The sequence below is a fragment of the Ranitomeya imitator genome, chromosome 9, assembly GCF_032444005.1.
Source record: "Ranitomeya imitator isolate aRanImi1 chromosome 9, aRanImi1.pri, whole genome shotgun sequence".
Classification (NCBI taxonomy): domain Eukaryota; kingdom Metazoa; phylum Chordata; class Amphibia; order Anura; family Dendrobatidae; genus Ranitomeya; species Ranitomeya imitator.
Genome location: NC_091290.1, coordinates 132,189,020 through 132,260,429, shown reverse-complemented (window position 1 = coordinate 132,260,429; position 71,410 = coordinate 132,189,020). Strand labels below are relative to the sequence as shown.

At 44.6% G+C, this 71,410-nt stretch overlaps 3 protein-coding genes across 7 annotated transcripts; 2 read left to right on the top strand and 1 right to left on the bottom strand.

Annotated features, from left to right (window-relative positions):
- The first annotated feature begins 12,701 nt into the window (after positions 1–12,701).
- CBFA2T3 (CBFA2/RUNX1 partner transcriptional co-repressor 3) lies at positions 12,702–47,514 on the top strand. Of its 5 annotated transcripts, none has more exons than XM_069738940.1 (11): positions 12,702–13,120; positions 32,004–32,150; positions 35,920–36,161; positions 37,210–37,299; positions 37,478–37,662; positions 39,185–39,420; positions 40,444–40,514; positions 40,956–41,151; positions 41,248–41,316; positions 42,258–42,448; positions 42,546–47,514. In XM_069738940.1, the coding sequence occupies exons 2-11, from the start codon at positions 32,030–32,032 to the stop codon at positions 42,801–42,803; spliced, it is 1,659 nt and encodes a 552-aa protein (XP_069595041.1). In that variant the 5' UTR covers positions 12,702–13,120; positions 32,004–32,029; the 3' UTR covers positions 42,804–47,514. The 5 variants fall into 5 exon arrangements, with proteins under 5 accessions (XP_069595041.1, XP_069595043.1, XP_069595042.1 ...); XM_069738942.1 differs by having other exon boundaries at positions 12,757–13,120; positions 42,218–42,448; positions 42,546–43,085; XM_069738941.1 differs by having other exon boundaries at positions 12,757–13,120; positions 42,263–42,443; positions 42,546–42,956.
- A 6,246-nt stretch (positions 47,515–53,760) lies between these two features.
- On the top strand, positions 53,761–61,231 carry PABPN1L (PABPN1 like, cytoplasmic). The gene is made up of 7 exons (XM_069738938.1): positions 53,761–54,078; positions 56,559–56,661; positions 57,161–57,228; positions 59,081–59,187; positions 59,382–59,469; positions 60,234–60,358; positions 60,966–61,231. The coding sequence occupies exons 1-7, from the start codon at positions 53,851–53,853 to the stop codon at positions 61,003–61,005; spliced, it is 759 nt and encodes a 252-aa protein (XP_069595039.1). The 5' UTR covers positions 53,761–53,850; the 3' UTR covers positions 61,006–61,231.
- Positions 61,232–64,983: 3,752 nt separating this feature from the next.
- Positions 64,984–68,282, bottom strand: TRAPPC2L (trafficking protein particle complex subunit 2L). The gene is made up of 5 exons (XM_069738937.1): positions 68,184–68,282; positions 67,419–67,591; positions 66,642–66,729; positions 66,388–66,467; positions 64,984–66,305 (listed from the first exon to the last, which is right to left on the bottom strand). Exons 1-5 carry the CDS (start codon positions 68,214–68,216, stop codon positions 66,260–66,262), a joined length of 420 nt encoding a protein of 139 aa, XP_069595038.1. The 5' UTR covers positions 68,217–68,282; the 3' UTR covers positions 64,984–66,259.
- Positions 68,283–71,410: the final 3,128 nt, after the last annotated feature.

Below are 71,410 nucleotides of genomic sequence, written 5' to 3'. Positions count from 1 at the left end.
GGTGAAGATGCAGAAGGTCAGGGCTGGTGGAGATATTGCAGTATGGTGAAGATGCAGAAGGTCAGGGCTGGTGGAGATATTACAGTATGGTGAAGATGCAGAAGGTCAGGGCTGGTGGAGATATTGCAGTATGGTGAAGATGCAGAAGGTCAGGGCTGGTGGAGATATTACAGTATGGTGAAGATGCAGAAGGTCAGGGCTGGTGGAGATATTACATTATGGTGAAGATGCAGAAGGTCAGGGCTGGTGGAGATATTGCAGTATGGTAAAGATGCAGAAGGTCAGGGCTGGTGGAGATATTACAGTATGGTGAAGATGCAGAAGGTCAGGGCTGGTGGAGATAATGCAGTATGGTAAAGATGCAGAAGGTCAGGGCTGGTGGAGATATTACAGTATGGTGAAGATGCAGAAGGTCAGGTCTGGTGGAGATATTGCAGTATGGTAAAGATGCAGAAGGTCAGGGCTGGTGGAGATATTGCAGTATGGTGAAGATGCAGAAGATCAGGGCTGGTGGAGATAATGCAGTATGGTGAAGATGCAGAAGGTCAGGGCTGGTGGAGATATTACAGTATGGTGAAGATGCAGAAGGTCAGGGCTGGTGGAGATATTACAGTATGGTGAAGATGCAGAAGGTCAGGGCTGGTGGAGATATTGCAGTATGGTAAAGATGCAGAAGGTCAGGGCTGGTGGAGATATTGCAGTATGGTGAAGATGCAGAAGGTCAGGGCTGGTGGAGATAATGCAGTATAGTAAAGATGCAGAAGGTCAGGGCTGGTGGAGATATTGCAGTATGGTAAAGATGCAGATGGTCAGGGCTGGTGGAGATATTACAGTATGGTGAAGATGCAGAAGGTCAGGGCTGGTGGAGATATTGCAGTATGGGGAAGATGCAGAAGGTCAGGGCTGGAGGATATATTACAGTATGGTAAAGATGCAGAAGGTCAGGGCTGGTGGAGATATTGCAGTATGGTAAAGATGCAGAAGGTCAGGGCTGGTGGAGATATTACAGTATGGTGAAGATGCAGAAGGTCAGGGCTGGTGGAGATATTGCAGTATGGTAAAGATGCAGAAGGTCAGGGCTGGTGGAGATATTACAGTATGGTGAAGATGCAGAAGGTCAGGGCTGGTGGAGATATTACAGTATGGTAAAGATGCAGAAGGTCAGGGCTGGTGGAGATATTGCAGTATGGTAAAGATGCAGAAGGTCAGGGCTGGTGGAGATATTGCAGTATGGTGCAATATCTCCACCAGCCCTGACCTTCTGCATCTTCACCATACTGTAATATCTCCACCAGCCCTGACCTTCTGCATCTTCACCATACTGTAATATCTCCACCAGCCCTGACCTTCTGCATCTTTACCATACTGTAATATCTCCACCAGCCCGGACCTTCTGCATTTTCACCATACTGCAATATCTCCACCAGCCCTGACCTTCTGCATCTTTACCATACTGCATTATCTCCACCAGCCCTGACCTTCTGCATCTTCACCATACTGTAATATCTCCACCAGCCCTGACCTTCTGCATCTTTACCATACTGCAGATGGTCAGGGCTGGTGGAGATATTGCAGTATGGTAAAGATGCAGAAGGTCAGGGCTGGTGGAGATATTGCAGTATGGTAAAGATGCAGAAGGTCAGGGCTGGTGGAGATATTGCAGTATGGTGAAGATGCAGAATGTCAGGGCTGGTGGAGATATTGCAGTATGGTGAAGATGCAGAAGGTCAGGGCTGGTGGAGATATTGCAGTATGGTGAAGATGCAGAAGGTCAGGGCTGGTGGAGATATTACAGTATGGTGAAGATGCAGAAGGTCAGGGCTGGTGGAGATATTGCAGTATGGTAAAGATGCAGAAGGTCAGGGCTGGTGGAGATATTACAGTATGGTGAAGATGCAGAAGGTCAGGGCTGGTGGAGATATTGCAGTATGGTGAAGATGCAGAAGGTCAGGGCTGGTGGAGATATTGCGGTATGGTGAAGGTGCAGAAGGTCAGGGCTGGTGGAGATATTACAGTATGGTGAAGATGCAGAAGGTCAGGGCTGGTGGAGATATTACAGTATGGTGAAGGTGCAGAAGGTCAGGGCTGGTGGAGATATTACAGTATGGTGAAGATGCAGAAGGTTAGGGCTGGTGGAGATATTACAGTATGGTGAAGATGCAGAAGGTCAGGGCTGGTGGAGATATTACAGTATGGTGAAGATGCAGAAGGTTAGGGCTGGTGGAGATATTACAGTATGGTGAAGATGCAGAAGGTCAGGGCTGGTGGAGATATTGCAGTATGGTAAAGATGCAGAAGGTCAGGGCTGGTGGAGATATTACAGTATGGTAAAGATGCAGAAGGTCAGGGCTGAAGGAGATATTGCAGTATGGTGAAGATGTAGAAGGTCAGGGCTGGTGGAGATATTGCAGTATGGTGAAGATGCAGAAGGTCAGGGCTGGTGGAGATATTGCAGTATGGTGAAGATGCAGAAGGTCAGGGCTGGAGGAGATATTGCAGTATGGTGAAGATGCAGAAGGTGAGGGCTGGTGGAGATATTGCAGTATGGTGAAGATGCAGAAGGTCAGGGCTGGTGGAGATATTACAGTATGGTGAAGATGCAGAAGGTCAGGGCTGGTGGAGATATTACAGAATGGTGAAGGTGCAGAAGGTCAGGGCTGGAGGAGATATTGCAGTATGGTGAAGATGCAGAAGGTGAGGGCTGGTGGAGATATTACAGTATGGTAAAGATGCAGAAGGTCAGGGCTGGAGGAGATATTGCAGTATGGTGAAGATGCAGAAGGTCAGGGCTGGTGGAGATAATGCAGTATGGTAAAGATGCAGAAGGTCAGGGCTGGTGGAGATATTGCAATATGGTAAAGATGCAGAAGGTCAGGGCTGGTGGAGATATTACAGTATGGTGAAGATGCAGAAGGTGAGGGCTGGTGGAGATATTGCAGTATGGTAAAGATGCATAAGGTCAGGGCTGGAGGAGATATTGCAGTATGGTGAAGATGCAGAAGGTCAGGGCTGGTGGAGATATTACAGTATGGTGAAGATGCAGAAGGTCAGGGCTGGTGGAGATATTGCAGTATGGTAAAGATGCAGAAGGTCAGGGCTGGTGGAGATATTACAGTATGGTGAAGATGCAGAAGGTCAGGGCTGGAGGAGATATTACAGTAGGGTAAAGATGCAGAAGGTCAGGGCTGGTGGAGATATTACAGTATGGTAAAGATGTAGGTCAGGGCTGGTGGAGATATTACAGTATGGTGAAGATGCAGAAGGTCAGGGCTGGTGGAGATATTGCAGTATGGTGAAGATGCAGAAGGTCAGGGCTGGTGGAGATATTGCAGTATGGTAAAGATGCAGAAGGTCAGGGCTGGTGGAGATATTACAGAATGGTAAAGATGCAGAAGGTCAGGGCTGGTGGATATATTGCAGTATGGTAAAGATACAGAAGGTCAGGGCTGGTGGAGATATTGCAGTATGGTAAAGATGCAGAAGGTCAGGGCTGGAGGAGAAATTGCAGTATGGTAAAGATGCAGAAGGTCAGGGCTGGTGGAGATATTACAGTATGGTGAAGATGCAGAAGGTCAGGGCTGGTGGAGATATTGCAGTATGGTAAAGATGCAGAAGGTCAGGGCTGGTGGAGATATTGCAGTATGGTAAAGATGCAGAAGGTCAGGGCTGGTGGAGATATTGCAGTATGGTAAAGATGCAGAAGGTCAGGGCTGGAGGAGATATTGCAATATGGTAAAGATGAAGAAGGTCAGGGCTGGTGGAGATATTACAGTATGGTGAAGATGCAGAAGGTCAGGGATGGTGGAGATATTACAGTATGGTGAAGATGCAGAAGGTCAGGGCTGGTGGAGATATTACAGTATGGTGAAGATGCAGAAGGTCAGGGATGGTGGAGATATTACAGTATGGTGAAGATGCAGAAGGTCAGGGCTGGTGGAGATATTACAGTATGGTGAAGATGCAGAAGGTCAGGGCTGGTGGAGATATTGCAGTATGGTAAAGATGCAGAAGGTCAGGGCTGGTGGAGATATTACAGTATGGTGAAGATGCAGAAGGTCAGGGCTGGTGGAGATATTGCTGTATGGTAAAGATGCAGAAGGTCAGGGCTGGTGGAGATATTGCTGTATGGTAAAGATGAAGAAGGTCAGGGCTGGTGGAGATATTACAGTATGGTGAAGATGCAGAAGGTCAGGGCTGGTGGAGATATTGCAGTATGGTGAAGATGCAGAAGGTCAGGGCTGGTGGAGATATTGCTGTATGGTAAAGATGCAGAAGGTCAGGGCTGGTGGAGATATTACAGTATGGTGAAGATGCAGAAGGTCAGGGCTGGTGGAGATATTGCAGTATGGTGAAGATGCAGAAGGTCAGGGCTGGTGGAGATATTGCAGTATGGTGAAGGTGCAGAAGGTCAGGGCTGGTGGAGATATTACAGTATGGTGAAGGTGCAGAAGGTCAGGGCTGGAGGAGATATTACAGTAGGGTAAAGATGCAGAAGGTCAGGGCTGGTGGAGATATTGCAGTATGGTAAAGATGCAGAAGGTCAGGGCTGGTGGAGATATTACAGTATGGTGAAGATGCAGAAGGTCAGGGCTGGTGGAGATATTGCAGTATGGTAAAGATGCAGAAGGTCAGGGCTGGTGGAGATATTACAGTATGGTGAAGATGCAGAAGGTCAGGGCTGGTGGAGATATTACAGTATGGTAAAGATGCAGAAGGTCATGGCTGGTGGAGATATTACAGTATGGTGAAGATGCAGAAGGTCAGGGCTGGTGGAGATATTACAGTATGGTGAAGATGCAGAAGGTCAGGGCTGGAGGAGATATTACAGTAGGGTAAAGATGCAGAAGGTCAGGGCTGGTGGAGATATTGCAGTATGGTAAAGATGCAGAAGGTCAGGGCTGGTGGAGATATTACAGTATGATGAAGATGCAGAAGGTCAGGGCTGGTGGAGATATTGCAGTATGGTGAAGATGCAGAAGGTCAGGGCTGGTGGAGATATTGCAGTATGGTGAAGATGCAGAAGGTCAGGGCTGGTGGAGATATTGCAGTATGGTGAAGATGCAGAAGGTCAGAGCTGGTGGAGATATTGCTGTATGGTAAAGATGCAGAAGGTCAGGGCTGGTGGAGATATTACAGTATGGTGAAGATGCAGAAGGTCAGGGCTGGTGGAGATATTGCAGTATGGTAGAGATGCAGAAGGTCAGGGCTGGTGGAGATATTACATTATGGTGAAGATGCAGAAGGTCAGGGCTGGTGGAGATATTACATTATGGTAAAGATGCAGAAGGTCAGGGCTGGTGGAGATATTACAGTATGGTAAAGATGCAGAAGGTGAGGGCTGGTGGAGATATTGCAGTATGGTGAAGATGCAGAAGGTCAGGGCTGGTGGAGATATTACAGTATGGTGAAGATGCAGAAGGTCAGGGCTGGAGGAGATATTGCAGTATGGTAAAGATGCAGAAGGTCAGGGCTGGTGGGGATATTGCAATATGGTAAAGATGCAGAAGGTCAGGGCTGGTGGAGATATTACAGTATGGTAAAGATGCAGAAGGTCAGGGCTGGTGGAGATATTACAGTATGGTGAAGATGCAGAAGGTCAGGGCTGGTGGAGATATTACAGTATGGTGAAGATGCAGAAGGTCAGGGCTGGAGGAGATATTACAGTAGGGTAAAGATGCAGAAGGTCAGGGCTGGTGGAGATATTGCAGTATGGTAAAGATGCAGAAGGTCAGGGCTGGTGGAGATATTGCAGTATGGTAAAGATGCAGAAGGTCAGGGCTGGTGGAGATATTACAGTATGGTGAAGATGCAGAAGGTCAGGGCTGGTGGAGATATTACAGTATGGTGAAGATGCAGAAGGTCAGGGCTGGTGGAGATATTACAGTATGGTAAAGATGCAGAAGGTCAGGGCTGGTGGAGATATTACATTATGGTGAAGATGCAGAAGGTCAGGGCTGGTGGAGATATTACAGTATGGTGAAGATGCAGAAGGTCAGGGCTGGTGGAGATATTGCAGTATGGTAAAGATGCAGAAGGTCAGGGCTGGTGGAGATATTACAGTATGGTGAAGATGCAGAAGGTCAGGGCTGGTGGAGATATTACAGTATGGTGAAGATGCAGAAGGTCAGGGCTGGAGGAGATATTACAGTAGGGTAAAGATGCAGAAGGTCAGGGCTGGTGGAGATATTGCAGTATGGTAAAGATGCAGAAGGTCAGGGCTGGTGGAGATATTACAGTATGGTGAAGATGCAGAAGGTCAGGGCTGGTGGAGATATTGCAGTATGGTGAAGATGTAGAAGGTCAGGGCTGGTGGAGATATTGCAGTATGGTGAAGATGCAGAAGGTCAGGGATGGTGGAGATATTACAGTATGGTGAAGATGCAGAAGGTCAGGGCTGGTGGAGATATTACAGTATGGTGAAGATGCAGAAGGTCAGGGATGGTGGAGATATTACAGTATGGTGAAGATGCAGAAGGTCAGGGCTGGTGGAGATATTACAGTATGGTGAAGATGCAGAAGGTCAGGGCTGGTGGAGATATTGCAGTATGGTAAAGATGCAGAAGGTCAGGGCTGGTGGAGATATTGCAGTATGGTAAAGATGCAGAAGGTCAGGGCTGGTGGAGATATTGCAGTATGGTGAAGATGCAGAAGGTCAGGGCTGGTGGAGATATTGCAGTATGGTGAAGATGCAGAAGGTCAGGGCTGGTGGAGATATTGCAGTATGGTGAAGATGCAGAAGGTCAGGGCTGGTGGAGATATTACAGTATGGTGAAGATGCAGAAGGTCAGGGCTGGTGGAGATATTGCAGTATGGTAAAGATGCAGAAGGTCAGGGCTGGTGGAGATATTACAGTATGGTGAAGATGCAGAAGGTCAGGGCTGGTGGAGATATTGCAGTATGGTAAAGGTGCAGAAGGTCAGGCTGGTGGAGATATTGCAGTATGGTAAAGATGCAGAAGGTCAGGGCTGGTGGAGATATTACAGTATGGTGAAGATGCAGAAGGTCAGGGCTGGTGGAGATAATTCAGTATGGTAAAGATGCAGAAGGTCAGGGCTGGAGGAGATATTGCAGTATGGTGAAGATGCAGAAGGTCAGGGCTGGTGGAGATATTACAGTATGGTGAAGATGCAGAAGGTCAGGGCTGGTGGAGATATTGCAGTATGGTAAAGATGCAGAAGGTCAGGGCTGGTGGAGATATTACAGTATGGTGAAGATGCAGAAGGTCAGGGCTGGAGGAGATATTACAGTAGGGTAAAGATGCAGAAGGTCAGGGCTGGTGGAGATATTACAGTAGGGTAAAGATGTAGAAGGTCAGGGCTGGTGGAGATATTACAGTATGGTGAAGATGCAGAAGGTCAGGGCTGGTGGAGATATTGCAGTATGGTGAAGATGCAGAAGGTCAGGGCTGGTGGAGATATTGCAGTATGGTAAAGATGCAGAAGGTCAGGGCTGGTGGAGATATTACAGAATGGTAAAGATGCAGAAGGTCAGGGCTGGTGGATATATTGCAGTATGGTAAAGATACAGAAGGTCAGGGCTGGTGGAGATATTGCAGTATGGTAAAGATGCAGAAGGTCAGGGCTGGAGGAGAAATTGCAGTATGGTAAAGATGCAGAAGGTCAGGGCTGGTGGAGATATTACAGTATGGTGAAGATGCAGAAGGTCAGGGCTGGTGGAGATATTGCAGTATGGTAAAGATGCAGAAGGTCAGGGCTGGTGGAGATATTGCAGTATGGTAAAGATGCAGAAGGTCAGGGCTGGTGGAGATATTGCAGTATGGTAAAGATGCAGAAGGTCAGGGCTGGTGGAGATATTACAGTATGGTGAAGATGCAGAAGGTCAGGGCTGGTGAAGATATTGCAGTATGGTAAAGATGCAGAAGGTCAGGGCTGGTGGAGATATTACATTATGGTGAAGATGCAGAAGGTCAGGGCTGGTGGAGATATTGCAGTATGGTAAAGATGCAGAAGGTCAGGGCTGGTGGAGATATTGCAGTATGGTAAAGATGCAGAAGGTCAGGGCTGGAGGAGATATTGCAGTATGGTAAAGATGCAGAAGGTCAGGGCTGGAGGAGATATTGCAATATGGTAAAGATGAAGAAGGTCAGGGCTGGTGGAGATATTACAGTATGGTGAAGATGCAGAAGGTCAGGGATGGTGGAGATATTACAGTATGGTGAAGATGCAGAAGGTCAGGGCTGGTGGAGATATTACAGTATGGTGAAGATGCAGAAGGTCAGGGATGGTGGAGATATTACAGTATGGTGAAGATGCAGAAGGTCAGGGCTGGTGGAGATATTACAGTATGGTGAAGATGCAGAAGGTCAGGGCTGGTGGAGATATTGCAGTATGGTAAAGATGCAGAAGGTCAGGGCTGGTGGAGATATTACAGTATGGTGAAGATGCAGAAGGTCAGGGCTGGTGGAGATATTGCTGTATGGTAAAGATGCAGAAGGTCAGGGCTGGTGGAGATATTGCTGTATGGTAAAGATGAAGAAGGTCAGGGCTGGTGGAGATATTACAGTATGGTGAAGATGCAGAAGGTCAGGGCTGGTGGAGATATTGCAGTATGGTAAAGATGCAGAAGGTCAGGGCTGGTGGAGATATTACAGTATGGTGAAGATGCAGAAGGTCAGGGCTGGTGGAGATATTACAGTATGGTGAAGATGCAGAAGGTCAGGGCTGGTGGAGATATTGCAGTATGGTGAAGATGTAGAAGGTCAGGGCTGGTGGAGATATTACAGTATGGTAAAGATGCAGAAGGTCAGGGCTGGTGGAGATATTACAGAATGGTGAAGGTGCAGAAGGTCAGGGCTGGTGGAGATATTGCAGTATGGTAAAGATGCAGAAGGTCAGGGCTGGTGGAGATATTACAGTATGATGAAGATGCAGAAGGTCAGGGCTGGTGGAGATATTGCAGTATGGTAAAGATGCAGAAGGTCAGGGCTGGTGGAGATATTACAGTATGGTGAAGATGCAGAAGGTCAGGGCTGGTGGAGATATTGCAGTATGGTGAAGGTGCAGAAGGTCAGGGCTGGTGGAGATATTGCAGTATGGTGAAGATGCAGAAGGTCAGGGCTGGTGGAGATATTACAGTATGGTGAAGATGCAGAAGGTCAGGGCTGGTGGAGATATTGCAGTATGGTGAAAATGCAGAAGGTCAGGGCTGGTGGAGATATTGCAGTATGGTGAAGATGCAGAAGGTCAGGACTGGTGGAGATATTACAGTATGGTGAAGATGCAGAAGGTCAGGGCTGGTGGAGATATTACAGTATGGTGAAGGTGCAGAAGGTCAGGGCTGGTGGAGATATTACAGTATGGTAAAGATGCAGAAGGTCAGGGATGGTGGAGATATTGCAGTATGGTAAAGATGCAGAAGGTCAGGGCTGGTGGAGATATTGCAGTATGGTAAAGATGCAGAAGGTCAGGGCTGGTGGAGATATTACAGTATGGTGAAGATGCAGAAGGTCAGGGCTGGTGGAGATATTGCAGTATGGTAAAGATGCAGAAGGTCAGGGCTGGTGGAGATATTACAGTATGGTAAAGATGCAGAAGGTCAGGGCTGGTGGAGATATTGCAGTATGGTAAAGATGCAGAAGGTCAGGGCTGGTGGAGATATTGCAGTATGGTGAAGGTGCAGAAGGTCAGGGTTGGTGGAGATATTACAGTATGGTAAAGATGCAGAAGGTCAGGGCTGGTGGAGATATTACAGTATGGTAAAGATGCAGAAGGTCAGGGCTGGTGGAGATATTGCAGTATGGTGAAGATGCAGAAGGTCAGGGCTGGTGGAGATATTACAGTATGGTGAAGATGCAGAAGGTCAGGGCTGGTGGAGATATTACAGTATGGTGAAGGTGCAGAAGGTCAGTGCTGGTGGAGATATTACAGTATGGTGAAGATGCAGAAGGTCAGGGCTGGTGGAGATATTACAGTATGGTGAAGATGCAGAAGGTCAGGGCTGGTGGAGATATTACAGTATGGTGAAGGTGCAGAAGGTCAGGGCTGGTGGAGATATTACAGTATGGTAAAGATGCAGAAGGTCAGGGCTGGTGGATATATTGTAGTATGGTAAAGATGCAGAAGGTCAGGGCTGGTGGATATATTACAGTATGGTGAAGATGCAGAAGGTCAGGGCTGGTGGAGATATTGCAGTATGGTAAAGATGCAGAAGGTCAGGGCTGGTGGAGATATTACAGTATGGTAAAGATGCAGAAGGTCAGGGCTGGTGGAGATATTACAGTATGGTAAAGATGCAGAAGGTCAGGGCTGGTGGAGATATTACAGTATGGTAAAGGTGCAAGAATACTACAAATTAATAGTGTAGCGGCACCATATGTATACTAATGGAGTGGTAGCCAAAATACTTGTAAAACATACAAATAGAAAAAAAAGATTGGTTGCTTGCATTTCCTGAATCTAAACAATGTCAATACCGTATTTATTATGTAACAAACACAAAAATCTACAAGACACAGACAAATAAAAAAAAACTTTTAAAAACACGCCCAGGCCAAAAGCTGGGACTAGGATACGACTGATATGAGTGGCATCCATGTGAGTACAATAGGTATGACAAGACACTTCCCCTAAAGTGATATAAAAGGCTATTCAATAAAGAAAAAATATATATAGATAATACATAAATAGTGCAGTATTAAAGAATATAGAATAAAGAGTTCTGTGCATAGTGTCATGAAAATGAGGACCCCACACGTTTCGCCACAAGAGGTGACTTCCTCAGGGGACAAGTAAGCAATAATACTATTTATATAGCTCCAATATACTGGATACATGTACAAAGTGGATTAAATAAACTGGATTGCGAGGGGTAGCGCATTCCAGAAAGCTGGTGCAGCACGGGAAAAGTTTTCGAGATGGGAAAAGGGGAGGCTTGCACTACGAAGGATGTTTGCCGTAGATCATAAGCATAGCAGATAGCAGGCTTGATTTGAGTACTACCCCTTCTTTTACAAGGTCAAGGTTATAGCAAACATCCTGTGGGATCATCCATCCTAAAAACTACACTTCTCTAAGGGCTCTGATAGGCATTGCATAGCTGTCCTAACTAGGCGGTGTATGGCGTTATCGCTTATATAGCTTTGGTATATTTGCATTATATGGCGGTATTATTTATACAGTGCATAATCCCATCCAGGTGTTTTTTTAAGGATCACTGTCCATCTAATGTTTGAGTATATGGGGGCTGAATATGTATTATTAGGAGCCCTTCACCTTCAATGGTCCAAGGGCCTTTGTCGATGAAGGGATTAACCCCTGAATTGCCACTCGCTCTCTCTACATTGTTAATCAGGAATGAGGGCACGCCGTCTGTCTGCTGTCATATGACAGAACCTGAGACTTGGATCCATCCGTCACCCAAACAGAGGGAGGTCGCATTGTCTACCAAGTGCTGGTAATGGCAGCCACACAGAGAGATAGGGAGTCGCTGACAACCAGCGGTGACAGGTCATGCTTCCCAGGGACAGTGTCACACCAGGGGAGAAACATCGGACGCCGTTAACTATTGCCATGCTGGAGCAAAGCCATCTATGAAATGACTTAAAAGAACGTGCGCTCTCGCTGTATATTTAGAGGGGACGGTAAAAACAAATTTAGTTATTTTTCTTTCGAGATATGCATTAATTCTAGATTTTTTTTTTTCTGACCTCCAGCACAATGAAAGCAGTCATGCGATATCGCGAGCCTTTATGGCCGTACGGACAGCTATATACAATGCACCGTGGCGGCAATACATGGGTTAAACCATCTGAAGTCATGGCATGAAGTAGAATCTGAAATTTATTCTGCATTTGATGCAACTTTATAGCCTTATGGCAAAATAAGTGAATGATTTTATATCATTTTTTAGTTTTTTTTTTAAAAAAATGTAAAACTCCGGTTATAATGGTCATTAGACCCTTAGCAACCACGATTCGGACATTTTTGTTTTTTACCTAATTTTTAGCTTTCCTTGATAGGGTTTTATTAAAATGCACTAAACATTTGTCTTCTACATCCTCTATGCATCACAGTACATAGCAGACTGTAGAATGAGTTCACAGTGAATCTGTGAGTGAGCTCTTTTTTTTTTTTATCCCTGGTGCTTTTGGAAAAAGGACCAGGGAACCAAAAAAAGTGTGATAAAATGCCACATAAAAATAAACTATTATTAAAAAAAAACATGGAAAAAGTTACATTTTTGTCCAAAACTTTCATCACAGCTTATCAACTAACAGACCATTGGGTATTTGCTTGCATGGCTGGGCATTTCGGGCATTATAGGGTAGCATGTGATGTCAGTGGCCTGGTATCGTGGCGGTCTAGCCCGTTGCCCGGTGTTATCCCATGGCACATATGACAGCATTGCACATACTGCCAGGCTTAGTTTGCAGGCATGGCGGTGCTCTGTTAGGATTACCCTGCCAGTCCATATGTGCAACCTTTAAAGCCTGAGCAGCTGCCACATTTTAGCGGAGCAGGGCTATCTATAGTCTCTAGGTTTGCTGTGCAGGATGATGGATATCATGACATGTTGCTTTCATGTTCTGAAATATATATGGACAACTAAGCAATTGCTGCACCCAAACAGACAAACCTGACCTGGGACCAACCTCCCCTCTAAAGAAAAGGCTCTGTCTGCTGTCTACAGGGCAGGACAGGGTTAACAGAGCAGAGACAGGAGCTCGGCTCCCTCTGCAGGCCGTTCTGGGTACTGCAGCCTGGGCATCTCTCAGCTGAGAAGCCGCGGAGCAGCGGCAGTGTGAGGCTGAGAGCCAAGCAAGGAGGAGGCATCACCCGGGCACCGGCACTGGAAAACCAACGGGACATGCTGGACACCCTGACCTGGGACTGCAGGGGGCAACACTGACACTCAGGCATCTAAACAACAACAACAACAAAGAAAGCAACAAAGATTGCAAAGTGGCCAGGAAGGAAGGGGATAGCCACCAACTGCAGGAGCAGCTCTGCATATTGTGCAAGGAGACACTGGGGACATTGCCTGTAACAGGCACCTCTAGGCTGGGATGGGGGAGCCCAGGATGTGACATGGTGCAGCCCCCTCTGCCTGGACCCATCAGTGTGCCTGGCGAGCTGTAACCTCCGGTCTGATCCTGGGAAAGGTGAGTGACCCGAAGCAACATGGACCGATCTATAGATCCATCTATCTATTATCATCTATTTAGATATTATCTATCATCTATGTATTATATATATATATTGTCTACCTTTCTATTATCTATCATCTATTATATATCTATTATGTATGTATTATCTATCAATTAGCTATCTATATATTATCTATCATCTATGTATTATATATCTATTATCTATCTATATATATTATCTATCATCTATGTATTATATATCTATTATCTATGTATCTTTCTATTATCTATCTGTCATCTATTATATATCTATTATCTATTATTTATCTATCAATCATCTTCTATTATCTATCTATGTCTCTATTTTCTATGTATCTATTAGGTATCTAACTAATATCTATCTATGATCTATGTATTATCTGTTATCTATTATATATCTATCATCTATCTGTCCATCATCTATGTATTATCTGTTATATCTATGTGGACTGTGCAGACCCCATTATGTCTCTGATCTCAGTTGCCCCCCTGGCATCCCATTCACCATGACTTTTACACTATTATTGCCCCTCTGCCATGGTGGCATGCTGGCACTCGCAGGTGACCCCATACAGGACATTGTGTTTCCTTGTTGTCCTTGTGTTCTCATCTCCTCCATTCCTTATTTTACTAGCTGTAAACAATCATCATTGTGTTTTGTAAATATACTGCTATAATATTTGGCTGGTGGAGAATATTTTGCATTTCCCATAAACACTTGATACAATTAATGTGGGGTGGATCAGGTCCCCCAGCTGCAACAGCTTCCAGACTCGGAAATTGTTCTACAGAAAATCCAGAGATCTTCTGAGTTAACAGAGAAAGTGAATGGACCACCCGTGCTGGTGGTGGAGCATTGGGGGGATCGGCTGTGGAGCTTGCACTCAGGTCCTAGAGGTATCACAAGGAAGCTGATTCTTGTCGATGTAGTCCGGGGCTCCATGATCTGCCAGGAGGGGAGGATGCTTCATGGACTGGAGGTGAGTCCTGCCATCCCCCAAACAGTGCAAGATCTAATGTTCTAAGCACTGCCGGGTATTGTGTGCAGAGCCCACCCTGTACCCGAGGACCCTGGCACCTGGCTGCTCACAGCAGGGGGGCAAAACGTTATAGACCCCTGAATGGCACCCACCATGCAGGTCACAGTGGACTTCAGCTCATGACAGGTCTCCATAGGGAAATGAGTTCATGTTTTCGTCTACCGGGGGCGTCTGTAAGGGGGGCAGCATCCTGCAAAATGTATCTGTTATCTGTCTATTATCCATCTCTTATCTATTTATTTATCATCTACCTACTATCTATCTATTATATATCTATCTATTATATATCTATCTATTATCTATCATCTATCTATATCTATCTATTATCTATCTATCATCTATTATCTATCTATCATCTATCTATCTATTATCTATCATCTATCTATTATCTATCTATCTATCTATCTATTATCTATCTATTATCTATCATCTATCTATCTATCTATCTATTATCTATCTATCTATTATCTATCTATTATCTATCATCTATCTATCTATCTATTATCTATCTATCTATTATCTATCTATTATCTATCTATTATCTATCATCTATTATCTATCTATCTATTATCTATCTATTATCTATCTATCATCTATCTCTATCTATTATCTATCTATTATTTATCTGTCTATCTATTATCTATCTATTATTTATCTGTCTATCTATCATCTATCTATCATCTATTTATTTATCTATTATCTATCTCTCTATCCATCTATTCTTTTATCCATCTCTCTATCCATGCTTCTATCCATCCATCCATCTATCCTGTAAAAATTGTAGACTTTTCACGGCGACTTACAAAGCTCCTGCGTCCAAGAACGTGTATTATATCTATGACGTGCAGAGCGTTATTTGCGACCGTTCATCCCAGCACTGGGTCTCACGACTAATATTTCAGATATCGAAGCAAAAAGTGGTGAGAAAAACTGAGTTGGGGCTCCATTTTCATGAGTTTTATAGATGCGGAAGATCTGAACTTTATTGGGTTGCAATGTTTGCCCGCCATTATGATGCACATGCAGTCCTATGTAAAAGCACAGCTCAGTGGGTAGCGCCACATGACGAATTCGGCACTGCTACATCTGCGTAGATGAGTTTATTCCCCTCTGCCTGTGTTCAGTTGATTGCTGCATTATAGCTGCGGCATTACAATGGAGAAATTGTGGCATGTCGGCTTTGTTATGTAATATGGGGGGGAAGTTGCTTCACTTTTTTTCTGTAGCAACAAGACGAAGCGGATGCTTACAGGAATTTATGCATTTGTGCTTTGTAGGGGTGTAAAATTATAATTATGTAATTAACGTTTATGTCTTTATGATTCTAATTACCTAAAATGTATGTCTGTGAGTCATCCTCTTACTTGTATATTAAGCTTTACAGAAGCTGGATTTCCAAAGCTGACGACCCGTAATGCAAGCTATTACCATTTGCACAGCAGTTGTCACCCACGTTACTACAGATCCTGAGTGGCATATATATGTTTTTTATGCAGAATTATATCGGTCCCCGTGCTCCCGTTCCCTTTTTTGGATCAATAGGGGGCGGACGTGCAGTACCCAGCCGCGGCCACTATACCGTAACTGTCCACATCCAGCCTCCGCCAGCCCTGGGAACTGCTGATCGGCGGGGTATGGCGGGGGTCGCACCTCCACCAATCAGATATTGATGACCTATCCTAAGGAAAAGCCATCATTGTAAAAGTCCTGGACCATCCCTTTAAGTGGTTTGTTCACACCACGATTGGAGGGTCACTTCTGGGGTCATTTATAGACCACCACCACTTTTGGAATCCATGTTATTTTTCATGTACGTTACTGAACATACAGAGGTTAAGGCTATAGGTGCTGCACTTTCCGTGTTGGGGTGGGCCCAAAGACCCCCTCTGTAACATAAGAAAACCCAATTATTGTAAATGGGACATAGTAGGGGGTGACAATTTGGTATCATGGCCCAGGAGACGTCTGGATTCAGTGTCCCTAGGTAGAAGTTGCCAGGGTGAAAGATGTCACATTTCGCTATCAGGACATGATGACACCACGCCGCATTGGAATAAATGGAAGTTGGAGCCACTTTGACGTTTGTGGGGGTCTCATAAGTTGGAACCCCATGAATTTGCATCTTCTGACTTCTCCTATTGACCCAATCTTCCCTAATTTGCCCTCTGATATCACACTTCCTTTGTGGTACTGATGAGATCACGAGAGTCCCACAGGAAGAGACGTCCTGCCAAGTTCTAACTGGAAAACTGACTCTTACGGGTTCATTTACTGGTTTGCGCTCATGGATATGTCCCCGTTATGGATGCTGTAGGCAAATTACCGATTGGTTAAAACAAAGGCTCAATAATTATATGCAGCGGATATGTTTCAGATGTTATAACGGTTACACTAATCAGCGCAGGAATCAGAGGAGAAAATTGCAAATTTAAAAAAAAAATAAAAAAAAATTAAATTGCCTTTAAGGGGTTGGATGATAGTAAGCACCTCCCCTTTGTGGGCTCCCAATCAGCAGAGCTAAGAAGCGTCACATGACACACTTATCTGTTTCGCAAGGCTTCTTCTGGAGCGCACGATTGGAAAGGTTGGAATCCACTTGGCGGGTTCATATTTGGTCAGAGGTAGGAGATGAGCAGCCCACTTGGGCCGGGATCACACATACGCGAAATACGGCCGAGTCTCGCAGGTGAAAACCCAGCTCTGGCGCCGGCACTCCTGCGGCCGCACAGCAATACATGGAGCTGCACGCTCCGCTCCGGAGTGCCGGTGCCACAGCTGGGTTTTCACCTGCGAGACTCGGCTGTATCTGGCGTATGGGTGATCCCGGCCTTACGCTCAGGATGGTACAGCTAAAAAAGGCGTTTGTGCAGAGGTCTAACAATTTGTGGCCTCCTCCAGATTTTATTAAGATCTTTGCCAATCCTTGACACTTAGGAGCAGCTAATTAGAACTTCCAAATATGTCAGTTTCAGTAGGACGTTACTGTCACCAATATCTACCTGGATCCAGGGATTTGTGCTGATACATGCCATCTCATCCCAAATGATTGATAACAGCACTGTGATTTATCCCATACCAGTTCTGAGTGTTCTTCTTCCCTCCAAGGTTTGTCAGGGGTGGCACCATGCCATCCACACGCCGTGATACCAATCAGTGCGAGCCCTTCTGTTTCTGTGCAAACAGTGTGCTATCTGTGCTGCGCGATCATCCCCGCACTCAGCGTGCAGAGACACCTCCACCCCCTTAATGCTTCAGCCTGGCGTATGCCAAGTAACACTGGCAGGATCTGTAACATGGTGCCCTGATCCAGATTGATAACATTGCGAGGCCTTGTTTTCACCATTTGCATGAGATTTCAGAAACATGAGTCATTGTTGTCTTGTGTTTAAGATGTTGAAAGTTGGCTAAGTAGTCGAGTTTAGTTATTTGGAATCTAGAACCTCACTGTTCCGGAGCCTATGGGTTACCTAGAACCTCATTGATCTGGAGCCTATGGGTTACCTAGAACTTCTTTGATCCGAAGCCTATAGGTTACCTTGATCCTCATTGATCCGGAGCCTATGGGTTACCTTGAACTTCATTGATCTGGAGTCTATAGATTACCTAGAACTTCTTTGATCCGGAGCCTATAGGTTACCTTGATCCTCATTGATCTGGATGCTATGGGTTACCTTGAACTTCATTGATCTGGAGTCAATGGGTTACCTAGAACCTCATTGATCTGGAGTCTATAGATTACCTAGAACTTCTTTGATCCAAAGCCTATAAGTTACCTTGATCCTCATTGATCTGGATGCTATGGGTTACCTTGAACTTCATTGATCTCTAGTCAATGGGTTACTTAGAATCTCATTGATCTGGAGCCTATGGGTTACCTAGAAGCTCATTGACCTGGAGTCTATGGGTTACCTAGAAGCTCTTTGATTTGGAGCCTATGGGTTACTTAGAACCTTATTGATCCGGAGGCTATGGGTTACCTACAGCCTAATTGATCCAGAGCCTAAGGGTAAAGGCTCCTTCTCACTTGCGAGAAATACGTCCGAGTCTCGCAGGTTAAAACCCTGCTCTGGCGCCGGCACTCCAGAGCGGAGCGTGCAGCTCCATGTATTGCTGTGCGGCCGCACGCTCCGCTCTGGAGTGCCGACGCCAGAGCCGGGTTTTAACCTGCGAGACTCGGACGTATTTCTCGCAAGTGAGAAGGAGCCCTTACCTAGAACCTCATTGATCCAGGGCCTATTGGTTACAAAAATGGCTTTATTTCCCATATCTTTCATCTGGACTCATTTGGACAGAAAATTGGTCAATAGCAGAACCTAGTCAACATGATTGATCTGTTATTGTGTAGTGGAAGCACAACTTCTGAGGGGGGGGAATTCCTTCCATGGTCAAAATGTTCCAGGATGGCAGGACCAGCCCCAAGGGTATCTTTACGAAGCATCAAGCCCCTTCTGCCCTTCTGTTAGTAGTGCACGGGAGCAATGAGTTCCTATGTAAAGTGGACACACTAAGCCCCAGGTCCAGGTGGGTACACAGACCTTGGGCATTGGTGCAGCTGGCAGGGTGGCATGTGGGGAGTGAGGACCTCGTGGTACACTCAGGAATCTTGTGAGCAGCAGGATGGATGAATTGGAAGTCAGCAGGGAATGAAGCAAGTTAAAGCATGTCGCGCACAGAAGGCCAAACCAAAGTCTTGAATCTCAATCCTTAGACACAGGTGTGTGTCCTAATGGGCCTTAAATAGGATCATAGAGATGACGTCACTGAGCCATGGAGGGCAACCTGCAAAACCCGACATGGAGCACAACAGAGGGCAACGGGCTGAGGTGAAGGAAGCAGAGCCCGGGATATCTGGGACAGGTGTGTAACATCCTGACACCCTGCAGGCACTAACTTCATTCAATGTAAGGCAAGCAAGATGATAAAGCTCCCACTATAATGAGTCATATTGAATGATGTGCTCTGCATAGGCAGAAACCGAGTTACTGTACGACAGGCTGGGCAGCTCTTAGTGAATAAAGAGTTAGTGAAGATGAAAGACAATATTAAAGGGGCGGCGGGCACTATACCCAGGGTATGACTAGTGTGCTTTGCATATCAATCTACGCAGGCAGGCAGCAGGGCAGGAGGACGATGATGATTAGAGATGTGGGCAGGGAGGCGGCGGGCCAGCCGCGGGGCCAACATTCCGCTTGTCTGTTCTGTTTAAAGAAGCAGATCCGTGGAATTCATGTGCAAAAGATCTGCTGCACTAACGATGGAAATGAGAGCAAAGGGGTCCCATTGATTCTTTTGGGTGGTCCGTCTGAGTTCCATTTTGCGTCAGTGTTTAGATAGGAAAAAAAAAGTCCTGTGTGAACAACTTTTTCTTCCTTTTTTCTAAACTGGCACAAACTGGAACCCAAAGATTTTTTTTTTTTTTGGAGGGGGGGGGGTACTTTTGCACATGAATTCCTGAATATACGGAAATGTAAACTTAGCCCTATTTTAATTACATCAGTATTGTCTTAAAATCCATTGGTTTGGTAAAGGGGTCCAAATATTGGACTAGTGGAAGGGACCCAGAGACAGTTATCGGCCCACATGTTAGGGAGTGTAAAATACTTGCCCCAGGCGCTGGCATCAGCGCTATGCCACTTGTGTTACCCTAATTTCAATCTTTTCAATTTTTAGAAAAGTTCAACATTTTCTATTCACCGCATGGGGAAGTGCTGGTTCTCTTAAGGGAAGCGTCAGAAGGCCATATAAATCGGACGGGGATCGGAAAGCAGTGCAGGGACTGGCCGGCAGCTCTACCTACCTGAACATGACAGCCGCATAGAAACACATGCTGTCACTCTCTGGTAGGGAGAGCCGCCGGCCAGTCCGGTCCCCATCCGATTTATAAGGTCGTCTGACTCTTCCTTTCCTACAGAGACCAGTTCACATGTAATTTATTGCTCACTGCTCACTCTGGGCTTAGGAGTCCAGTGGGCGGTCCTACTAAGTGATTGACAACTATGACTATGCACACACACTCATACATAAATGCTGTCATTTATTGGGTACAATCGCCCGCTGAAGTCCTAAAGCCTAAAATGAGGTCGGTTTCAGAGCACTATATTACAAGTTATACCGATCTCATCGTCTCTTAAAGTTAACCTGGAATAATAATAATAATAAATCTCCAAGCAGACTACTATTATAAAGCAATAGGAGCTGAACAGATTGATATATTGTTCTGCAGGAAATGATTAAATATAAGTTTGGGGTTTAGGAGTCCGGTGGGCGGTCCTACTCAATGATTGACGTATGTGGGACCGCCTTCTGGACACTTAAGCCCCAGAAAAAAAATCAGATATTAAAGGAAATAAATTAGTTCTATATATTATTCTGCTCAGCTTTTTATGATAACAAACGGCATTTTCGACAGGACAGACGCAATCCATTAGCCTCGTAGCCACACTGATACATTTTAATTAGGCAACCTTATTTGTGACCGACTACCTTTAAGGATCGGTATGTTCTGTTGTCGTCTAACGCGATTTAGTACATGTGTACAATTAAATAATCACGCATTAACAGTTGGCGCCAGTCCTGCAGCCATATCACAGCGCCGCAAAGCCATCTTTCCCAGGAAAATGAGTTAAATATTAAGTCATCCGGGCTTCTTTTTTTTTTTTTTGGGGGGGGGTGTATTTTGGAACCTTATGACCACTTAGTATTTCTCTGTGATTCTCTCCACACATTGAGTTCAATTATCAGGGTAATTAAAACAGGATGAGTTAATTGGCAGTCATTTGCATGGCAGATGGTTTTAATTGTGGCATCAAACAATTCACCTGTTTATATAAACAAAAGTGAAGCGCGTGAGTGACAGGCCTAGAGTGACATGGCTGACGACCCGAGCGATCCAGACGCCCGGGGACAATTAGAACACAAAACCCAAAGATCATCAGACTGTCATTTATATTGTCTGGCAGAAGTCCGCACCACTTGGTTTTTGGGGGTTATCATTTATACCCTGACAGATGGATGCGGAGGTGCCAAGACGCAGCCGCTCAGTGCAACAGAACACTTTTAATCGGGTGTATTCAACCCCGGGGTCCTCCAGCTGGAAAGAGACTATAGCCCCTAACATCCCACCGAGACAAATACTGGCTGCAGATAGTAGGCCAAGGACGCAAATAGAATTTGTCGAAATTCTGCAAAGTATTTGATGTGTGTAATCACCCTGGTGACGTTCTGTTTTTTTTTTTAAAGAAATGACTGTTCAAACCAAGCACAGACCGTGCAAAAAGTCCATCAAAAATCATCACTAAATTGTAAAAAAGAAACATGGACGATGTCTCCCCAAAACAAGACTAAACTGCAATACCAAAAAACAGCCAATGACAAAAGCGGTCTGTTTTTGGTCAGCTCTAGATAAACCTAATTACACTATAAAGGTTGATTAGTGCACTTATCCACTGCAGATTTGCATCCTGATTTATCCTCAGCCTGGTAAATCCACAGGTCGGAAAATTTCCAAAGCAGATTTTTCTCTGCGGCGCATCAATGAGATTTTGCAATGTTCCCTATCCCGTTCTGTTACTGTAACTCACGACATCTGGAAAAGGGCTCGGACTGGCCGACTGGAGAACTGTACAATCCTCTGGTAGGCCGCTCTGAAGGATTATTATTTGATTCACAATGGGCAGAAAAATATATAATTCACCGTAATAATTAATTAAACAAGCTAGGCAAATTAATATTACATAGAAGAAAAAGTAAATTTTTGCACTAGGGTCAGGTTATTTTTTACATGTGGGGGCCAAAAATCAATGTTACAGGTGGGTCTTTCCGAAGCCAGTCCGACGCCGACTGGAAAGATATCCTGGGTTCACACTGCGTATAACCGTACCAACAATGTGATGGGATTTTGTGAAATAGGGAAAATCCACAACGTAAATTGACCGGCCCTGCACAAAATCCTCACTTAATTCTGCAGATATTTCTGCAGATTCTGAAATTCACAGCTAAATTTGACGTGGCAAAAAAAAAAAAAAAAAAATCACAATTTTGGGTGGACGTTGTCCTCCCAAAATTTTCTGTAGATTTTCCATTTTGGAAAAACCCACTGAACATGTCTTAGGGCTTCATTAAGGCTATGTGCACGCGTATTCTGGTCTACTGCGGATTTTTCCGCAGCAGATTTGATAAATCCGCAGTGGAAAACCGCTGCGGATTTATCGCGGTTTTCACTGCGGTTTTACAACTGCGGATTTTCTATTGGAGCAGTTGTAAAACCGCTGCGGAATCCGTAGAAAGTGACATGCTGCGGAATGTAAACTGCTGCGTTTCCGCACGTTTTTTTCCGCAGCATGTGACAGCGTTTTTTGTTTCCCATAGGTTTACATTGTACTGTAAACTCATGGGAAACGCTGCGGATCCGCAGCAAAATCCGCATCGTGTGCACATTCTGCTGATTATAATATATAATTTTCACAAGCCTCCAAAATAGGACAGAGAACTGCTGCCATGCTTTATTATACAAATTACCCCCCTGCCCTCTTTTCTAGCTTTTTTTTGCAGTGTGCCAATTATTATTTTTTTTTATATTTTACATCTGAAGTTCTGTATGAAACAGGAAAAAAAAATGCCTATGGCAGGAAAAAAAACAAAATGTCTTGAGGGAGATTGCTTTCTATCTCGCCTTCCCCATTTTGGCTGCCTGTCAAAGAGTCGGGGAATGCTCTGCAGACGGTTCATTAGACAAGGTGATATGTGATGTGCTGCAGAAAGGATCCACTGATGGCCCCGCTCCCCTAGGCAGTGAGCGAGGTGCGATAGTCTAAAAGTAAAGTGGTGAATGACTGCGGTGTCAGTGAAGACCTGCAGGACACCGCTGACCCCTGTGCCCGAAAGATACAGAAAACTCTCCCCACCCAAGACCTTCTGGGGAATCATATACCACAATAGTGAGAATATTGATAATGATACCCCCAAAATTCTAAATAATGTAACATTTTTTTTAATACCGCTGCGTAATCTGAGAGCAGCATGATATAGAGGCAGAGACCCTGATTCCAGCGATGTGTCACTTATTAGTCTGTGTGCTGTTGTTTCAATAAAATCTGCAGGAGATTATCATTACTGGACTAGATGTCTCATGGCATGAAGTCCTCCTGCTCTGTGTAACCCCGCCTCCATCACTGATTGGCAGCTTTCTGCCTATGCACAGTGTACCTAGAAAGTAGTCAGTCAGTGGTGTGGGTGAGGTTATACACTGCTAGATCTGCAGTAATTTTATCTGAACTGTATGTATTAAGCAGCCCAGCAAGTGATACATCCCTGGAATCAGGGTCTCTGCCCCTGCATCATACTGCTCTCGGATTACATAGCAAGAAAAAACGGGAAACAGATTCCCTTTATATATTACATAACGAAACAGTAGATGATGAATGTGTGATTGCTGGGAGTCTGATCATTGAGAACCCCACCAGACACAAGAACAAGGTACCCAAAGACTTCAGGGAGAATGGACTGGATGTGACCACTGCTCCACTCACTTTCTATAGGACTGGTGGTTGCACATAATCACTACCACTCCATTCACACAGGCAATTTTGGGACTGCCATTCTCTGGATCAGTAGGAGGTCTCATACATTTACCATCTTTCCTGGGAATAGGTAATGCATGTTATTATGGGACAACCCCTTTAAAGGGGCACTTGGGACCTTCTTGTAGGACAAACAAGTCGCCCTGTTTCCCTTGGCATGTTCTTATAGCTGAATGCAAATTGGTTGGGATCATAGAGACTACTGTATTTCGGTCACAAAATATCGGATCGCACTCAGACCAATGTCAGTCTATGAGGCCGTGCACTAGTCTGATTTTTTTTCCTCGGACAGAGAGGGTCAGAGGAAAAAAAAAAAAAAATCGCAGCACGCCCAAGTTCCAATATCCGATATTTGGATCGGGCCATGTAAATCAATGAGTCCGTGGAAAACATTTGAACTGCACTCGGATGGCATCTGAGTGCAGTCCGATTTTCACGAACTGGCACAATGGAGAAGATGGAGACATTTTTTTTTCTCCATCTTCTCCTTAGTTGAGAGAATCGGAGCACACTATCATCAAACACTGTAAAAATTGTACAACTTTAGTCTTTGCATGAGAAATATATATAAGATTTCATACTCTCTTCTCCATATGTCTCGGGATAGATGGGCAGAACTCTATTTTGGAGACTAATCTCAATCTATTGTTGGATATTGTTTTACATGAAATAGGAGTAACTAGGAAACATCTGCGACAAACAATTGACGTAAGACGTCTTTGAGGACGGTGAATCTAAATCTCCGGAGGTGCGAGGGCTGTCGTTATTATTACGCACTGGACACTTTGGCATATATTAGATATACAGCGGGGATACCCGGGGGATAGTAACCTGCCAATGTCTGCTGCTCGGATCGGTATCGATCTGTGCTCGGAGGTGGTTTGTTATCCTCCGGTACCCCATGCACTCAGCATTAGACTCGCTGTGTCTGTGGCTGACTGCTTCCTGCAGATCTGTAACAGATGGGATATTAGCGTGTGCAGATCTGTAATAAAGGTGTTATTATGCTCAGCGAGTTTATAATAGAGGGCATGCTAGGTGCTTTACTATGGATAGGCTCGGCCGGCCGTGCCAGGATAACTCATAGGAAAAGCAGAAACAATCCCAATATGTAAGGAAGCAAGTTACAATTTATTTACAAATACAGTGAAACCTCTTGGGGATGACCACCCAAAACAGTCTTCTCGTAGGGTGGTCCTCTGTGGTCTCTTTTGAGAAAGGTTGACCCAGTAATATTTTCTCATCCATATTCCAGCTGTGATCCCGGCCCAGTCGTGGGGTTTTATGACCCATATTATGCTTATTATATTCATAGATGGTGCTGTGCTGTGAGTCCGAGGTATAAGCACTTATGACCTGCCTAGAATTGGGGCAAGGTGGGTGACAACTTTTAGGAGCATAAGTTACACTTAGAAGGCATCAGTACTCCTTGTAGCTCCCGACTTTCCCCCAGACGTATAATGTCTTGGGAGAAAAGGATCCGGAATGTTGGATTGTCAATGGAAGATCCTTTTTGCTATGGCTCACCAGTTGAGGTGGATACGCTGAAGACTCTGGTTCGGGTGGGCACATGGACCACATTGCTAGAGCTTCCAGAAGACACCTGAAATCATGGGGACTAGGACTGACTAGAGGCTCACGATCAGATGGACTGATGGCGTGGAACCCAGTAGGGATGGAGGCGAATTGAAACACGTTAGAACAGATAATGGAGCACACAAACAAGGAAAACTATTGTCTCAATCCCAAGACACAGGTGTGTGCCCCAATAGGCCTTAAATAGGTCTAGGGAGATGATGTTATAGATCCCCGCTGGGCAACCAGCAAAACCTGACGTGGAGCGCAACAGAGGGCAGCGGATCCAGGAGAAGGCAGCGGAGCCAAGGATAGTCAGGACTGGCTTTTAACACTTTAGTTTTCTGGCAGTGGCTCCGTCACAGAGGCCATCAGCGGAGCCGAGTGTCACTGTGTTTAGGGCAGATAGCTGTTTGCTGAATGATAGTTCGGCTGACAGCTACGTGATGTGTATGAGAAGCTCCATATTGGAGGCATCTATCTGTAGAGTTCTTGCTCCTCCTCAGTACAGTTGGCTGGGTGAGATACTTTGTAACGTAGGATGAAAATATTTATCTGCACCAAATCCTAAAATCCTGCCCCCGGAGTCCGTGGTCTATGTAGCAGATTTCAGCTCAACCTTATTACAGTTGAATAGGGATTAACTGTAATACCAAAAACAGCCATAGACAGAAGGGGAGCTGTGAAAAAAAAACCCTTAGAAAACACTTGGTTCGAGGCCAGGACACCACCAATATGTCAGGTTTACTAACCTTGGCTTTTTCTGCACAATGCACATGTCCACTGCCCCTGGACACCTAAGAGGCCTAAAACGGTTTGCCTTACTTTAAAGATTATGGTGATTGAGATTAGATTGGGTTAAGATAAAAAATAATCCCATGCTCTGGAGGAGGCATCATGTGAATGCTGCAGCCAGTCTGCAGTCAGAATGGGATCTGTTGTGAATTCTGTTGTCGGGCTCCCTCCTGTGGTCATGAATGGTACTTCGGCTGGTTCTGTCCATGGACTTCCTCTGGTGGGTGTTTCTGAGTTTCCTTCCACAGGTGACGAGGTTAATTCGTTAGCTGCTGCTCTATTTAACTCCACTTAGATCTTTGCTCCATGCCACCTGTCAATGTTCCAGTATTGGTTTAGTTCACTCCTGGATCGTTCTTGTGACCTGTCTTCCCAACAGAAGCTAAGTTCCAGCTTGTATTTCTTTGGTTTGCTATTTTTCTGTCCAGCTTGCAATTATTATTGTTTTCTTGCTTGCTGGAAGCTCTGGGATGCAGAGGGAGCGCCTCCGCACCGTGAGTCGGTGCGGAGGGTCTTTTTGCGCCCTCTGCGTGGTCTTTTTGTAGGTTTTTGTGCTGATCGCAAAGTAACCTTTCCTATCCTCGGTCTGTTCAGTAAGTCGGGCCTCACTTTGCTAAATCTATTTAATCTCTGTGTTTGTATTTTCATCTTACTCACAGTCATTATATGTGGGGGCTGCCTTTTCCTTTGGGGAATTTCTCTGAGGCAAGGTAGGCTTTATTTTTCTATCTTCGGGGCTAGCTAGTTTCTTAGTTTCTTAGGCTGTGCCGAGTTGCATAGGGAGCGTCAGGCGCAATCCACAGCTATTTCTAGTGTGTTTGATAGGATTAGGGATTGCGGTGAGCAGAGTTCCCACGTCCCAGAGCTCGTCCTTTATTATCAGTAACTATCAGGTCATTCCGTGTGCTCTTAACCACCAGGTCCATTATTGTCCTGACCACCAGGTCACAACAGTGATCAGTGGCAACTAGTTGGCTGCAGTGGTCACACGATACCCCCTGCGGATCTTGAAGCGCCAGAAACCGTGGACTGCACAGTAGTGAGTGCTCGGGAGTGTCGCCAGTCCGAGAGGTGAGTATAAGATTTTTTTTATCACCTCACCCTATGCTCATTGATAACAGCTTTTAAAGTAGAGGAAAACACCTTTAATGCCAAAATGGGTGGTTTTGAGATGGGCATATGTTGAATGCTAATCCCGAGCAGCATAACAAACTAGTGGTTTAGTGGGCCTAAACCTAGTGATGGGTTCTCTATAAGAAAGGCCAGCTGGCAGAGAGAGATCTCCTATTCTGGGCAGACCTGACCTCCTACTCTGGGCAGACCTAACCTCCTACTCTGGGCAGACCTGCCCTACTCTAGGTAGGCGAGACAGCCTACTATAGATGTGGCTGACCTCCTACTCTGGATGGGGCTGGTCTCCTACTCTAGGTGGGCCTGACCTTCTGCTCTATATTGGCCTGACCTTCTACTCTAGGTGGGTCTGACCTCCTACTCTAGGCGGGCCTGACCTCCTACTCTTGGTGGGTCCAGCCTCCTACTCTAGGTGGACCTGACCTCCTACTCTAGGTGGACCTGACCTCCTACTCTAAGTGGTGCTGACCTCCTATTCTAGATGGGCCTAACCTCCTACTCTAGATGGGTCTGACCTTCTACACTAGGTGGGCTTGACCTCCTACTCTAGGTGGACCTGACCTCATACTCTAGGTGAACCTGACCACCTACACTAGGTGGACCAGACCTCCTACTCTAGGTGGACCTGATCTGCTACACTAGGTGGACCAGACCTCCTACTCTAGGTGTTGATGACCTCCTACTCTGGATAGGGCTGATCTACTCTAGCTGGGCCTGACTTCCTACTATAGGTGGCCCAGAACTCCTGCTCTAGGTGAGCCTGACTTCCTACACTAGGTGAGCCTGACCTCCTACTCTAGGTGAGCCTGACCTCCTACTCTAGGTGTTGATGACCTCCTACTCTTGATAGGGCGGATCTACTCTAGCTGGGCCTGACTTCCTACTATAGGTGACCCAGGACTCCTGCTCTAGGTTGGCCTGACCTTCTACTCTAGGTTGGGGTAACCTCTTACTCTAGGTTAGCCTGACCTCCTTAGTCTAGGTGGGCCTGTCCTCCTACTCTACGTGAGCCTGACCTCCTACTCTATGTGAGCCTGAACTCCTACATTAGGTGGGCCTGGCCTCCTACACTAGGTGGGCCTGACCTACTACTCTAGATGGGCCTGACCTTCTACTCTAGGTGAGCCTGACCTCCTACTCTAGGTGAGCCTGACCTCCTACACTAGGGGAGCCTGACCTCCTACTCTAGGTGAGCCTGACCTCCTACACTAGGTGGGCCTGGCCTCCTACACTAGGTGGGCCTGACCTACTACTCTAGGTGGGCCTGAACTACTACTCTGGGTGGGCCAGACCTCCTACTCTAGGTGTTGATGACCTCCTACTCTGCATAGGGCTGATCTACTCTAGCTGGGCCTGACTTCCTACTATAGGTGGCCCAGAACTCCTGCTCTAGGTGAGCCTAACCTCCTACACTAGGTGAGCCTGACCTCCTACTCTAGGTGAGCCTGACCTCCTACACTAGGTGGGCCTGACCTACTACTCTAGGTGGGCCTGAACTACTACTCTAGGTGGGCCTGAACTTCTACTCTGGGTGTGGCTTCCAAGTTTGAGTGCACCACTCTTGTGCAAAGCATCACGGGCCTTACTTTTCAGATCTTTAAAATGGGGACATAGAAGCTGTTAGTTTTCAAACAGTCCCTAACTCTGGAATTATATATACATGGATGCAGGTCGTATCAATGTGTAAATATTCTATGGTGGAATTATCCTTTAAACCGGCGTGTACTGGGACATGTATGCAGGTATTGGTCTTCACCATTACAAGATGCGCATTCTTTCTTTCCCAGCTCCGATCTTTGGCTCCCAGCTGCACTGAGTGTTTCCATAACACAGACCAGATGGAGCCCAGTGTCTCAGGGTCTTATCTGGAGTTGTTCTTGGCGGGGCTTAGTCCTGAATTTCAGGAATACTTTACTTTATTTAGGAGTAGGGCTGGCTCTGGCTCGGATCAGCCTCCCAACATCTGCTCTGCATTTCCAGCCATTTAAAGAGCATGGACTGGGACTGATTATGGGGGGAATCTTTTAACCCTTGCTCTCCTCCCACGCTCCCTTTTGGTCATTTTTCACCCTCTGTCAGATGGTTGTATGATCCCAGCACATCTCCATTTCTCACGCTCTCTCTTCCTCTTCCCGTGTACTTGTTTGCATTAATATGGTTAATTTTCTTCCTCTTTTCTACCGCTTCCCCACATCTTCATGTAATAGGGTCGATCTGTCAACTCCACACAGTACAGGACGGACGTTTTGGAATAAACTGCTATTCCGACCATTCATTCTTCAGGAATTAATGAGATTATTTGACATTAATGTGCATTTTTTTTTACCTATTTTTTTCCTACCTTTCATTCATAATGTGGACCTGTCACATGTACTACTAAGTAGTAACAGATGTGAAGCAAAAACTATGGCCCAAATTCATCATTTGCAAGTTTTTCGTAAGTCATTTCTCTTTTTTTATTTTGTGGTATTTGTTTGCCAAATTCTTCAAGAAGTTCGTGAATTTTTCACAAAGTCAAAAAACACTTTTTTACTTTTGTCTCTAACTTTTTTTTTTGCGCCTTTTTAGAGCAAAAAGTCACTTCTTCTGCACAAAAACTTGTGGCGTATAAATAAAAATAATGACTCTAGGGGCCGTCTATATTAGATTTGTACAAAAAAAAAAGTTTGCAAGCTTTTAAAAAGTTTGACGGAATCAGGTGAAAACATCTGGAAAAGTCACATTGATGTTAAAAATCTGCAAAATGTGCATAATTTCTGAATTAATAAGCAAAAATAACTTTAAAAATAGAAAAAAAAAACCTGTCGCAAATTCAAAAGTCACTAAATGGGAATCATTCATGCAAAAAAGTGGCGAAAATGCGGCGATGAATCGGTCTTTATGTTCCTGGCTTATCTGATGGTCCTTGTAGAAGGTAGGAGTGTGTGACTTTTGTACTTTATGGCCTGCGTATTTTATATTTATTTTTTTAGCCATTTTTTATATACAGTATGTCCGTTTTTCTTTGGAAAATGAGAACCTGTCGCTTATTTTCAAATCAGTCGCGTGCTCATTCCCGTGCGGATTTTCACTGCTTATTTTATCCTATAAAATGCTTTAATCTACAGATTTAACCAAATGTTCAGCAATGTGTATACATGTCCTGAGGGTCTGGGTTATTTCCTACATAGGAGCTTTAATGGAAGCCATGTTGGCCGTAACCAAGCAGAACAAGATGCGATAAAAGCTTTAAAGTGCAAAGCTCTCGGTTAGCACGGGATTGGAAAAACAGGTCTACGTTCATCCTTAGTGTACGGCCAGATGGTGTTGTACAGTTCGGTGTCAACGCAGCTGCACGATTCTGAAAAAAAAAAATGTGCGTCAATTGGCCATTGCGGTAGGTGGACCTTCAGCAAAGGCTTCTCATCCAGCCAACCGGTCCTGTACTTTGCACTGATGAAGGGCAAGAACCCCCGAAACAGTTCCTGCAAATGGGGAGGCTTGTTTAACTTTTTTATCCTTTTGGGATCAGTATTGACTTATACCATTGAAAAAAAAAAAAAGTGTAATAAAAATGAGTAATTTGGCACAGACACCACTTCTTCTGGGCAGCTGGACCCCAACACGTTTTGTTTTTTTACATGTAATTGACATATATTTTTCATGGCTGCCAAATAAATTTCTCACTGTTCTTCTCATTGTGCGGAGGCAGCTGCGAGCCATGTTGTGTCCAGTCTGAGCAGATGTAGGCTACTGGTGTCGCTTCAGCTGCGCGCAAACTGTAAGACTCAGCTGGCAGAGCTCTGCTGGAACTTCTGGTTGATTGCGTGGCACAGATGGAAGGTGCCCTCTCTTTTTTTTCCCCCCCGCGCTCGCTCCTTCCTTCCTTCTCTGTGCATGTGGCACATTTGTAGAGATGTGAGTGTGCAAGGAGCCTGGGCTCTGTGGCTGCCCAGGCGGCGGGTGATGGAATCCAGATGTCAGATTCTGTCCAGCTGCAGTCCATTACAGAGCAAATAAAAATAATCCGAGGAGAGGAGGAGAGTTCCTGGCTGGAGCCTGCACTGGGAGCTTTGGAGTTTTCCAGGGAACTGTCAAAAACCCAGTGCAAAAACAATCCCAGTGGTGAGAAATGATTTCTCCAAACAGGAGTGAGATGGACTCCGGGAGGGGGCACTAGGGACACAGTCCCATGTTCTGCTGTGACCTCTCCATGGGCGCATGCAACACAATACAGACACAACGCGTTTCGGTCAGGAACTCTAGGGAGACCCAGTTTTCGGTGCAGCAAAGAATGGGTTAAGGCTGTAGGCGAAGGGCTGCCCCCTGGCAAACTTCTCCCCTCCTGTCTCCTGCCCTATATTCCCATCTTTGGTGTTGGCCAGAGTTACATCGAAGAGCGGGATAGATCCAAGCAGCTGCCGCACACCTGTCCTCAGCTCTCAAACTGCAGTGAACCCTCAAGACTGTACTGCTGGCAAAGGAATGGAGCGCCAGCAGCCAGGCAAGGGTTAATAATAGCAGAGCGAGGGAGGGTAACGGAGGGGGCACAGCTGATCCTAACAGCAGGTGTTTGGGAATAGCTTTAACTGCTGCGTTCTGTCTTGTCCCTTGGTCTCCGCCTCCGCCGCGCTCCACCTGAATGGTAATTTCTAGCCATCATCCCGCCCGACATACTTTGTGGATTCATTTTCTCCAGGTGATGATGTAAATCCTCCGAGCATCCTTTGACTCATGCCTCTGTCTTCTTCTTCTTCACAGGCAAATTCTACAATACAGTCATTACAATGCCAGACTCCCCGGCTGATGTGAAGACCCAGACAAGGACCACTCCGCCCAACATGCCCCCTCCGTCACCTGCCCTGAGCCAGGGGGCCAACCGCAACTCCTCCTTCACCCCGAGCACAAGTGAGATGGCTCTACAGCATTTTGTTCTTCCTCTAAATAAATATATTTATTTAGGCTTTTTTAAAAAAAAAAAGCTTTTCTATCTAATTTTATACATATTCATAAGGCAATCGTTTCACTGGGTTTGCCAAAAATATAATGTGCACCATCAGACTAGGATAGTAGGATGGATGAGAGTAGGATGGAGGAGAGTAGGATGGACCAGAGTAGGATGGACCAGAGTTGGATGGAGGAGAGTTGGATGGACGAGAGTAGGATGGACCAGAGTTGGATGGAGGAGAGTTGGATGGACCAGAGTAGGATCGACGAGAGTAGGATGGACCAGAGTTGGATGGAGGAGAGTTGGATGGACCAGAGTAGGATGGACGAAAGTAGGATGGACGAGAGTTGGATGGAGGAGAGTTGGATGGACGAGAGTAGGATGGACGAGAGCAGGATGGACGAGAGTTGGATGGAGGAGAGTTGGATGGACTAGAGTAGGATGGACCAGAGTTGGATGGAGGAGAGTTGGATGGACCAGAGTAGGATAGACGAGAGTAGGATGGACCAGAGTTGGATGGAGGAGAGTTGGATGGACCAGAGTAGGATGGACGAGAGTAGGATGGACCAGAGTTGGATGGAGGAGAGTTGGATGGAGGAGAGCTGGATGGACCAGAGTAGGATGGACCAGTGTAGGATGGACCAGAGTTGGATGGACTGAGAGTTGGATGGACGAGAATAGGATGGACGAGAGTAGGATGGACGAAAGTAGGATGGACTAGAGTTGGATGGAGGAGAGTTGGATAGACGAGAGTTGGATGGACGAGAGTTGGATGGACGAGAGTTGGAAGGTTGAAGTTGGATGGATAAGAGTTGCATGGATGAGAATTGGATGGATGTGAGTTGGACAGATGAGAGTTGGATGGATCAGAGTTGGATCGATTATGTGCCAAGTGGCACACAAAATGCCCCCTGAACTGTAATCACATCTACTACATTCGTGTGTGACGGGTCCGATCCTTGTAAACATTATGTTATTACGCCCTTAGTAAAGGGTAAATTGCAATCAGTTTGCAGCCACCGTTTTTTAATTAAGGCATGTACAGAATCAGCAAGCTAGAATATACTCCCAATCTAGGACACAACGGGAGAGCTAGGTCACACGACAGTTCCTTTCCTCTACTGTATATACAAGTAGGTCATTTAAAGGGTTATTGCCATCTTCATAAATGGGTATTATCAGACAGTGCTTGTAACTAAAAGCAATTTTGCAATTTACTGCTTGTTAAAATTTACATTGGTTCTTGAGATACTAAAGGGAATCTGTCACCCCATTTTTGGCCTATAAGCTGTGGCCACTGCCATCAGGGGCTTATCTACAGCATTCTCTAATGCTGTAGATAAGCCCCTCCGATGTAACCTGAAAGATAAGAAAAACAACTTAGATTATACTCACCCAGGGGCGGTCCCGGTGCGGTCCGGTCCGATGGGCGTCGCGGTCCGGGTCCAGCGCCTCCCATCTTCATGCCATGACGTCCTCTTCCTTGCTTCGTGTCGCGGCTCCTTGCTTCGTGTAAACAGCAGAATATGTGCAGTGCTTACAAGCTTTTTTTTTGAGCTTATAATCACCATTTTGAAGCTTTCCACAATCCCTGGAGCACGCTGTTACCTCCTAATCACAGCCAGCAACAGTGCAGTGCTTATAAGCTTGACAGAGGTGGTGGTCGGTCTCCTAGGCAACGAGCAGTAAGCAAAATAAAAGTCAATATCTCAAAAACGGCTGCAAGTTTTAATAAGTAGTAAACTGCAAAAGTGCTTGTATTTACAAGTACTATCCGACAATATCCATCTATGAAAATGGGAAAAACCCCTTTAATGGAGGAAGCAGTTTCAAGACCAGTGACTGACTGTCCTCTAACCCATCTTCAGTCATTACATAAGTGTAGGACCGTTGTGATTACTTGGCATTGCTGCTTATTAACCTTCTGTAACTTTTGCAAAATAGGTATGTTTATATAATTGGTGATGACTCAATATATGCGGAATAATTCCATAATTATTATTAAAAGTGTCCTCTGCTTTCGAACAAACGCCAATGCTTGTTGGAAGGATCTTTTGACATTTGAGCAATCACAAAGACCCCAATGATCTTCTGTTAACTGTGGGGAAACCGCTGTCATTTTTTGGCTTCTCTATAGTGCCCCCCCAGGTAAAATTAGGCATTACACACTGCCCATTAAAATGAATGTCTTAACTGTGTAATGTAGGACAGGATGGGTCCTCCAGAACCAGAAATTGCCACTATTACCCCAGAATTCCCTATTGGGGTATATGACGATGAGATGTCTGAACTGGACAACCCTTTTAAGTGCCATAATATGGTTTCCTGGTGGCCATGTTGACAATATGAGTAGTGAATCTCCAGAATATCCTGTCTTTTGGTTGGCTTTCTGATATTTTCATGGTGTCTTTGATGTGATGTCTATCTTCTGGTTGCTCAACGTCTTCGGCAATTTTTTAAGATTTGGCCACAAATGGTTCCATTAACAAAAGTCTTTCCTAATGATGGCTGTCGCTTCTCCTGGGCACTCCATTCTTGGTGCCTTGGTCCAGTTTTGATGGGCACATTGGCATTTTTGGTCCCTTCTCCGCGTACTTTGCAGCGTTGTCTCTCGACAGGCTTTTTGCCATCTTTGACCAGATGTTGTCTAATTAGATGTTGGGTCGTGGAAGCTTCTGATCTGATGGGTTTTAGTTTAAGCTGAAGAGGAACAGATGCATGTGTGTATGCGTGTCCGTAATCCATGTCCCTAATGTGTGTGTTTTTTGTGACGGTAATCCACGCGTTTGTGTTTATTATTGTGCGGTGGCCGCAATGGATTTTTGACGTTCTGTATACAGTCTGTTTTCTACATTTATCCCCCGTGCAGCTCTAATACATAGAGAGCATGTGAGACGGACACACACACACACACATACCCTGTGTCACTTTGGGATCCCACCTGTCATTTGTGGGCATGCGGTTATTTTGGGCTGCTCTTTCGTGGGCTGCCCCTCCGTTTGCACTCGCTGCCAGTGTGTCAGTGCTCGGAGAGCAGACCGCAATAGAGATAGGGGTGAGACACCGGGAAAGGTAAGAGACCATGAACGCTCTTGTACCTGAGGCCTCGTCTATTGTATACGATCCTGTTGCATGCATATCAAACTTGGGTTGGCACGGGCGTACAAGTGCAATATGGATAGGATGCATCAAGGAAAAAGAGTGAATTTTTGCTTTCTGCAATTGGACAAAATTCAGGTAGTCAATTCGATTTTTTTTATTTTCCCTGCAATTAAATCTTTCGTAGACGTGATTGAAAGCAAACCAAAATATTATGCACTTTTTAAAAATGTTTGCATTTTTTTTGTATATTATGACATTTAATTTCTGCATTTTTTTCATATTATGACATTTAATTTTTGCATTTTTTTTCTATTATGACATTTAATTTTTCCATTTTTTTCATATTATGACATTTAATTTTTGCATTTTTTTTTATATTATGATATTTTATATCTTCTTTCTGCAAAGCAGCCGTTCAGTCGTGCACTGGCATTTGGAGAGTGATTATTTAGAGTAGAAATAAGATTGGGTATAAGATATGCATCTTGGGTGGGATTTCGGGTGGTGGGCTCGTCTGGTCAACACAACTGCGGGGTGACAAGGGCTGGAATGCAATGTGTGGTTTATAAATACCACGTCGGGTTGTGCAACTGTGCAGTAATAATCCTTAATGACTCTTCTGTACAGTGATGAACGGGAGCAGCCACTCTCCCACCGCCATCAACGGAGCCCCCTCAACCCCCAATGGTTTCAGCAATGGACCCTCAGCATCATCCTCTGCCGCATTAACCAATCAGCAGTTGCCCCCGGCCTGCGGGGCTCGTCAGCTCAGCAAACTCAAGCGCTTCCTGACCACCTTGCAGCAGTTTGGCAGCGACATATCTCCAGAGATCGGGGAACGCGTGCGTGCACTGGTGCTCGGCCTTGTGGTAAGTGCAAGATTGGAAAACTGCATCCCACACTGGATTTAGGCTTTGTTCACATACAGCAGTTTGTTTTTCTTTTTTTCCTTTTTTATTGTTTCCTGCTTTTTTTTTTTTCTTTAATGCAAATTTAAAGCTGCTTTTTACACTGTACACATTTCAGAAATCTCATGCACACACTTGTTTTTACCCCCCTGGCTGTATTGGAGAATTGCCGCATTTTTAAAAAAATGTTTAAATCTGCAGCTTTCAATTCTGTCATTTGTTTGATTTGAGCATTTTTTTTCTATGAATTTCATGCATTTTTTACAAGCTTTTTATACTATAGAAATCTTATGGGAAAAGGCACGAAAAAAAACCCAACGCATTTGGGTAAAAAAAAGCAGCGACCCAAAAAGATGCAAATAAAGGGTGGAAAAATGATTATATTCAGACTTTTTTGCTACAAAAATTCCCGAACAGACTGCTTCTTTTGGAAAAAAAAAAAATGATCTGTGCGAAAGCGCCCATAGGGAAAAGTTTGGGCAAACCTATACTTATTGCATATACATATAAAAGATGCATGCCACTTAATACATTTATTAGTGTCTTAGATTGTCCTAAAATTATTTCCTATGAGCAGGTATTTTCTAATTAAATACATGCATTTGGGGGTAAAAATTGCTAATATTTTGCACCGTTTGCGTTCTATTGCTGGCTACAGAGTGAGTTTACTGAGGATCTGTCAGCGAGCTTATTCAGAATGAATGACGAGAGAGTTGGTCACTCTTCTATCTGTCTTTTTCTGAGCTCCTCTGATTTATGACCGCAGACCACATAAAGGTTGAAGGTGCAGTCGAAACCAACAACCTATAAAAGCCAAACAATGCAAAATTTTTAATGAAACCCAATTGCAAAAATTATTTGCAGACCCAAATACATGCATTTAAGTAAAAAAATATGAAATATTTCCAAAGGTGGATAACCCATTTTATTCCTTAGAAATGTAGAGAAAGAATACAAATGTAGAAGCAGCGGAGTAAACTTTGTATATTTTTTTATCCTTTTCTTGCAGAATTCTACTCTTACAATTGAGGAGTTCCATTCGAAGCTGCAAGAAGCCACCAACTTTCCTCTCCGTCCCTTTGTCATCCCTTTTCTTAAGGTATGGCCCATAGAAGCATTCATAGGATATCCAATTATTAAGAGACCCATTTATGTGTGATCCCATTGCCGGGTTCAGCCGCTCTATGATTCCGCTTCCTCGAAATTCTCTGTGCTGACTGCAGCCTCCTAGTATTGAAGAACACGAAATTATAGGCTTCCGATCCTTTCTTCTGTAGGCTAACCTCCCATTACTGCAGCGGGAGCTTCTCCACTGTGCTCGCCTGGCAAAGCAAAGTCCCGCACAGTATTTGGCACAACATGAACAGCTCCTCCTGGACACCAGTGTCAGCAGCTCTCCGAGCGATTCTTCCGAGATCTTACTGGAAGTGAATGAGAACGGCAAAAGGAGGACACCCGACAGGTACAGCATCCCCAACAAAACAACGGCTTGTGCTGCTTCCTCTAACGGATGATCACTTATCTGATCTGGTATCATCATGGGAACTTTAAACAATTTTTTTTTCTCTGTTTTTTTCAGGAACATTGATTGCCTGCAGATCGATGGGGGTCCTGGTACTGAGATCCCCAGTGATTGCTCAAAAGTCCACTATACACTTGCCCTTGTCTGACAAAGTGCTCAGAGCAGAGTACAAACCCATTAGGAGTCATAGGTTTTCTACTGAATTTGTACTCCATCTTCTCAGTGGTCTACTCCATCTTCTCAGTGGTCTACTCCATCTTCTCAGTGGTCTACTCTATCATCTCAGTGGTCTACTCCATCCTCTCAGTAGTCTACTCCATCTCCTCAGTAGTAAACTCCATCATCTCAGTGGTCTACTCCATCTCCTCAGTGGTCTACTCAATTTTCTCAGTGGTCTACTCCATCTTCTCAGTAGTCTACTCCATCTTCTCAGTGGTCTACTCCATCTTCTCAGTAGTAAACTCCATCATCTCAGTGGTCTACTCCATCTCCTCAGTGGTCTACTCCATCTTCTCAGTGGTCTACTCCATCTTCTCAGAAGTCTACTCCATCTTCTCAGTGGTCTACTCCATCTTCTCAGTAGTAAACTCCATCATCTCAGTGGTCTACTCCATCTCCTCATTGGTCTACTCCATTTTCTCAGTAGTCTACTCCATCATCTCAGTGGTCTACTCCATCTTCTCAGTGGTCTACTCCATCTTCTCTGTGGTCTACTCCATCTTCTTAGTGGTCTACTCCATCTTCTCAGTAGTCTACTCCATCATCTCAGTGGTCTACTCCATCTTCTCAGTAGTCTACTCCATCTTCTCAGTGGTCTACTCCATCTTCTCAGTGGTCTAATCCATCTTCTCAGTGGTCTACTCCATCTTCTCAGTGGTCTACTCCATCTTCTCAGTGGTCTACTCCGTCTTCTCAGTGGTCTACTCCGTCTTCTCAGTGGTCTACTCCGTCTTCTCAGTGGTCTACTCCATCTTCTCAGTGGTCTACTCCATCTTCTCAGTGGTCTACTTCATCTTCTCAGTAGTCTACTCCATCATCTCAGTGGTCTACTCCATCTTCTCAGTAGTCTACTCCATCTCCTCAGTGGTCTACTCCATCTTCTCAGTGATCTACTCCATCTTCTCAGTGGTCTTTTGAGCAATCAATGGGGGGCTCAGCACTCAGATTCCAAAGATCTGCAGCCAAATAATATGCTTAAAAAAATAACAATGAGTTAATCTTTAATCTAAAACATTAGATCGGTACATACACACGGGGTTATATTCCTTATGACCTCCAATGCCAAATATCTGTTATGTCCACCCCTGTGATTCTTGGATGTCCCTTTCAGAGCCAGTAAGGAAATTTCTATGGATGGCACTTTGCGAAAAGATCTAATTTACTTCTGTTGTGGACTGTTAAAAAAAGGCAGAGGAGCCCAAGTTACTAAAAATGAATAATGATGTTTTTTCTTCACCATCAGGACCAAAGAGAGTGTGCAGGAAGGTCTCCATCCGGATCACCTCCCCAAGCGTCCATGCACCACAAGTCCAGCACAAAGATACAGTCCCAGTAATGGGCTTCTTCACCCACCCACCAATGGCCTCCCACATCCCACACCCCCACCGACTCAGCACTATCGCTTAGAGGACATGGTGCTTGCCCACCACTACCGACATACAGATCCACGGGAGATGCGAGAACGTCACCGACAGGCAGGTAAGGGAGATGATGCCGTGTGCTCAGACTTAAGGGGGTTGCCTGGTAAAGAAAAGTTGATATGTGATCACTTATAGATTGTTGAGGGTCTGATCACTGGGACCACAACTGATTGGCAGAAAGGGGCACCTTAATCAATTTTGGACTGGAGTAGTAATGGTCATGTTCGACCACGTCTCCATTCATTTTCCATTGGACTGCTGATCGTAGCGCTTCACTTCTGAGAATGTGTGATGCAGCGGTCAGGCCTGCCCCATCCATTCTAACGGGGAGAAAAGTGTCTCATTCAGTGGAGGGCATAGCGCTCGGAGCCCCATCAATCCATAGAAATGTTAACTTTTAAAAAAAAAATAACCCCTTAAATAGTACGGCACAAGAGCATCAAAATGGGGTCTCAACATCCTTTATGAACCAAAGTTGAGAGCCACCAAATATCAGCGAATGATACTGGCGGACCCTTCGCATCGGTTCTCTTGATTGACAGTCATGTTACATACACATAAGATCATATTCATCCCAGCAAGCCATTTCGGGAGGGGAAAATGTTGAATTTCAACATGCCCAATCCTTTTGGTTTCAAAGGAAATAATCCACCACCTAAAGCATCTGGCAATGGATTATTACCCTTCATCAATTCTCATGCCCGTGGGGGCACGGACACTATTAAAGGTGTGTAGGCAACCTTGGAGTAACAGCATACAGTGTCAGAAGGAATCTATACTTGCCAATAATAATACGGTGTGATCTCACCATCGCGCTGTGTGGCTCGTACATCGCTATGATCCGTGCCCCCCACCGTCCTGCCTACAAGCTGTGTACTGGGACGATCACGACCAGAGCATAGTGCGATCACACCCCCTCATACAAAGTGATTGCTCACTACTTTTTGCGGGTATGCATTGCCAGAAGATATAAATGTGCTTGTGCAATTCGCCCATATGTCTTCTTCCAAGAATGCGGGAAAACAAACCTAATTGTTAAATGATTTTATTCTAACCAGCTTGTTTTTTTTCCACGTTTCAGCTGTGCATGAAGTAATTGATCATAGGCTGACGGAGCGCGAGTGGGCGGAGGAATGGAAGCATCTCAACAACGTGAGTGGGCAAAGTCAATGGCGGTATTAAAGGGAAAGTGATACTACTACACAAAAAAAAAATAATAATCCGTCTTCTAGATGCGTAAATAGACTGCTATGTATTGTCCAACCCAGGGATCAGAGTCCCACATATTCAATTCCCGTTGAATACCATATCTGGTAAATGCACCATGACGGAATTATTAAGGCGGTTAGTCTAGTGAAAACATGTTATAACTTACTTATCACCACTGGGATCTGCACCTATCGGCACAAGAGGCATCGCTCCATTCATTCTAACGAAAAAAGCAGCTTTATAGAAAATGAATGGAGTGGTTGGGCATGCACACTGCCGATCTATACCCGAAAGTGCCGGTCCAAGCAGTCGGAAACCCTCTATGGATAGGTGATAACTAGTTTTCACCCTTTCAACGCGGTGATTATTACCATTTATTTCCAGCTCTTAAACTGCATCATGGATATGGTGGAAAAAACACGACGTTCACTGACCGTCCTCCGCCGCTGCCAAGAAGCAGACAGAGAGGAGCTCAACCACTGGGTACGCCGATACAGCGATGCCGAGGACCTGAAGAAGAGTGTGGCTCAGCCGGCAAGGCATCTGAGCAGTTCCTCTAGCACCGAGTCCTCCCCGGCAGGTAAGAAGTAATGACATCTGTGGGAATGGTTGCGGAACCAAGGAAACTCTTTAGACTTGTGCACTTATTTTATGCCATTTTTTTCCACCCTTTTAGAACCCTCACGGGAATTCCTACATAGGACGCCAGCTGGGTATATGCCGGAAGAGATCTGGAGAAAGGCAGGTGAGTAATCAGCTCTAAGGACATCAGGAAAAGGACAAATGAGTGTAACATTGGCATCGTGACCCTAGTGTTATCATCTGCCGCCAACGTGTGAAGACAACTTGTTGATCGTTGTGGGTCCAACAGTTTAGACTCGCACCAATCGGCAAAAAGGAGCACATTTATCCTAGTTAGAATGCAGCATGGCCGACCGATGCTGCGTTCCTTTTCTTGCCAAGTCTAGTGTCAAGCAGTCCCGTAGAAAATGAATAGACCTTCTGGAAGGTTCCCGATGTGTGTCCATACCGATGAATGTGAATGGTGGCCGTCTACGTGATGACACCTTGTTCTGGAGATAGTTGAACCTCTCCTTGACTAAAATACCTCCACGGCGTATCTTGTAGATATGCCATGATTGGGAATCTCATTTTTTCCCCCAGTCGTTTGTCTTTGCCCCCACTACCCTTCTTCCATCATGTGTGTTGTATATTATTTACAGTGAGGCACTTAGATTGCAAATTGGGCCCTAGATAAAGGCTAGAGAATAAAGCTGGCTATAGACGTTAGACGGTTGTTGGCCAAACGATGGCTCTCAGCCGACACTCTCATACCCAGGATCGGTTGTTCGGGCGGGTGCCATGTGATCTATCTCTGACATGTCGGCCAGTTGCTTATGTCAGGGAGAACAATGGGATTACATTGTCCAAAATTGACAAGAGTTAGCCGATGCCCTCATACACAGTAGATCGTCGGCTGAACCCATCGATATCGGCGATTAGTCTACTAGTCTTCCGTAATATGTCATGGCTGTTGTATACGATGTCATTACAATAATGAAATGTTCACATATAAAAGTTGTATCGTAGGGTATATACTTAAATGTTTAAACCCCTCCTATACCTGAGTCCCCCCCACCTCTCAGGGCTCATCTTCCCATCTGAGCTGTCTCTCTGCCCGCACAGAGGAGGCGGTGAACGAAGTCAAACGCCAGGCCATGTCGGAGCTCCAGAAAGCTGTGTCCGAAGCGGAACGCAAGGCTCACGACCTCATCACTTTAGAGAGGGCCAAGATGGAACGAGCCTTGGCGGAAGCAAAGCGGCAAGCGTCAGAGGATGCCGTGTCCGTCATCAATCAACAGGAAGACTCAAGTGAGGTAACTGCCGTAGCGCGTAGGTTAATTGGGTATTTATAGACTGCGATCCTGTGAAGTATAATTGATTTGTCAATTTTTTATTTCGTTTCCTGCACAGAGCTGTTGGAATTGCGGCCGGAAAGCAAGTGAAACCTGCAGCGGCTGCAACACTGCACGATATTGCGGTTCCTTCTGCCAACACAAAGACTGGGAGAAACACCATCATATCTGTGGCCAACCCTTGCACCACCCACCCAGCGTACAGCCAGCACCAACTAACCCCGCCACACCTGCTGCCAGTCCCACCGCCAGCAGTTCAGCCTCTCGCTCCGGGACCCCTGCTACACCTCTCCTGCTGGATACCGCCTCTCGCTAACGGATGATACAATATCAGCCATCAGACCAACCAAGCGGCTAGCCCGCACCCAACAGGCCCGCCAACGGGCCTCTCCTCCAATTCTGTGAAGACCTCCCTGCCCCTTGTTGCTTCCGCCTCTGGGTGGGTAAGAAGCTGTGCCGGTATGGAATGGAACTGATCACCGTAGAAAAGCCGTACCCTTCCTTTTTTTTTCTAGAGGAGGCAAACTTTATGGGGGTGCGGGAATTATTTTACCTAAAACTACACTCATATCTTTGGCTTTAAACCTAATTGAAATCCAAAAAAAATATAATAACATAAATGTACAAATGAAACTACCTTGCTAGACAGCCAAGAAATGTCAGACACCGAGAACACCTCTTATAGAGAAATCCCAAAAATGAAACCCTAATCCAAACATTACCAGCCCTGCCAAAGCCTGGTCCATCATGGCGAGAGGAGCGGAGGGAGTCACCTGCAGAGAACACTCGGATCGTCCTCTCCTATTGTACGTTTTTCTCGTGTTGCTCAGCCGTCCAGGAGGCTTTCTTGTCCAGCTCTTGGATCATCTGAGAAGGGAGGAAAAAAAAGACGCCCACCCCAAAAAAAGACACGTCTTCTTGCCCTGTTCAGACTGACATTGAGATCTTGTGTATAAGCGTCTTTTTGCTACACCCCTGTTCTTCTCGTCTCTGTGTCAAAAGTGTGGAGAATCACTGAATGGAATATTTATTGGATTGTTGCAGTTAACACGTCAAATTTTGGGGGACTGGTGGGAAGTGAACCCAGGACCCTTCCCATCCTGGATCACAGACTTTTTTTGCCCACTTTCGGGGGGGGGGAGGGTAAATTGTACAGGTTTTTTTTTTATTATTATTTTTTATTTATAAAAGCAAAACAGAAAAAAAATCCCATGCAGGGGACATGAGTGCAATATAAAAAGTGCAAGGCTACTGATGGACGGGATGTCAGCTACAAATTTATATATTTGTAAAAAAAAGGAAAAAAATATGGGCGTCAGATAAGATCAACCCAAAAAGTACGATAGCAGAGATTAAAAATCATCCGACGTATTCTCCAAATTACATTTTCCAAGCAACTGTGCTCCGATGCGATAGACAGTAATTTACCGACAATGCCACATTGTCAGCGGGGTGCATTGTTGCCAGGACAAAATTTGCCCAAATGAACCCTAAAAAAATAAGAACTATCATTATGCAGCGTTCAACTACCTAAGTATAACCCAGGTGGGAATGTCATGGCAGCTCGTAAATAGCCAATGGTTCGTAGAAGTTTTCATTAGGGTTTTTTTTTTCTAAATGTGCAGGTAGAAACAGCTAAGATTGCTTTATCATGGTTCCTCATGGGTGGGGCTTACCCTCTCCTGTAATACATGGGGAGGAGCAAAGTATTTCCATTTTCACTTATGCCACAGTCACACATCTTGTTTTTCGCGGGACGTCCGCAGTAGACCCGCGGACAGTCCATGCATGGGACCGTCACATGCAACATTAGGCTGGGGCCCCACAATGCGGTTGTCTGAACCATTAACGTAATTGTGATGTCCTTTCTTTCCAATATTTGTGGCGGCTTTCCGCTGTATTAGTAAGAATTCATAGCACTTAGGCCAAGCAACGACCGTTTTGTTAGACGATCCTTTGCAAGGCACGACCATTCTGTTTTTAGGCAGTAGATAAATTATGTATTTACCTTCTTAGAAGGCTTCCATACTATCTAGCATATCCACCTGTGAGGAACCACATATGCATTTTGCTATTCTTCCATTACTAGCTGTCCTGTGCGTGCAGGATGTTCCACATCCCCAGTTATATAATTCTATGGCTTGTTTGTTTGTACCTGTAGGTGGCACTAGAGAGACAGTTTTCTTCCTTTAGGAGAGCTCATTTACATACAGGCAATGCTCCCTGGGAAAAAAAAAATCAAGTCTCCCTAATCTATACTGGATCTCCGCCCAGGAAACCATTACACTCCCAAAATCTGTACTTGTAGTGAGACTACAACTCCAGGCATTCCTGGACATGGGATGCTAGGAGTTATAGCAGATGGATAGCCATAGTTTGCAGACCACTGATCTAGGACTGGTTTTAGTATTCCGCACGGGACCGTGAGTCGAGGAAACGTTGCATAGAAGCATCCTAGGAAACTTTTACTAATTATTTCCATGCATTTTTGCAGGACTGGACCCTAAAGTCTTGTTCATACGTAGCATTTTTGGTTTTGGTGAGATGAAAGAGATTTGCAAAATAATTTATTTTTTTTTCTTGCATTTTTTGACCTTACACAATATGTCAAGTTCTTTCAAAGTTTTGAATGCAGTTCTTCCCAGTGGATGAGCGGAAAAAATGCATGTAATTTATGCTGCAATTTTCTAACTAAAGCCTGCAGAAAAAAAAAAAAAGGTTACGTGTGAACAGAGCCTAATAGGATCTGTCCTGCACCAGCATGGACTCATCTTAGCAATACCCTAGAGATACAGTAATAGGGGCAATCGCTCCCACTAAATTTACCCTACCCTGCAGTGCAGAATCAGGGCAGAAAGCTTGGGAACGCCGGTTTTACATGTCCGACCCTCGCGGTTTGACTTTGGACCAGACATGGGTCTCTTGACCTGAACTCAGCAGCCTCGTAGTCATATTGATGATGATTTTGGGCTAGGAGACTCATAGCCGGACTGGACAGAATGGCCTGGACTGGGATTGTGAATTTTGGACGCACCAAACCGGCCGCAGCAGAGTTCATTTAAGGATCACTATAGGACGGAGAAGCCTCCATATAAGCTCATTACCTATAGTCTCATTATCCTTTAACCCCCGCTCTTCCATGCAGCACCTAAGAAAAGGCATCCACTAGTATATAGATGTATTATGGTCTATATATGCTCATCCATACCCCAGTCCTATAACCAAGAGAAAAGGGGATAATAATAGGAAGTAAAAAAATATGTCCAAAAAGTCCATACAGAGTCAGACTATGGTTCAATAATATGTCTCCCAGTAGTTGAGCACCCAGTTACAACCAAAAACCAGTGAAGCAATATCTAAACCACCAGTTTAAGCACCAGCGTTTACTGGATTTACATGGGACGTTTGGAGATAAAGTCCAAATCACAAATAAAGTATTTTCCCCCGTCCACTCTCACATTTGCAATGCTTTTAAAGGAAAACTGTCATAAGATTGTATTATCTTCAATATTGCAGTATAATATCTACGGTGAAGAGCAGTGGTCTGCAACCAGAGCATGCTGAGAGCTGTAGTTCTACAACAGCGGGTTACCACTCACTCAGGAAAGGAGGGAATTTCTCACCAAGGGGAATTTTTTTTTTTTGCGGGTGCATTGCTATTATTTGTGCCAAACTTCATTTTTCTTTTGTAGTTATAGCATTTTTGTCTCTAATTTTTTTGCTTTTTTTAAGAATTCCAAGTCATAAAACTGACTTATTCCTTAGCTGCATAATTTCCATCCACTGTTTAAATTGCAAAAAAAAGAGCAATGTTTGCTCAAAACTGACGTGCCAAAAAAAGGCGCAAAAAGTGCCCTAAATTTTACTACCTAAAGTGACACCTGCTGGCCACATTGAAAAATTGCGCTTAGACCTCAAAAGACACCTATTGCCCCGTTGAGCCATTTCGTCAGGTAAAACGATATTAATGTTAGATAATCTTGTGAGGATAATTATGGTTTGAATAATCTCATGATGTACAATATATTATATTATACGTAGACATGATAGTTTTCCTTTAAATGCGTCCCCCCGTGTTGCTGTGCATCCAGCTCTTTACATTATTCAGATATGAAGGACTTTTATTTTTTTATACATCTTATGAAAAGTAATATATAAAATATTTGATGTGTGTGTGTATTTATAGCAGCAAGACGCTGTATCCTTCTCTAATCCTTACTGTATGTATGATCCCACTATGGGCGCCAAGTTTCTTAAGGTGGCACCTTCCTCATTTCCTGCAGCTGTCTCTCCCCATTACCGTATTTTTAAGGCCCTCTCACCCGGCATCTTCTGTTCTGTCCATTTACATGTTTTTTCTCGCACTTCCAGTTTCGTTTTTTGTTTTGTAACCCATATCCAATGCACTTGCCTCCAAACGGGGCCATATTTAAGGTGGATTTGAGGAGATCTGAATAGCCGGACTTTCAATCTCAACGCGGATTACTGCCCTTCTTAATACTCTTGCACTACCTCTTATGTTCACGACCCTATGTGGAACTACAAAGTGGTCACCAAGCTTCATACTTAAACCAAAATGTCATCGTGGAAAACGGACTTGGGCAGTGCAGACTGATTTAAAAAAAAGGAGCTTTAAATAAAAAAGTTTAAAAAATCAGATATCCCAAGGATCAGTTAACAGGGACCTCACAGTGCGAGGCGCTGACTCCGAGAGGTCGCAGCTTTAAAAGATGGCAGCTCTTTGATTAATTCTTATATCTTTTGCTTTGTCCTCCAAAAACCAAGCCTGGCACCTGGGATGGCTTCCTGCGTCACACTGCCAACCTCCAAGAGCCCCGCTCCGTCATTTCTAAGCCTCAGCCCAGAATCCAAATAATCCGGGTCGTTCTGAATTTTCATGTTGTAATAGTTCTGTTATAAATTATTTCATTACTGTGCTTTCTGTTCATTTTTTTTTATTTCACTGCCAAAGTAGGGGTTTTGTTGCGGATTCATGTAAATAAAGCTTAATTATTGTATATTCAAAATTAAGATTTTTTTTTCATTATTTTTTTTTCCACTAGTTTCAAGATCTCTGTTTGCTGTCATTGAACGCAGTGAATGCAAATGTTATGGATTATACTCAGAGGCTGGAAACCTGTCCTAATCATATCCAGTTCATTAATGTGTCGTATGAGTTTTTCATCCATTTTTGGCCTATTTTTTACGATCAGCATGGCATCCAATTTTCTTTTCCTGTATGCAATATTATATAATATATATTAAAAAATACATATATATTTTGCATACAGGAAAACAAATAAAACTATATATATATATATATATATATGTATATATATATATATATATACATATATATATATATGATGTTTTTTTTTTTTAACACTTCTTCTACCCATTCACTGGTACAAACCAGACAGCATTCGCATGATTTGCTGATGCCATCTGTTTTTTTTTGTTCATGGAGCCACTGATTTTAATGGGCGAGTTTGATCCGTGGCTCATATAAAAATTGGACGTCTTCATTTTTTATTTTTTTGCAGACAGACATGTAAACAGTCACCATAGACAATAATTGGTACATGTTCTATTGGTAAAAAAAAAGTACAGATTGAATATGTACATGAAACACAGAAGTCTGAATGAGAACAAAGTGCTGGTCCACTCCTCTTGCCAATAAAGTCAGCAGAATAAAGGATAGACACCATCAGCACAAACATTTATTATTAATGAATCTCAAAATGGCACAAATTGTAGCACAAATCTACAAATCTACACAGATTTCAATTTCAGTCCAAATGTGCTGCATATTTTAGTAACTTTTGTGCATTTTACTCCAATTTAAGGATTAAAATGTTAGTAAATCTGAATATAAAATTAATTATATAATATAAATATATTATTTATAATATATATATATATATATATACGGTATATAAAATTAAAGTTACCTGCTGCCACCACTAGGTGGGGCTAACTGCATACTGTATGTACATTGAACTCAGTAATAAAACAGTATACAGTTGGCTCACAAGCTCCCCCTGGTGGCAGCCATAATGATAGTTTAATGCACTGTTTATGCAGGGGATTTGGTATTCTGTGTCTGAAAAACAGAGACCATTATAAATCTATATTAATTAGCTCATATTTGTGGACATATTTAGATAATAAGAGTACATCAAAGCCTCCTAACTGTGTCAAGACTCGGAGGGGTTTTTCAACCTCATCGATATAAACAAGTACGTTTTCATTCGCTGACAGCAATCAGAGAACCTAAAATTATTAAGAAATTTACTATACAATGAGTAAGCTTTATTTATTTTAGCATAATAAATGGAACAATGGATTAAGAATGACGTATTAAAACGATATATCATTGTTACAGACAGACCAAATAGCAGACAGCATGAGCAAAAATAAAACCTTATACCTTTTTTTTTTTTTAATTAATGTAAGAAACGGTAAAACTAGGATGTAAACCCGTCTTCTTCTAAGGTTTGATTTTAGCTTGCATCCCGTAGTTTACTTCTAATTTTTTTTATAATGAACTGTAATACCTGCTGTGTCCTGCGGGCGGAGAATGGGCGCAAAACTTGATAACCAAATTTTTCCAAGCACCAGCCGATTCCTAGAAGAGGGAAGAAAATACATATAAAAAAATTTAAAAAAATATATAATGGGATTGCCATGGTTCTGAAAATTGAATATGGCCTCCTGAAATTTTTTTTTTTTAATTAAAATGACCCAAACTAACTGATTATTTTGGATGATATTTATGATAGGACGTTAGTGTCCAAAATAGGACCCCTGCTTACACCATTAGTTACCCAATGGGAGATAGTGGGGGGGGGGGGGGGTGCAGAGAATAAAATCTTGACTTTTATACCCATCATGGAGGCAATGTTTACAAGCAATGTAATGGTGATCCTACAAAGGTTAGGTTACCTCTAGAGGACAGATTTTGGCAATACATAGGGGGACTTTTGCTACCAATAAAGTTGCACCAAGCAGGAAGCTGAAAGGCAGAATGTACAGAGATGTGGGGGGCGAGCGTTCTTAATAGGAAAGGTTTGGGGTCCCAGTGGCCCCAGCGGACACAGAGCTGCGTATCTTTGCATGCTGGTATCTCAATGTGTTGTATGTCTGATCTGTGACAGCTGTAACCACTCATTCAGATCAATGTCTGTTCTGTGATCAGTTTATGTGTCATAAAAGAAACTTTACTACGGAGACTCGTTTGTTTTCTGATATCAATATTGGGTATAATCATATTAAAAAAAAAATAATAATTTGTTAATATATTTCTGCTCTCCAGAAATATGATCCCCTGAGGCTGCACTACTGAGAAATTCTGATGAAACCATGCTGTCATTGATTCTGACCTCTGATCTTAGTGAACATCCCCTGCCACTATTAAAGAGGACCTATAACTGGAATTTTTTTTTTTGTTTAAACTGCTTAGCTCCTTTAATTGGCACGGATTTGCCGATTCTGGAACAGTTTTCCTTTTTTTTCTGCGCCCCTCCTTTCCAAAGTTATGCCCCTCAGAAAGAAGGAGATTTTCACCTTAGCCAACTGGGAGTGTACCACAGAACTTCTCTAGGTTTTGATTGGCCAGCCTCAGAGTGGGAAAAAGCATACGCCCACAAAGAACTTTTGAGGTATACGCCCAGTTGGTTGAAGGTCAATTTTGCTTCTTTATTTCTGGGGGGGTATAACTTTGGAACGGAGGGGCACAAAAGAAAGAATCGGTGGAACAGAACGAATTGGAGGAGATACTCAAGGTTAAATATTAAAAAAAATCCAGTGAAAAGTCTGAATAGGAGAAAATCCAAGAGCCAGGTCACTAGAGGTCCTCCTTTTGGTGACTTTATCAGTACAGAAAAACCTCAATGTTTCAGCCTTGTAGGACCTTTATCAATCCATTAAAAAGAGAGGCATATTTTTTATCGCTTGATAAAGGCCCAGCGCAGCCAAAACGTTGTGATTTTCCCGTAATAATAAAGTTACCAAAAACAGGACGTCTAGTGCCCTGGCTCCTAAATTTCTCTGTACTGCTACATCCACTGCGTCAAGTGTCAGTGGCGCTGCTGACCAGGGGCGGACATATCATTAACGCAACTTGTGCGGCCACATAGGGGCCAAAAAGGTAACGGGGCCCATTTATACCTCCAAAGCATGTGAAATTTAGCATTTTTAGCTCTTGGGATGCAAAGGTCCCATACATTGTTCTTGCACAGGGGCCCTTTTCTGCCATTACTGCAGATAAATATCTAATGTACTAGATGGTGGCCCGATTGTAACGCATCGGGTATTCTAGAATATGCATGTCCACGTAGTATATTGCCCAGCCACGTAGTATATTGCCCAGTGACATAATATATTGCCCAGCCACGTAGTATATTGCCCAGCCCCGTAGTATATTGCCCAGTGACGTAATATATTGCCCAGCCACGTAGTATATTGCCCAGGTACGTAGTATATTGCACAGCAACATAGTATATTGCCCAGCCACGTAGTATATTGCACAGCCACATAGTATATTGCCCAGGCACGTAGTATATTGCCCAGTCACGTAGTAGGGTTTATTGCCCAGTCACGTAGTATATTGCCCAGCCACATAGTATATTGCACAGCGACGGAGTATATTGCTCAGTCACGTAGTATATTGCCCAGCCATGTAGTATATTGCCCAGCCACATAGTATATTGCACAGCGACGGACTATACAGCACAGAGCCACGTAGTATAGAGAAAAAAACAAAAACATATACTTACCTTCCGAAGGCCCGTTGCCGTTAAAGTCCTGCTATACTCACCCTCCGCCGCCTTTCCCGCTCCTCGGGACGCTCCCGGGATCGCTCCATTGCAAGCGCCAGCTTCCGGTGGTCCCAGGGCTGGTGTGAGCAGGACCTATGATGACGTCGCGGTCACATGACCGTGACATCACGGCAGGTCCTTGTCGCACACCAACCCTGGGACCGGAAGCTGCCGCTTGCAATGGCGCGGTCCCGGGAGCGTGGCGAGGAGCGGGAAAGGCGGCGGAGGGTGAGTATAGCAGGTTTTTTTTTTTTGCATTATTTTTAACATGACATATTTTTACTATTGATGCTGCATAGGCAGCATCAATAGTAAATAGTTGGGGACACACAGGGTTAATAGCAGCGGTAACGGAGTGCGTTACACCGCGGGCCGTTACCGCTGCCATTAACCCTGTGTGAGCGGTGAGTGAAGGGGATTACGGAGCGGGCGCCGGACAGTGAGTGCAGGGGAGTAGGGGAGGGACTAATCGGACTGTGCCCGTCGCTGATTGGACGCGGCAGCCATGACAGGCAGCTGCCGAGACCAATCAGCGAACGAATAACCGTGACAGAAGGACAGACAGACGGAAGTGACCCTTAGACAATTATATATATATAGATAAGGCCAACCTAAATTTAAGGGTATGTTCACACTTGGTGGATATGCTGTGGATTCCCTGTCCAGATTTTGTAACTGAAAAATCCACAGCTCATCAAAGTAGCTGCAAAATTAAAGAGATTTTGTCATAATTAATTTGGGGCAGAAATTGACCTCCATTGTGGATTTTATATGTGCAGAATAAAATGTTATTTACTATTTCTAAGGTATAAGTTGAAATCTGCCATAAAATCATCTGCATTTTTTCTTGCAATTAATTGACAATTCGTAAGTATTCACCCATAAGCAATGGTCACACGGAGTTTTTGGGAGGTGTAAAATCAAAGGTGGAATTTCAAGTGGAATCTGCTTTAGAAAACGCTCCCTTTTCTTTGATTTGTTTTCATGTTTCTTGTTTTGTGTTTTTTTTAAGAGATTTTTTTCAAAATCTCATCCAAACCCCAGAGGAAAATCTGATCCATAAGGCTATGTTCACACTGACTTTTTTTATTCAGGGTTTTTTTTTTGTGGGCTTTCTCCAAAATACTCCTCAAAAACTGTTGCAATTAATTTCTATTGAAAATCCACTTTACTGTTCATATGACTAGTTTTCTTGTTTTTTATTTATTTTTCTCTTGAAAAAGGTTTAGGGAGGAAAAAAATAAATAAAGTGCATGTCACGTCTTTGAAGATGATCCTGACGGAAAACTTTCCAATCTAGGCACAGTTCTAAATATCAAAAAGCGTCCAAAAAAATAAATCTCTTCAGGCAAAAAAAAAAAAAAAATCTTCCAAAACTGCTTCAGTAAACTATCAGGTAAAAAAAAAAAAAACTTCTCCAAAATGCCTTGACCCCACCAAAAAAAGTTTCCGCTTGAAAAACTCAGTTTTTGAACATGTGCAAAATAAAAAAAATCCAAACCAGTGTGAACACGGACGAACACTGAGGAAAATCTGTTCCGTATGAACCAAAAAACGGATTCCTGAATGAGGCCTCAATGTAAAAAATTTTAAAAAAAAGCTGCAAATGGTGTAAAATATAACATAATATATATATATATATATATATATATATATATATATATATATATATATATATATATATATTACCGTGTCCTGGAAATCCAGTGATCCCGGGGGCTTCATATCAAAACTGTCCGGGGAACGTGGCCCCCTTGTTACCTATAGCAACCGGACCATATTCCATTTATCCAGAGCAACATAGACAATGAAAGTCAAGCTCTGATTGGTTGTTGTAGGTACACGATTAACGGACTCAGCCCACCCAAAAATCGACACAGTCGCCCGTCACAACCTATATATGTGTACTAGGCTACGTTTTTCCACCACAGGTTACATCTGACTTTGCTTTAGCTGGCTGACCTTATACACGAGGCCTACTAGGCCTTCAAAGCCTGCCTAGGAGTAGTAACTGAACCTGTTGCTATGAAGATGCCCATAGCAACCAACTCCCCTGATACAAAATTAGGGGGAAAAATAAGGCATTAATCTCTTTATGTCGCTACGGGCAACCGCCTAAATGATCCATTAGACCAGTCCCATTAAATCCAGCCCTCCTGGTTGCCTCTGCACCTGTCTCATTAACCCCTGCATTGCAGCCAGAGACTCCGCAGGTCCGTAGTGCTGAGTACTAGGGCCTTTCTCCTGGGCCTGAAAGGGTGGGATGAGTGTGTGCAATATGAGGGCGGCTGTATTAGGAATGTCCGTCTCCTCCTTGCAGTCATGAAGCTTTCTGGGGGAGTCTTGGTGTGAGTGTCATGATACACGCAGGTAAATCAGAGGTGCTCGGTGTTTAGTTGCCCCCCGCCATTGCAATGGTTACCAAAGATATCCAGACACGTGCTCTGGAATTTATCCAGTTAGTTGTATATTTAATCTATCATGTAGCCACCTAATAGGGCTCCATTGTGTTACAAGATGGCGGCCGCCGCCATGTGACCATGAATGGGAGCAGCTGGGGACGATTTTTCCACCCTTCTCTCTATAGCATTGATGTCTGCTGCTCTCCTGTTCTGTTCTTCAGGCCTGGGCTACGGTAGTCAGGTGTGGGGCAACCACAGCCAGTTGCCTCCTGACTGGGATGTGACGTGGGAAATGTCTGGGAAGGATTCAGAACTGGAAATCGGCGGCGGTGAACAGGACCTCCATGAAGGCGGAGACTTTGACGATCCTGTAAGTCGGCGTCCTAGCGTGCTCGGCCATTCCTATAGCGTGGTGCTAATACCACCAAGACGTCATTTTACTGACCTGCGATAAGAGACTAGCGTCCACCGATGATTGACAATCCTGTAGCTGCCGGCTGTACACTACAGCTGACAACTTGCCGCACCAGCCATGATTAGTGTATGGTATCTACTATAGCTGTTTAACCCTTTAAATGCTGCTGTCAATGACTACAGCATCTAGATGGTTAACGGAGCGCGGTGACACCCCGAGATCTCGATTGTACGGTCCTGATGTTTGCCGTGGCAATTCACCAACGACCTTTAGAGTCTGCCGGCTATAGCGGCCTGTTCAGAAGTTAGAAACATTTTTTGATGGGCAAAAATTAAATGTATTTATTCCTGAAAAGCACCCAAAGGGTTAATAAACTGCCTGAAAGCAATGTTAAATACCTTGAGGGGTGTGTTTTCTAAACTAATATCACTTTTGGGGGGTTTCCAATATATAGGACCCCCCAAAGTCATTTCAAAACTTAATAGGTCCCCCCAAAAAAAAAAAAAAATTTATTTCCTCGAAAAAGTGAAAAATGACTGCTAGATTTTTAAATCTCATCAAATGCTAATAAAATAAAACACCATTTTACAAATGGTGCTGATGTAAGGCAGAGACGGGGGAAATGTTATTTATTAATGATTTTCCGTGGTATTACTATCTGGATTAAAAGGATAATCAATCTACGTTTGAAAATTGCTAATTTTGTGGAATTTTTGTTACATTTTACGATATTTTTATAAATAAATGCAGAAAATATCGACATAAATTTTACCACTATCTAAAATACGTGTTACAAAAAAAAAAAAAAAAATCTAAAAATCAATATGATGAAGGGTTCCAGAGTTATTACCACATAAAGTGATACTTGTCAGATTTGAGAAAAAATTAGCCCAGTCATTAAAGGGTTAATCTCTTGACTGGAGAACTTTTTTTGTTTCTGTGCTCTTGCAGGTTTTTTTTTTTTTTCTTGAGATCTTCCAAGAGCCAAAACTTTTTATTCTGTCTGCTTGTTTTTTTTTTTTGTTTTTTTTTATAGCCCCCGTCCTTAGAAATGCAGCTCTCCAGGTCAGCAAGAATTCGGAAATATCAAATTTGCGTCTGTTTTTTTTTTTTTTTTTTTGGGGGGGGGGGAGGGGGGGTCCACTTGGTAAGGTATTTAGTATTTTGTTGAGACATTTACAAATGCAATGATGCCAAATATTAGTTTTAAAAAAATATATATATATATATATATATATATATATATATATATATATATATATATATATATATAATTTTTTTTTTTTTTTTTTTTACAGGGAATTTTTACTATTTTTGCCCACTTGAATCTGCAATTATTTAATCGCTTGTACTATACACCACAGTATATAAGAAAATTTGTCTTTATGGGCTGCAGCTGCGCTTAACCCCTTCAGCCCCAGGAAAATTTCTTTTTTTGTTTGCACCCCCCAACCCCCCCCCCCCCCCCCCCACCCCCTTCTTTGAAGAGCCATAACTTTTTCTTTTTTTTTTTACTCAAGTGGTGCAAAAAAAATCCAAAATTTGTAAGAGAAATTGGCTTTTGTCAAAATTTTCTGAGATATGCCACGGGCCGGCGTTCATAGGGGTTTTACAATGATACGCATGGGTGTCTTCTGCAGACCCCCAGCTGATGGGCGGGTATTGTGACGCGCTTGCGGCCAACACATTTTAAATGCTGCTGTCAGAGATGGGCAGCGGCATTTAACTTGTTAAAAGCTGCGAGTGGATACATCCCCGGCTGTCAGACACATGGCGGCTTATCAGATCAGCTGTTATGTGCAGGGAAAGATGCAGGCTCGGGGCCGGAGCCCGCATCGAAGGCAGGGACACGACCAGATTATTTTCATCAGTCGTGAAGAGGTTACAGAATGACTGTTAAAGCGAAGTACAGGTGCTCGACGCACCCTTGGTGTGACGAAAAATTTAACTACAGCTTTTCGCCTGCTTGGTTTCCATCCATCTCCACCCTTCTATGGCACCTTGAAGCCAGAGATGTCAATCAAAGAAGGAGGAGGCTGGAGATGGGTGGCAAAATGTGTCTGAATGATTGGCCCTGCTGTGAAGTACAGAGCATCTCTACTTAGTTTCAACAGTCATTCTGTATGGACAGTCCCTTTAAATATTTGGCCATGCCATGATGCACTACCGCTGAGCTTAGTGATTAGCTGCAGTGGTCATATGACATCACGCACTAGTCATATCGATGGACCCATTGCAGCAGTAATGATTAGAGGTGGGGGTCTTGCAGTGTATGAGTTCAGCGGCAAATCGAAATTCTTGTGCAAATGACACCCTAAAATAATCGTCCAATTTCAGTGGAAGTTGTCCTGTACCTATAGCCTTCAGTGAGATGATATCTGACTGTGCAGTAACTAATGGTACTGCTGTAGTCACTGGGTACATGCATTCTCCAGGAATTGAAAGCCATAAAGATGCGGGTACGAGAGATGGAAGAAGAGGCGGAGCGCCTGAAGGGACTGACCGGGGATGAGCCGACGGATGAGAACTCTAAAGTTGGTAGGTAATCTAGTCTACTTGCATATGTGCTCCATGCGAACCTGCTCTCATCTGTGCAAGGAGCGGTAGACCTGCCAATTCTGAGCCGCAAGATTCTGGGATGTAAGGTCCCACTACAGGACATCGGCCCTCATAGTTGGTTTGGGCAGAAACGTGCTCCTCGAGTACCCTCTAGGGCAGGGGTGTCAAACTGCATTATTCGAGGGCTGCAAACAGGTCATGTTTTCAGGATTTCCTTGTAGTGCACAGGTGATAATTTAATCACCAACTCATTATTTGTGTAGGTGATTAAATTATCACCTGTGCAGTACAAGGAAATCCTGAAAACATGACCTGTTTGCAGCCCTCGAGGAATGCAGTTTGACACCCCTGATCTAGGGGGTCATTATGTAGAGATCTGGCAGTCCTCGTCCTCCTCACACAAAAAGGAGCAGATGCCGGCCCTGCTGCTGGGATGATGGCTTACAAGCTAACCCGTGCTGTTCTCCCCATTTCTCAGGTCTTCCTTATTCTTTGAGCGCAGAAGAGAAGCGGGAGGCTGATAAACGTTCTGTATATGTAGGAAATGTAAGTCGTTAACAACTCGCCTCGCTAATTAGGAATTTACTTCAGTCCTACGTTCTACAGTACATTTGGTGTCTGTCGCTATACTGAACTCCTGGGTCTCCTGCTGGGGACCTCCTCTAAGGAGCCTGCACAGAACAGGGAAGAACCTTGTTCAGGTTCTGTTCCCACTGACTACGAAGGAGCAGAAAAAATTAATAGCTGTGCCAGGCGTCTGACTAACCCCGTTGGCCATAATGGGATACATTTTTACCAGAGGCGTAGCTAGGGTTTCAGCTTGCGGGAGGGGGGGGGGGACCTTAATCAGGTAATCCTGGCTACAGCTACGTGGTGCACCCTAATTGGGGTACTGCCCTGTCCCCTCCCTCACCTCAGCCCCCATAATAACCCCATCCTCACATTCGCCCACCTCGGTCCTCGCAATACCCCCGTCCTTTCATATTCTACCCCCCAGTGCCCTGTCTCCCCTCACCCACCTCAGCCCTCACAATACCCCCATCCTCATTCACCCCCCCAGTGCCCTGTTGCTCCTCAGCCCTCACAATACCCCCATTCTCATTTACCCCCCCCCCAGTACCTGTTGCTCCTCACCCACCTCAACCCCCACAATACCCCCCCAGTGCCCTGTTGCCCCTCAGCCCCCACATTCACCCCCCCAGTGCCCTGTTGCTCCTCAGCCCTCACAATACCCCCATTCTCATTTACCACCCCCCCAGTGCCCTGTTGCCCCTCAGCCCCCACATTCACCCTCCCAGTGCCCTGTTGCCCCTCAGCCCCCACATTCACCCCATCCTCTCACATTTACCTCACGGTGACCATGACATGCCTTCATTTAATAAATCTAATAAATTCCATCCCCACTTACCGATGAACTCTGCAGTCAGTGAGGAGCAGCAGGACGTGTCTGAGAGAAATGGCGGATGGCGGGCACTAGGACCCAGCGCGCCTGAGCCAATCCGTGCGCGCACAGAACTGCAGCCTGACAGAATCTCCTCAGTGTCAGTCAGTGCAGGATGGAGGCTCTGCAGAATAGGTGGCCACTGTGCTACCAGCTGCAGTCTGTCAGGCAGGGACGCAGGCCTTTTACTGCTCTCCTCCTGTGCTGTGTTCTGCCTCATGATCCCCTTCATGTGACGACCCCCTCTGCCCCCCAGTAGCTAAGAGCTACTGATTGTTAACACGATTTTGTTTGGTAAAACTCTGCCATTTTGTTTAGGATGACTGTATGATGGACACTCCTATGATATGCACAAAGACTATAATAAGGCTGTGCACACGTAGATGGAACCTCTGTGGATTTTTCCGCACCTGTTTTGAGAAATCCGCAGGTAATAAGCACTGTGTTTTTACCTGCGGACTTACCTCGTTTTTTGTGCGGATTCCACCTGCGGTTTTACACCTGCGGATTCCTATAATGGAGCAGGTGTAAACCGCTGCGGAATCCGCACAAAGAATTGACATGCTGCAGAATAAACGCGACATTTCCGTGCTTTTTTTTCCGCAGCATGTACATTGCGGATTTTGTTTTCCATAGGTTTACATGGTAGTGTAAACTCATGGAAAAAGGCTGCGAATCCACAGCGTCAAAACCGCTACGTGTGCACATACCCAAAGATGGCTACAATCTGTAGTGTTGTGTTTAATTTTTTTAAACTTTTTATTAGGCCGACCTGCAATCTATACTGGCGATGTCGGTTGACGGTCCACTGACAGGAAATAAAATCTATTTTTTTTCTGTTGCTAGTCATATTGATTTGGCTTCTGGAGGGGAAATCTGAGCAGGCTTTTGCCATCTTTGGTGTGATTGAGAATTCCTTAATAATTTGGGTTAAGTCTTCGCCTCTTCTCGTCTCAGGTGGATTATGGAGGCACAGCCCAGGATTTAGAGTCTCACTTCAGTAGTTGTGGCTCCATCAACCGGATCACAATTTTATGTGACAAATATTCTGGACATCCCAAAGGGTAAGATAAGACTGTGGTTTAAGGCCTCGTTAAGATGTCTTCTATCCAGGCCTTAATGACTGTGCTTGCCAAAAGTTCAGTAAACTGAATTCCTTACCTTCTGTGCATGTGAGATAAGGTTCTGATAGAAGAGTCCACTCTGCACTGGGTGATTATAATGGAGATATAACTTATGGCCCTAACTTGTCCTATAGATATGCATATATAGAGTTTGCAGAAAAGAGCTCAATGGAAGCTGCCGTCGCAATGGACGAATCCGTGTTCCGAGGACGAACAATCAAGGTGAGATTATAAATGTGGAGAACAGGGTGAATGTATAATCTATCCCAATCCTCTATAAAGCCGGAATGGCTATAAAGATGTCAGCAGATCCTTTTGTCTATTAATCTGCTTGGTGTGACCTCTAATGGACATGACCGGTTTTCTGAACACATCTCTCTGGAGATCCATTTTTAGCTTGAGATTTGGAGACAAGTCATCAACTTGAACCATTCCCACATTGGGTACAGGCACCGACTGCCATTGAAAAACCCATCACAATCTCATCATGAGGGCCCAACAGACTCACAGAGCCACAAAGTCCAGTTCCTACACTCATTGCAGGTGCATTTGGTGGTGGACGTGGGTCAGCATGGCACCTTGAGTGGTCTAAGATTATGCAACCGCATAGCCGGCAGGTTGCAATAATCCATATGATCGGACACCTTTACCTAAACTGTTTGACCCAGTTGTCTTTGCCATAGAATTTGGCCTCTGTCACTCGCACTCGTACTTTTGCCCAATTTTTCCACTTTCCTACACATCAACATCGCCATTATAACGCGATGATCAATTTTATTCACTTAACCTGTCCAAGGATAAATGTTCTAGCCGATTTAAGAAATATAAAAAAAAAAAAAAAATGGCACAATGATCCCTCGAGGGGCATCCTTCAGATATGCCATCATGGGGAAGGTAGTGGTCATTAGATGTTCTAACATGTGTCCCGCTAACCCGTTTCATTTCTAAATACGGACCCCTAATGGTTTGTATTCTGCCCTTTTTAGGTTTTACCCAAGAGGACAAACATGCCCGGCATTAGCAGCACGGACAGGGGAGGATTCCGTGCAAGACCCCGAGGGACCAGGGGGAACTTCCAAAGAGGTCAGAGGTCCAGGAATCGTCCATACAGGTCTGTGTACTAGTTTTTGTAAAGGGATAAAACCAGCAAAGTGGTTGATGCTGTGATATCCTTTCTGGAATAGAATTTAAGACAACATGACCCATATTTGCCAACTCTCCCTGAACATATTGGATGCTTCAAAGATAGCTGGAAGAATTTGGCAAATCTCTTGGGCACCGATAAAGCCTCCTGGAAACCATTCTGGAAGGTGTCTTGTGTCTCTACGTTAAAACGCACATTCAGGAGGAGGGGGATAAAGGCGTAGAAGGGGCATGGATTCTTTAAAAAGAAAAAATTGAGAAATTAAGTGGTGTGTGTGTTTTCCACAAAGCACCGCTTCCTGAACTGTTCCCTTGAGGGATTCTTCTTGGTTTTTGGCTAATTGAGCTGGATCCATCCATATGTTCTAATGGGGTCTAGAATTGGGGGGTGTCTGTGTCTCGTTTATGCAATATCTCCGGTAAGGCAGGGCTGATGCTTTTTCATCCCCCATGTCAAAATATATATATTTGCCACTGACGCAATTAAAATACCCCCAGTCTTACCCACATTACACAGTGTTTATGTAGACATTTTCAATGCTTCCTCTGATCCCCCAACTCTTTCTTTTCCCTAGAGGTCGTGGAAGAACCGTGCAGTGGAATAAGCCCTACTGAACCTCAGTATTGTGGTTGGAAATCGTACGATTATGTCCGTCCCGTGTCAAGAATGGTTTAGGCCCTCCTAGACCTGCAACATCTCCTACACCTTGCGTCAGTGCTTCCACAAACCAACTGATAGATTATTCTTGTGCAACCTACATGTAGTGCTGAGAAACTGGAGAAACGTACTGGATTTTTTTTTTTCTCTTCTGGATAGAAAAATAAATATCTTTATTGATTTAAGTACAAATGTCGGTCAAAATTCCTTCAGCAACAGCTGATATTGCATTAATACATTTCTATGGGAAAGCGCAAAGAACCTTGGATATCTAGTTCTGGGTAACTCTACTGCATGCGGCTGTGTGATACAATTTTTGATTACAGCCCTCTTAATAAGGCCCATATTTGAGATGGGGCACAATATTTGTTAACTTTACACCTTGTTACAGTAGTGCTCAAACCTTTACAGGCCTTGTCCGCAGGGCTGTGGAGTTGGAGCCTTTTTGATGGGAGTCGGTGTCATGGAAATTGAGGAGTAGGAGGTTTGGCTTACCGACTCCACAGCCCTGCTTTGTCCGATTAAACAATTTCTCTTATCCACTGGATAGGTAATAACTTATTGATAGCTGGTGGTCTGACCACTGGGACCTGCACCGATCTGCAGAATGGGGCACCGATATTCCCATTAAAGCAGCAATGCACGGACCTGACCAGAGATCCATCAACTTCCTATAGACTGGCCAAGCGCTGTACCTAGCTTTTCTACCAGCCCCTTTAGTGCTGCTCTTGGCTATTTGCAGCCCTCTGTTTGTGCATACTACCCATTTTTGCCGGAACAGATGTGTGTGTATGTATATATTATTATTATTATTTATTATTATAGCGCCATTTATTCCATGGCGCTTTACATGTGAGGAGGGGTATACATAATAAAACAAGTACAATAATCTTGAACAATATAAGTCACAACTGGTACAGGAGGAGTGAGGACCCTGCCCGCGAGGGCTCACGATCTACAAGGGATGGGTGAGGATACAGCAGGTAGGGAAGAGCTGGCCGTGCAGCGGTTTGGTCAATCGGTGGTTACTGCAGGTTGTAGAATTATATATATTTTCTCTTTTTTTTTTTTTTTGGGGGGGGGGGGGGCCCATATGACTCGGATCAGAATCGCAACACAATGCTTGGACTGGCCATCTGTTCTCCTCACCGTAGCGTGAACCCATTCCTTTCTATGCACCTCTTGCACTCTGGTCTGGAAACCTGCCAGCCAGTCCGAGCATTGCGTTGCAATCGTCGTCCAAGTTATACAGCCATATGACTGTGCCCTTACAATCTGCGCAGGAGCCAGTGATAAAAAAAAAAACAACCAAAAAAAAAAACGCACCATTCAGTGTAGCTGTAGTACAGTCATCTGAATACTTTAGGCACAAGTTGTGAAAAATATCTACACTAGGAGGGCTGCCGTGTTAATGGCTCTAAAACCTATAGTATTGGTGCATGTATCTTGCCTGATCTGTGCAAAGCAACTTTGAGGACTGTCTTCTAGTGTTTAGCGAATGTGTTCGGATAAGATGTTATCTGAGCATGCTCTAAAATGTTCAAGATGCCACTGCTGTTAAGACAGGTGAAACACATGCAGGGATTAACTAACAGACAATCCATGCATGTGTTCCAGCTGTTGAGCAGCTGCGGAGACTCAAACATATTTGAGCATGCTGAAGACACTTAGCACCCAAGCATGCTCAGATAACATCTTATCCCAGCACATTCGTTCATCACTGTCTTCAAATGCAATACTGCCCCTATTGGACAAACAATCAGTAGATTTGGTTTCCAGTACCATCTCTATGCTGACGACACCCAATTATACACTTCTGCTCCTGATATCACACCGACCTTTTTAGAAAACACCAGTGATTGTCTTACCGCTGTCTCTAACATCATGTCCTCCCTCTATCTGAAACTAAACCTGTCAAAAACTGAACTCCTCGTGTTCTCTCCCTCTACTAACCTACCTTTGCCTGACATTGCCATCTCCGTGTGCGGTTCCACCATTACTCCAAAGCAACATGCCCACTGCCTTGGGGTCATCCTTGATTCTGACCTTTCATTCACCCCCTACATCCGATCACTGGCTCGCTCTTCTTACCTGCATCTCAAAAACATTTCTAGAATTCGCCCTTTTCTTACTTTCGACTCTGCAAAAACTCTGACTGTTTCACTTATTCATTCTCGTCTGGACTATTGTAACTCTCTACTAATCGGCCTCCCTCTTACCAAACTCTCCCCGCTCCAATCTGTCCTGAATGCTGCAGCCAGGATCATATTCCTCACCAACCGTTACACCGATGCCTCTACCCTGTGCCAGTCATTACACTGGCTACCCATCCACTCCAGAATCCAGTACAAAACTACTACCCTCATCCACAAAGCACTCCATGGCTCAGCACCACCCTACATCTCCTCCCTGGTATCAGTCTACCACCCTACCCGTGCCCTCCGCTCCGCTAATGACCTCAGGTTAGCATCCTCAATAATCAGAACCTCCCACTCCCGTCTCCAAGACTTTACACGTGCTGCGCCGATTCTTTGGAATGCACTACCTAGGTTAATACGATTAATCCCCAATCCCCACAGTTTTAAGCGTGCCCTAAAAACTCATTTGTTCAGACTGGCCTACCGCCTCAATGCATTAACCTAACGATCCCTGTGAGGCCTATTTATAATAAAAAAAAAAAAAAAAAAAAGTTCCTCGCATCATGTTCTCATACACTTTATGCAGTTAATAGCCCTCTGTGTCTGTACTGCTACATACTTAGGCAGTTAACTGGTTCATGCAGCTTTACATGAACACCTGAGCCTTACACTATAGCTGGTCCAAATAACTAAAGCAATTGTTACCATCCACCTCTCGTGTCTCCCCTTTTCCTCATAGATTGTAAGCTTGCGAGCAGGGCCCTCATTCCTCCTGGTATCTGTTTTGAACTGTATTTCTGTTATGCTGTAATGTCTATTGTCTGTACAAGTCCCCTCTATAATTTGTAAAGCGCTGCGGAATATGTTGGCGCTATATAAATAAAAATTATTATTATAATGGACATTAATTGCCTGTCCTCAGTAGGTGACTAATGTATAAACCCGGCAATCACTAATCAGTGGTCAAGTGGCCCATTCCTCCCACTGTACAGCTTATTGCTGGGGTTGTGGTTACAATTAAATGTACTGGCACATAAACATTATTTTCTATCATGCAGAGGTTGTGGCATCCAAATACCTCCTTTTTGTTCAAAGGCAGCAATAAGTCATTTATCTCTCCCCACCGGCTGTCTGCCCTAACTACCCCCCCCAACTCCCATACATCATAGCTGTCGACTGAACCAATCATTCCGCTGACGGTCATCTCTCCTGACCACTACCCTACCTCAGCAGGGGAGCGCAGCTCCTGTGTTCTCCATGATATCTCCAGAAAATCAAAAGAAGGTACTTAGAAATTAAACCCTCCAACTTTTTTTTTTTTTTTTCACCCAAAAGTCATGTTGCTGGAGGAGAGTCGGGGCCACTATATCAAATTAGACGGTCAGCCAATGCCACCGCTATTGCTGGGTATGGCTGACGTTAATCTATTATATATGGGGGTCTTTAAAGGCTAAATTCATAAAATCAGATGTTTATGGGGATTTTCCCCCTTGATTCCTGAGAAACTGATATTAGTGTGATTGAAAACAACTCTAATCTGATTGTGATCCTTGTCCTTAGTTTATCCATACACAAGGTGCGCATATGCAAAATTCGGTTAAGGTGTGAAAATATTTTCTAATGAAATATCAATTATTAAAAGCAGGTTCCATGTGAAATTCTAATAAACCTGATTTAAATCTGGAAATAAGGTCTTCCAGGAGCCTGCTTCAACTCACAGGAACTTTACGTGGCCCTTTAAATGATGGTTTTCATGTGTTGTACGCCATTCAGAGCGCGTGGATTAATGCACAAGAATTCTACTGACACATTGTACAATTTATTCCATACATCACATACACAAGATGAAGATTAATTCACACTGGGGGCATTTAATGACCCTTTTGCAAGCTTGGATGGGAGGAGATGGCTCTAGCAATACTCATTTACATGTCTTTTATAAGGCTACATTCACACATCTGTGTCTTGCGGCCTCAGGTTTCATCCTAGTTGCTTTTTTTTTTTTTTGTCTGAAACAGGCAAGTCTTATTTTTATCCATTGGATCAGTTAAAGAATGAGATGCTGATATACAATGTCTGCCTTCCTTGCATCTGTTATATAGTGATCCAAATAGACTTTGATGACCCAAGACTCGTGAGAATAGGACAAGCTGAGTCTCGCAGATCGCCCATCAATAAGGAAGAAAAAAAAAAATCAGACGGCACTAGGATGTGTCACACTGATGTGTTAATGCAATGTCTATGTAAGAATTATGCCAAATGGGGCGAGTATAATACATTAGCTGTTACTCAGGCAAGTGTTAAAATTGCATATGAGTGATACTAGGTGGTGATAGCCATTTGTAAACCTATGGATAAACTAAAGGGCTCTTCTGCTCCATCAGGAGTGACACTGGTGAAGTCACATTTACCGATACCTGCTGGGTTGTATGATTGGCAGGTGGTAGTAGGAGATGTGATGTCACTGACCCTACAATACTGATCTGAGAGTCAACGGAGCAGGAATAGCCCTTAAAGGAACTTTAATATTAATGGCGATCAGACGCACTCGTCATAAGTGTACCATTCATAGCACCTACTGCTACACAATGTAAGGCGCTGTGCCATGACTTCCAATCAATTAATTGTTAGGGTCACAGGAGTCCTTCTGCCACTTATTTAATTAATTACCGTTCTCAACTAGAAGTCATCACTATTAGGGGAAAATCAGACAGTCATATAACTCAGACGAGGGTCACAACGCAATGCTCGGACTGGACGACCAGATTGTGACATTATGTAGATGTCGAGAGCGCCGACTGCCAGTCCTAGCGTTGCGTTCTTCATCCGACTACTCCCTTAAAGTCCAAAAAGAACCTTCTGTAATTTCCTTGCATCTCATGCACATATGAAGATAAGAAGTCTGTTCTATGATATCCTCCTGCCACGTTACACATGTAAGACTGCTAGATAATAGGGTTGTTCAGCAGTAAATAGCCCACTGGAAAGAATCAACAGTAACAGACATATGTGCTGTGAATACAAAGTTATAGGAACTGGCATCGGACACTTTAAATTGATCTGTGGACGTAATTCAACACGCCGCTACCATCATGGAGGCGACTGTGTTATCAAAGGCCCTGAAAATAAGGAAAAAAAAGGTGATAAAAGATACATTTGACGTCACAAATGGAAATTTAGCGATGTACCTTTAAGACTTACCGTGATTGAATGGGGTCTCCGGGGTTATAGAAGGGGTTACACATAACATCTGTATAGGAGTTATGAAGCTTCCGAAACATCTGATGGGTTAAATAAAGACATATTCATAAAAGGGATCAATAAAGAATATCGAAATGTCATCAATCTCCTATCCTATGTTAGGAAAATGCATGTATAGCAATTCCATAATATACATATTGATGTAAATAAAATCACCTAACATACAAATGTAGAATCAGAGGTCGTGTACTCACACTGCGGATCTCATTGTCCCGGAGAGCGGTGTTTGAGGAGTCCACCACCATGACAAACTTGACTTTGGAGTTTGTGACGTAGCCATAACTGAAGACAAAATTAAGGATCATCCTATCCGATATTTTGGGCAGGTTAGTGGAGTTTTCAGGTTTTAGAAAACCTCTATCTCCCGTGTCATAGATCTGCTTTACTCATCCTCCCCAGGTCCAGCACCGAGTCTCCATCGTGGCTCATGGTATTGTCTGCAGGGCTGACGTCACAACGCTGCAGCTGATCATTAAGTAACGTCAACTTGGGAAGCTCAATTAATGGCTGCAGCGCTCTGGACAGGACAGTCATTAAGATACGAGAAGCCGCAGTTGAGACTCGCCACCGGACCCAGGAAGGGTAACTAAAGAGAGTGAGTGTGTGTGTGTATGTGTATATATATATATATATATATATATATATATAAAATTTCCAGAGTATATATATATATATTTAAGAATATATATATATATATTTATATTTATTTAAGAGTATATATTATTTTTTTTATATATTAATATATCGGCTATAAAATATATATTTTGATTTTTTTTCTTGCTCTTTTTTTCAGGCAGGTTCTGCATGAAAAGAGCCATAGTGTGCACATAACCTGAGGCTCCCCAGCTGATGAGGACTAAGCTCTGGCAGCTTCAGGCTTTTGCTGAGCATGCTGGGAGTTGTAGTTTTCACCCGCAGCCACTTCCTCCCCTCTCCCTAGTCACAGCTGGGGTTTCTCCTATGGAGGATACACTTTGTAGTCTTCTGTGGGATACAGAAGTCCCAAGTAAAGTTCTCTTTGATCCGCCAGCGCCTTCCCCATGGCGGAAATCTTCTCATCCACCACGTCCAGGGAGGTGTGCACCGTGTAGTGGAACTTCAGCTGGTTCTCGGTGGGAATGCTGCGGATGTAGAGGGGATAATTCTGCAACAGAGACCAACACGGTGAGTTATCATTACAGCGTAAGGGTCGTGATGAGACCCCCATGTCCAGGACAGACCCCCATGACAGCCCCTTCATTATGCGCCGTGATTCAGTCATTGCAGGTTCTAGACACAAACTACAACTCCAAACCAGAAAACAGCAGATGTACAAACCTATGGAGAACTACAACTCCCAGCAGATAATAAAAAGATAGTAGATAAATACTAGGAGTTGCTTTAAAATTAGATTGACTACAACCCCTATAATCTTAAAATACCAGATGCATGCTGGGAGCTGTAAAACCCCATGATGAACTACAACTCCCAGCATATAAAGTGAACAGCACATGCAAAATGGACGTTGTGAGGCCATCCGAAGCACTACAACTCCCAGTATCTCTTCACAATCAGAAACTAGAAGCGGCACCGAGTTGTCAAGCTCAATGTGGGTTGAGGGACTACAAGTCTCATCAAGACCAATAAAATCCTTCTTTAAACCATCAGCTTCAGATAAGACCACAGCTGCCCTCCAGGGCTCCTCCTTCATAGACCAGCACTAGATGGATCAGCCGATATCGCACAGATCTGCTCACCTCCTTAGCGATGACAGCCACACACACCGCCATCTTGGTCCTCCCACAGAAATAACAACCCAGGACGTGCACTACCGGTCACATGACTCCGCCTCCGCGAGATGGCCTGGAGTCACATGACACGGTGATCACGTGGGTGTCTGCTGCAGTTAGTTACGGAAGCTGCGGGAGTCCAAGATAGTCGTCGCTATCGCGCTCGTGTTCTTTCTGGTGTTCAATGAAGCTTGTGGATTTCCCGCCTTTTATTAGTGTTATCCCAAATATATACAGCAATAGCGGGGATGTAACCTGCACCCCACAAGACGAAGCCAGTGCCCCCTTATTAATGACAGCAGCAGCGCCCCCACAAGAAGAAGCCAGTGCCCCCGTATTAATTACAGCAGCAGCGCCCCCACAAGAAGAAGCCAGTGCCCCCTTATTAATGGCAGCATCAGCGCCCCCACAAGAAGAAGCCAGTGCCCCCTTATTAATGACAGCAGCAGCGCCCCCACAAGAAGAAGCCAGTGCCCCCTTATTAATGACAGCAGCAGCGCCCCCACAAGAAGAAGCCAGTGTCCCCTTATTAATGACAGCAGCAGCGCCCCCACAAGAAGAAGCCAGTGCCCCCTTATTAATGACAGCAGCAGCATCAGCGCCCCCACAAGAAGAAGCCAGTGCCCCCTTATTAATGACAGCAGCAACGCCCCCACAAGAAGAAGCCAGTGCCCCCTTATTAATGACAGCAGCAACGCCCCCACAAGAAGAAGCCAGTGCCCCCTTATTAATGACAGCAGCAGCGCCCCCACAAGAAGAAGCCAGTGCCCCCTTATTAATGACAGCAGCAGCGCCCCCACAAGAAGAAGCCAGTGCCCCCGTATTAATGACAGCAGCAGCGCCCCCACAAGAAGAAGCCAGTGCCCCCTTATTAATGGCAGCATCAGCGCCCCCACAAGAAGAAGCCAGTGCCCCCTTATTAATGACAGCAGCAGCGCCCCCACAAGAAGAAGCCAGTGCCCCCTTATTAATGACAGCAGCAGCGCCCCCACAAGAAGAAGCCAGTGTCCCCTTATTAATGACAGCAGCAGCGCCCCCACAAGAAGAAGCCAGTGCCCCCTTATTAATGACAGCAGCAGCGCCCCCACAAGAAGAAGCCAGTTCCCCGTTATTATTGACAGCAGCAGCGCCCCCACGAGAAGAAGCCAGTGCCCCCTTATTAATGGCAGCATCAGCGCCCCCACAAGAAGAAGCCAGTGCCCCCTTATTAATGACAGCAGCAGTGCCCCCACAAGAAGAAGCCAGTGCCCCCTTATTAATGGCAGCAGCAGCGCCCCCACAAGAAGAAGCCAGTGCCCCCTTATTAATGACAGCAGCAGCGCCCCCACAAGAAGAAGCCAGTGCCCCCTTATTAATGACAGCAGCAGCGCCCCCACAAGAAGAAGCCAGTTCCCCGTTATTATTGACAGCAGCAGCGCCCCCACAAGAAGCCAGTGCCCCCTTATTATTGACAGCAGCAGCGCCCCAGCAGACAGCCAGAAACCCCATAGTAATGACAGCAACAGCAGTGCCTCCATGAGATATAACATGTGCCTCCACCAGAGACAGTCCTCTTAATGACAGCAGCACTGCCCCCACAAGAGTCAGCCAGTGCCCCCATAATAATGACAGCAGCAGCACCCCTGCATGAGACAATAGACAGCCAGTGCCCCCACATGAGACAATAGACAGGCGGTGCCCCCATAATAATGACAGCAGCAGCACCCCCGCATGAGACCATAGACAGCCAGTGCCCCCACATGAGACATTAGACAGGCGGTGCCCCCATAATAATGACAGCAGCAGCGCCCCCACATGAGACTATAGACAGGCGGTGCCCCCATAATGACAGCAGCAGTGCCCCTATATGAGACAATAGACAGGCGGTGCCCCCATAGTAATGACAGCAGCGCCCCCACATGAGACAATAGACAGGCGGTGCCCCCATAATGACAGCAGCAGCACCCCCACATGAGACAATAGATAGGCGGTGCCCCCATAATAATGACAGCAGCACCCCCACATGAGACAATAGACAGGCGGTGCCCCCATAATAATGACAGCAGCACCCCCACATGAGACAATAGGCGGTGCCCCCATAATAATGACAGCAGCAGCACCCCCACATAAGACAATAGACAGGCGGTGCCCCCATAATAATGACAGCAGCACCCCCACATGAGACAATAGACAGGCGGTGCCCCCATAATAATGACAGCAGCACCCCCACATGAGACAATAGACAGGCGGTGCCCCCATAATAATGACAGCAGTGCCCCCACATGAGACAATAGACAGGCGGTGCCCTCATAATAATGACAGCAGCAGCGCCCCCACATGAGACAATAGACCGGCAGTGCCCCCATAACAATGACAGCAGCAGTGCCCCCACAAGAGACAATAGACCGGCAGTGCCCCCATAACAATGACAGCAGCAGTGCCCCCACAATAGACAATAGACCGGCATTGCCCCCATAACAATGACAGCAGCAGTGCCCCCACAAGAGACAATAGACCGGCAGTGCCCCCATAATAATGACAGCAGCAGTGCCCCCACAATAGACAGGCCGTACTTCCTGATTTTTCAATCTCTATTTTTTTTTACATCTTCTCACTGACTGATAACTTAATTTGCTGCAAAATAACAATGGAGATAATCATCGCGGCCGCAGGGACTGATAGGAATCCTGGAACACTGTAAGAATGGCAAGCTCCCAAAACCGTCCTCCCTGGCGACCGGCTGCCATAGATGAGAATGATACATTGACCCTCCGAGGAGTCATCCAGGAGAAAGGTGAACGTCTTTCCTATGGCGGCGTTATTACTTATTCATGTACAACTTGAGCTGAGTGTAGTTTTGCATGGGATTTATTGGGAACGGACATTTCTTATTCTCGCCAAGATCGTTATTTATTTTCATCTACGACAAAACTGTAAACTGACGCCTTATGCAGGACCACCCAAGCATTGCACATTCTTTGTAGAATAGGCCCCCATATGGGCGGTCACTTATTGGACATTAACGATGGGTTGCTCTTCTGATGGGTGGTCTGACTCCGCTCACTTCTTGATCTACTGACTGTAAACCCTTTTGCAGTCTATAATAAGAGAAGCTTTAACCTCTGACTAAGGTGATAGAGATGCCGAGGGAGATTGAGGGTGGTGAAACACTGTGGAGAGCATGGATATGGCAATGAACAGATGACGGGGAGATG

Excerpts from the sequence above, each read along its gene's own strand:
- PABPN1L (XM_069738938.1), top strand. The coding sequence starts at position 53,851 with ATGGGAGCAGCTGGGGACGATTTTTCCACCCTTCTCTCTATAGCATTG. Across the intron at positions 54,079-56,558 it reads GCGGAGACTTTGACGATCCT|GAATTGAAAGCCATAAAGAT; the intron begins GTAAGTCGGCGT and ends TGCATTCTCCAG. Across the intron at positions 57,229-59,080 it reads GTTCTGTATATGTAGGAAAT|GTGGATTATGGAGGCACAGC; the intron begins GTAAGTCGTTAA and ends TTCTCGTCTCAG.
- TRAPPC2L (XM_069738937.1), bottom strand. The coding sequence starts at position 68,216 with ATGGCGGTGTGTGTGGCTGTCATCGCTAAGGAG. Across the intron at positions 67,592-68,183 it reads TGGCTGTCATCGCTAAGGAG|AATTATCCCCTCTACATCCG; the intron begins GTGAGCAGATCT and ends TCTCTGTTGCAG. Across the intron at positions 66,306-66,387 it reads GGAGACCCCATTCAATCACG|GGCCTTTGATAACACAGTCG; the intron begins GTAAGTCTTAAA and ends CCTTATTTTCAG.
- CBFA2T3 (XM_069738939.1), top strand. The coding sequence starts at position 32,030 with ATGCCAGACTCCCCGGCTGATGTGAAGACCCAGACAAGGACCACTCCG. Across the intron at positions 39,421-40,443 it reads AGAACGTCACCGACAGGCAG|CTGTGCATGAAGTAATTGAT; the intron begins GTAAGGGAGATG and ends TCCACGTTTCAG. Across the intron at positions 40,515-40,955 it reads AATGGAAGCATCTCAACAAC|CTCTTAAACTGCATCATGGA; the intron begins GTGAGTGGGCAA and ends ATTTATTTCCAG.